This window comes from Antechinus flavipes, chromosome X (assembly GCF_016432865.1).
Source record: "Antechinus flavipes isolate AdamAnt ecotype Samford, QLD, Australia chromosome X, AdamAnt_v2, whole genome shotgun sequence".
Lineage (NCBI taxonomy): Eukaryota > Metazoa > Chordata > Mammalia > Dasyuromorphia > Dasyuridae > Antechinus > Antechinus flavipes.
The window spans coordinates 2,328,074-2,400,162 of NC_067404.1; the positions used below are offsets into that span (position 1 = coordinate 2,328,074).

The following is a 72,089-nucleotide window of genomic DNA, read 5'->3' on the forward strand; positions in this document are numbered from 1 at the left end:
GAAGAAGGCATATTTCATTGCTGATGAGAAAAGAGAGTCTTCTCATCATATGATGGACCAAACTGCTGATTCATCAAGCTAATATTTTATGGTCATAAACTGGGGACAATGGTTTCCAGTTAATCTACTAACCTACATATTATTTTCTGGGTCTTGGAACTTCCTCTTTCCTTTGCTTCAGGAAATGTTTTGCTAAGTTATTCCATTTATTGTTTGCCAAATTATTGACATTAAGTTTCTCAGCACTTTGAGGATAATATTTGTAATTGCTTATCATTGTCTCAATGAATTGAACATGCTTATTCACTTAAGATAGTGTCCCCTGCTTCCTTTTGGGGAAATCAAGCCATCATTAATGCCAAGCAAGGTTTGATTCATTGAACTCCACTTACCTCAAGTTTATTGATTTCAATTTCTCACTTTTACCTACAAGCTTTGAGTCAAGTTTAAGTGTTACTGAGTTGTTTTTAGGTTTTGTGTCATTGATCTCCCTCAGCATGACAAATAATATATTTTCCAGAATTTAAATGTGATATAGTCCAGAAATCAGTGAACTATTCTATAATCAACATAGAGTTTCTTTTGTCCAGACCCAACGTGAAGGTTCTCTGGAAATTTGAGTCAATTCAGGTAATGACCAAAAACATAGGCTTTGCAAATGGGACATTTAAAATCCTCCATGTTTCTTCTTAGGAGGAGTTCATGTAGCCTTAGAAGCAACATATCACAGAGCAAATTAAATTCAACAATCATTTATTAAGTGTCTATATACAAAGAAGGCAAATACCAGAGTAGTCTTGATTTCTAGACAATAAAGAAATAGTGTGAATTTTAAAGTGGTTTTGGACTGTGCATCTCCTTTGATCCAGCAGTGTCACTACTGAGTCTATCTGCCAAAGAGTTCATAAAAGAGGGGAAAGGACCCACATGTGCAAAAATGTTTGTGGAAGTCTATTGGAATATATGGGAACCACCTGACAGTGGCTGCTGGAAATCCAACCCAGAATGGATCTTCTGGTGTGAGAGAATGACACAAGGAGACTGAGAGGCCATTGAGTTTTCTGACCTCTCTCCTCTTTTCTCTGCCTCCAATTTATCTCATTCCCAGTCCACAACACCTGGGTCAGCAAAGGCTGCCCTACAATTCCTTCAGATGCTGTGATCCACAACTGTGGAGGCTCTCAGAGAATTGACCTGTCCCTTAACAGCAGCCCTTTTTGTAGTGGCAAGGAACTGGAAATTGAATGGATGCTCATCAATTGGGGAATGGCTGAATAAGAGAATATAATGGAATATTATTGTTCTATAAGAAATGGTGAACACACAGATTTCAGAAAAGCCTGGAAAGACTTACATCCACATCCAGAGAAAGAACTATGGAGACTGAATGTGGATTGAAGTATAATATTTTCACCTTTTTTTCTTTCTTGTGTTTTTTCCCTTTTGTTATGTTTCTTTTACAACATAAATAATATGGAAATATGTATAAAATGTACATGTACAATCTATAACAGATTGCTTGCTGTCTTGAGGAGGGGAAAGATAAGGGAGGGAGGGAGAAAAAATATTTGGAACTCAAAATCTTACCAAAAAAGAATGTGGAAAACTATCTTTACATGTAATTGGAAAAAATAAAGTACTATTAACTGGGGGAGAAGGGGGGAAAGGAGAAGACAAGAAAAAGAAAAACTCCAGTATTACAAAATTATTTATTGGTGTACCAGCTATATCCTACCAGTATCTTTTAAGCTCTTTATGGAAAAAAAATTTTTTCTTTGTTCTTTGTATGACTGGGGCATAGTACAGTACCTAATACATAGTGGGTATTTTACAAACATTCGCTGAATTAAATTGATTAACCCTTCATTGAGAAAAATGAAACAAAATTAGCAAAGAAAAAAATGATAAACAGGATGGTTTCAAAAAAACCTTGGCAGACTTATATGAACTGATACAAAGTGAAGTGAGGAGAACCAGGAGAATATTGTATACATTAACAGCAATATTGTAAAGATGATCAACTTAGAAATATTTAGGTATTTTAATCAATAGAATGATCCAAGACAATTCTACAGGGCTCACAAAGAAAAATGCTATGTATATCCAGAGAGAAAACTAATGAAGTCTGATTGTGGACTGAAGTGTATTTTTCTCTTTTACCTTATTTTTCTTACCTTTTTTGCAACATGACTAATATGGAAATATATTTTGCATTACTTCAACATGTATAATTGATATAGTGCTTGCCTTCTCAATGAGTGGGAGGTTTAGGGGGATTAAAAGAATGGGGTACTCAATTTTCTTTCTACAAAAATGAATGCTAAAATAAAGTATAATTTAAAAAATAAGAGGAAGAACATGAGGTGTTGTAGAAATAGATTTGAAAAGGCTTGACATGATCTTTATGTACAGTAAGGAACGATGAACAGCCCATGTGACCGATTGGATGGAGGTGCTAACAACAGAAATGGAAAGTTAGGAAAGATGGGTGGTCTGCAGAGAATGAGTAATTTCCCCCTTATGTGATTCTAAAAGTCTAGATGGCAAGTCCATAAGCAAATCATTTGTTCTTCTTGAGTCACAGTTTTGTTGTTTTATTATGAGGGATTTGGATTAGATGTCATTATGATATTTCTTCTAGATGTAGAGACATGAGTTATGAGTCATAAGTATGATTAAAAATCTGAGATTTTTTTAGCTTTTATTCTGAGAATTAATTATTATGTATTAATACAATCCAAAGACAATTTCTAAAGTGAACTCGGTAGTGAGCACATGTGATATTGTAAAATCTGTATTAAAAGACAAATAGCTAAGAGAAATTTTTAAAAATTAAATAAATTTTAAAAAATTAAATTTAAAAGAAATTTAAAACTTTTTTGGAATGAAAATAGATTTGGCATTGTCTTCATCTTAAACTGTAAGTTATTATTTGTATATGCAAAATATGCAAACAAGAAAAGGGAAACACTTTAGTATTATAGAACTATAGACATTAAAATAGCATATAGAGAGGACTAGAGGCAGAATGGATTCTTTTTTTTCTTTTTTATTTGTAGGCAATCAGGATTTGTCCAGGGTCACACAGCTAATATGTGTCTGAGGCTGGATTTCAACTAAGATCCTACTGACATCAGGCCTGATGCTCTATACACTATCACCTAACTGCCTCCAGAGAGGATTCTTTTTTAATACCTAATTTTCCTTAATTATCATTTGTATAGAGTGGCTTTTGATTTCTTTAGGATGAGTTCTTCGAAAATTGTAGCTTTAATTTGAATATGTTCACTTGTCAGAAAAAATATACATGTTATATTAAGGGCCACACTAGTTTTATGTTTGTTGTTTAACAAAAACAAAATTAAAATGAAGATGATGATCACAGTCATCTAGCATTTAACATTTATAACAATTAAGCTAATACTGTTTAGGTTTTTTAACAAACATAGAACTTTAAAAACTTTTTTTTTCCATTTTAAACTTGAATCTCATGACTCACTGGTGCAAGCTAATTTTGTGTTCTGAGTTTTCAGTCATGTTTGACTTTTCATGACCCCATTTGGAGTCTTCTTAGCAAAGATACTCATTTGTCATTTTCTTCTACAATTCATTTTGTAGAGGAGGAAATTGAGGCAAATGGGATAAAATGATTTTACCAAGGTTACCCAGCAAGTAAGAACCTAAGGCCATATATGAACTTAGGAATATGAGTCTTTCTGACTTCAAGCTCAGTGCTCTATCAACTGAACTGACCTGCTGTCCCTACAAACATCACTAAGTTCTAAATGGAATGAATAGCAGACAGATTCATATTAATAAAAAATAAAAAAAGTTGTAACATGATTACATTCAGAAGACTCCTGGAGATGTTCTATTTTTAAAAAAATAAAACATCACAAAACTTTCATTAAAAGAGATGTGTTTTCTTTGTCCAAAGACAAATGGAGAGAAGGAAGAGGCACTGACAAATACATGCTTCAGAAATTACTAAGAACAAATCAACAGAGAACTACATTTAAAATCATTCCAAAGAAAAATGGAAATCTCCCAACAGAAAATAAAGAAACCATTAAACAGTTGGCAGATTACTAGTGAAAATCTCATCTTAGAGGCACTCGTCAGCCTTTCTATGGGCATCCTATATAACAGTATCCTCAGACTGATGACTAATTAGTGCCTGTTCATGAGGGATTTGATTAGAGCATTGTTGGAAATGAAATTATACATGGCTCTAGCAACTGGTGAAAACCATGACTGCAGTATTCTTTTTTCTTTAAAATAATAATGGTTCTCTCTGGGAACGAGCAGGTTTCTCGGGGAGGTTTTCTGGAGGCAGCCTTAGTTGCAGTTGAAAGTAATAATCACCTCAAAACGCAGCCAGGTGATAAAATGCAAATGTTTATTTCCTCCTTCCAAAATAGCCTGGTTAGTTGAGGCCTCTCTCTCTGCTTGGTTCCAAGAGCTCCCTCCAAATGTCTCCAAATCCAAAGATTTGTCCTTTGCTTCCGCCTCTGCTTTCTTCAGCCTCCAATTCAGCTGAACTCTCTTGACTGGGCTCACTGAAGCTCTGTTTATGCTCCTTCAAGAGAGAGGGATTGTGGAATATGAGAGAGAGGGATTATGGGTTTTCTCCCATAGTGCTCTCTGGCCCTTAGAGCTTCAAAGGAGGTGTGAATTCACAAAGTTCCAAAGTTAACTTTGTGAATCTCCCATACTTGTGAACTCCAATGAGTACTTAAATACTTCTTGCTTATATGAGCTCTCTAAAGGTGTGAACACAAGCATTGTATCAATTAGTTCTACTTAGTACCTTGTTTCAGGTTCTGGCCCAAAACATCTCCTTGTAAGATCAGATCAATCATACTGAACCATGCTAAATTAGATAATTATTGTCTCTATCAACTCTAATGACTTAACAGTTTGTAAAGATTCCAACACATGACAAAATAAAAGCTGTGTTGATTTGGGAGAAATTGCCAATATCCAAACTATGGATAAATCAAAAAGTAAGCCAGAGTAATCATTTGCTAGATTTATTGACACAGTAACCAAAGGCACCAATGACTATATTAAAACAATATAGTTAATTATAGACTTATCACTTAAAAATATATATATCTTGTTCTCCAAGAAATATTTTTGGCCAAATCTCTGTCTGATATAAAGCATTTTAAAATTTATGTAATATGGTAAAAGTTTTGTTTTAATAAATAGCCAAGATAATTTAAAATATTTAATCTATTTCTTATTTTCCTTATTTTGATAAGATTTAACAGAATTTAAGAAGCACAAGAAACCCTTTATATATGCCCACCTTTAAGTCTCAACTTAAATCTACATCTCTATGAGTCTTTTATTAAAGCCCTCCAGTTGCTAGTCAACCTTATTGATTAGATCTTCATCACCTCTATACACTGCTGCCAAAGCAATTTTCCTGAAGTGCAGTTCTAACCACGGTATTCCTGCACTCAATAAACTCTAATGGTTTCCTATTTCCTCTAGGATCCAATATAAATTCCTCTATTTAGCTTTTAAAGCCCTAAATAACATTGCCCTAAACTTACCTTCCTCACCTCATTAGCCATTACTTCTCTTCCCATAATCAAATTGTCTTGTTTTCTCCTTCTTCCACACAATACTCAATCTCCATCCTTAATGCCTCTTAGCATGGACTATCTCACATGCCTAGAATAAATACCTTTCTTAAAAAGACTTCATAAATTTTCTTTTTCTATAAAACTGAACTTGAACAATATCTTCTGCATGAAGCCTGCATGAAGTTCTCTTTCTTACCACGGGACTAAGAACTTACCTTCCTTGCTTCTTATTGGAAATGGGGGGGGGGGGAGCGGAAGTACCAAAGAATCAGATCACTTTCTGAGTTCATTTAAGCTTCTACCACATTCAAAACTCTAAGGGTGAAAAGGGACTCAGAAGTCTCTATCATGCAAAACTCAACATCTAGCCCAGTAGTCTACTGAAAAGAAAGATCAAGAACTAAGTTTCTTCCCTGTTTGGGTCAGAGGAGAAAGAAAAGGTCTCAAAGGACATATGGATATTGGATCAAGCTTTTGATCTCTTTCAGACCATAAGAATGGAAAAAAGCTGGAACAAATCTTTTTATTGTTTCCTTTGTCCATATCTGAGACTTATTTTTCCCCTGTTTAATGGTTCAGGGTATTCAAAACAAAGGTCCAAGTGATTTGTACTAAAAATTCTTTAAGAGAACTGTAAGTAGTACATAATTTACTAATTATGTTGTAAATATAATTTTTGTCTGTGACAAGTTATGTGCATGTTTGAAGTATTAAAGGGCTCTTTCTGCAGCAGTTTGGAATGATCATAGTCATGTGCACTGTGTTCTTATAGTGATTATATCAATTCTGACTAAAATTATTACACTAAACTCTGACAATTTCTGACTAAGTACAACATGTTCTTGCAATTTTTCAACTTGTAATCAAATCAGTTTCAAATCAATACATGAGTTCCACATTCAAGCACAAACTGATTCCCAAGGGATGGACTGACACAAACATATACCTTTATGTGCATTTTGTATGTTGAACCAGAGTAGTTTCTGTAATCTTCTATGTGATTCCAGATATGGAATCACGTGATCAAGAATTGCTACCTCTCAGCAAGAGAATCTGAAAAAAAAAATCTCCTTATTTATTTATTAATTATTAATTAATTTATTATTTATTAATTATATAACATTTATTACTGTTAATGAAAAAATCCATTTTATATCACATATTTGTGAGAGCAAGCTTTTTTTTTATTTTCTTATTTTAAATAAAAAAACAGAAACAAACTAGGTGCAGAACCAGATTTGATATTGTGTTTGCTTAGTAGTAAGTCAAATATTACAAACTTTTGATCAAATAAAAAAGTCAAACTTAGAAATCACCCATACAGAATTATATTATGATAAACATTTTCTAGTTTGTAACTTCTTTCATTAAGATTTTGTTTATATTCAACAAAATTTTAAAATACACTTGAGATATCTTTCAGATAGGAATAAACATATGAAGTCTTGTTGGATGATTTCTTTTAATTCTTACAGGATGTTCCACATAAAATACTTGTAATCATGTTATAATTAATTTTACAATGAAAGCATAATTATATATAGAATAAAATATATTGTACATTTCAATTTGGAGCTTATGGGAAAAATGTTTTCATTGTAATTATTGTAAGCACTTAATGAATACATTTAAAAGAATATTATAAGTAGTATATTAAATTACCCTTGGAGTTCACACCATATTTTTATAGTTGTTGAAAGGGCTTCATAAAACCAAAAACTCTAGTAACCATTATCCTGGAATATAAAGCATAAGGGCCTAGAAGCAGCTTTCCCCTACATTTCCCACTCTAGTTGTTGTAATGAGGGCTAGGTACCATAATAATACCAGCAATCGCATTATCAAGACATTTTTAGAAATAACAAATCTTTTGAACTCAAAGTCAAATAATACAGATCAAGGTGTTGGAATAAAACAAGGACATTCATCTTTAAAATGTTTAAGTTTTATAAGTCAACAAATTTACTTTTCATTGTGTATATTAATTTGCACATCACTCCTCTCTGAGGGTACTGATTGCCAGGGCCATACATACCAAGCTTCTCCGGTTACATATGAAAGTGAGCCGATGTTAAGGTGCCAAACAATCATTCTTCATTGATGTTCTCAGCAGGGGTTAGCAGGAAGCAAGAGCAAGTGTATGTATGTCTCTGTGTCTCTTTCTGCATTCCTGAATCTTGCTACATCTCTGCCTTTCTCTGATTCTCTCCTCATCCTTCTTCTTCTGCGTATGGACTCAAAGCTGGCCATTAATATCTGCTCTCCTCTGGGATTACCCTGTACCTAGCCCACTCAGCACTGCGTAAGTGGATCTGCAGAAAAGAGACACCTGGAGTTAGTGCTGTGTCCAAGGAAAGGTCTAACACCTGTAAGATACAACCTCCTGCCTCAGAGGCCAAGCCCCCTTCTACCTCCTGGCTCCACCCTCCCAGCTTACATGGAATACATGGCAATTCTCAGAAGAAAAGCATCTAACAATGGGCATTAGCAACATAAAGAAAAAAAAAACTTCTTTAAATTAATTCATAGCTATCATGATACACCAAAATTACTTAAAGCTTAGGCACAAGTTAATAGAACAAAACAAAATCATCATAAAATTCACCTAGATGAACAAGTCATTGCTTTCAAAAGAAATAATAAAATAATAATGAAGATGGCATAGCACTACCAAATCTTCAACTAGAATGTTAGTTACAGAAAAGTTGAATCATGGAATACATTATCAGAAAAAAATAGCAGTAGCACAGTGTTTGATAAGATAAAGCAATAAGCAGTGCAATAATCATTTATTGTTGTTTGTCCTTTGTTTTTGAAGAAAGCCAATGTCTATGATGGAGTCAGGGTACAGTATGATCTACTGTGACAGATCAGACAAATACAAGTTTGGAAGCACTGCCACAGATCAGACACAAGTGGTCCATTAGAACATTTAGAGTGGAAGTAAGGGCTTATGTCCCAAAGAGATTTTAAAGAAGGGAAAGGGACCTGGTATGTGTAAGAATGTTTGTGGCAGCCCCTTTTGTAGTGGCCAGAAACTGGAAATTGAATGGATGCCCATCAATTGGAGAATGGCTGAATAAATTGTGGTATATGAATATTATGGAATATTACTGTTCTGTAAGAAATAACCAACAGAATGTTTTCAGAAAGGCCTGGAGAGACTTACACGAACTGATGCTGAGTGAAATGAGCAGGACAAGCAGATCATTATATACTTTAACAACAATACTTTATGATGATCAATTCTGATGGACGTGGCCCTCTTCAACAATGAGATGAACCAAATTAGTTCCAATGGAGCAGTAATGAATTGAACCAGCTGCACCCAGCGAAAGAACTCTGGGAAATGAGTATGAACCACTACATAGAATTCCCAAACCCTCTATTTTTGTCCACCTGTATTTTTTATTTCCTTCACAGGCTAATTGTACACTATTTCAAAGTCTGACTGTTTTTGTACAGCAAAATAACTGTATGGACATGTATACATATATTGTATTTAACTTGTACTTTAACATATTTAACATGTATTGGTCAACCTGCCATCTGTGGGAAGGGATGGGGGGAAGGAGGGGAAAAAGTTGGAACAAAAGGATTTGCAATTGTCAATGCTGAAAAATTACCCATGCATATATCTTGTAAATAAAAAGCTATAATAAGATAAATATTTTAAAAAAGAAAGTAAGTGGTACACTATGCTAAGCACTGAGAATATAAATAAAAGCAAAAAGAATAAAGGTACTTGCTCTAAAGGAATTGAAATTCTAATGAAGGAAATAAAAAGTGAGGGCATAAGGGGTTGAGGTAAAAGTACCTATACAGTGAAATGGTAGTGAAGTTCCAGAATCAAAAGCTCAGCTGGGAGAGGAAGTGAATTATGGCTAGGCAAGCACTATTACTCAACATTGAGAGGAACTCATCAATAGGAATCCTGTAAAGTAGCAAATCTTAAAGAAAATATCTTGTGTAGAAGTTTGATATATAACATTTCAGCACATAACAAATTGATTTTAAAAAATGTAATAACAAGAGCCAGCCTCCAATGTTGTGGGCCAGACCTAAGACCATTATTAAAACAAAATAAATGATTCAGACCAGTTCCAATGACTTTGTGATGAAGAGAGCCATGTACACCCAGAGAGAGGACTGTGGGAATTTAGTAGCATTCTCACTCTTTTTTGTTGTTGTTTCCTTACATTTTTCTTTCTTTCTCATTTTTTTCCTTTTTGATTTGATTTTTCTTGTGCAGCAAGATAACTGTATAAATATTTGTGCATATATTGGACTTAACATATATTTTCACCTTGTTTAACATATGTTGGATTACTTGCCATTCTAGGAGACAAGGTGGGGAGAAGGGGAGGAGAAATTGGAACACAGGGTTTTGCAAAGGTTAATGTTGAAAAATTATCCAGGCTTATCTTTTGAAAATTAAAAATCTTTAATAAAAATAATAAATACATTTAAAAAGACAAAATGAAACAGTTGTACATCATGAAACCATCAACAAACGTATACTTATTCAATAATTGTATAGAAAAGGTATTGAGTAAAGATATAGCATTGATTTAGTTAGATAGAGCACCAGGTCAGAAATAGGTGCTAACTCATGTAGAATTGAATAGGAAGTCTGTCAAGTCTGATGGGCCACTACTATCTTTGCATTGGGACTTTATGCTGAGGTGGCTGGGATATTACATTAATAATTGGAACCTTAGTTCCCTGGACCAATTAAGTCTGGAGAACAATTTCATTCTCTTTTTAGAAAGTCAGTCAATTGAGCATTTATTAAGCTCTTACTATGTATTAAGCATGGGGAATACAGATATAAACAGAAAGACAGCCCTTTCTCTCCAGAAGCACATTGTTTTGGGGAAAGGCAAACACTCAAAACAAACCCATAAAAGCTATGGTACAGAAAGTCCCAAATTCAGTACAATGTAGAAAAAAAAATGAAAACAGCTGACTTAGGTGCCTTCCTAAAATGACAATTCCAAAGGGAGCTGTCCAATGGGAGGCATCTCAGGGATGTGTGAATTCCAGGATGAAAACAACAAGGTAGATAGGGTGAAGTGTACAGTACAGTCTGGAGAGGAATAAGAGAAGCCAGCTTATGTGTCACTTTCCCTTTTGCCATGAGTCCTAGACAGATTAGTAGTGGGTATTGCTCCTACCAAATCCACAAAGTAAATAATCAAGACATATGAAGAAATAGTTTTCAAAAGCAGAAATTCAAACTATCAACAGCCTTGTGAAAGAAAGCTCCAAAATAAGTAAAACAAGTAGGCAGCAAGCATTTATGAAACAATTACTTGTGTGCTGGCTGTTGGAGATAGAAATATAGTAATAGTAATAATAATAAATAAAATAAAAATAAAATAAATCTTTGTGTTCAAGGAGCTTCTACTCTAATTGGAGAAGATAAAACAAAAAAGGGAACTTTTGAAAAGGGAATGAAAGAGAAGAGGTATTGTATTTACATGGGATCAGTCTAGAGAAGGAAAAGGCACAAATGAGAGGGGTGAAAGGATAAGCCTTCTCCAAAATGGAGGCCCTTGGAGGAATTTTCCATGGGAGATGGAGGGGCTGGAGCATAGAGAAGTGTCAAAGTGATAAGGAAATTGAGACATGATAGTAGAAGTCCGGAAAGTAGGAAGCCCAGAAACACAAAGGTGGTATTGTTATTGAGTCATTTCAATTGTAGCCATCTCTTCATGACCCCATTTGGGGTTTTCTTGGCAAAGATACTAGACTGGTTTCTCATTTCCTTCTGCAGCTCATCTGACAGATGAGGAACTGAAGCAAACAGGATGTCACACAGCTGGGAAGTATCTGAAGCTGAATCAGTTCCTCCTAACTCTACTGCTGTATTCTATCCACTGAACCATGTAACTACCTTCAAAGGTGGCACTGTTCTTTGTTACTAAAGAAGGTTTTATTTGAGGAAGGGGGTCATTGACAACAATATAAAAAGAAAAAAAAGACATCAATAAAACCTAAATTTTAAAAAACAAAAATAGATGGAACTTGAGATTATCTGGGACCATCCACTTGGCTTAACATGAAGGTGATCTAAGGGGCTTTTGGAGTATGTCCAGATTATCTAACATGGTGACTTCTGCATCTCCTTTTGTGCATGGGGGGTATAGCCTCCTTTGACTTACTTCTTTGTCTTTAGAACTAGCCAGAATGCGCCTTTCCCTCTTCTTTGGCTATTCTTTCTGCTGTGATTTTTGGCTTCTGCTATTTCCTGCGCACTCCATCCTTTATCCCTAGTACAAGTGCCATGTATTAAACTGGTGAGAGGGGAAGGATAAACCTTTCTCTGAGAATTGGGACTGGGAGTGCTTGTTTCTCTTGTCTGTGATTTGTCCTTCCTGGTTCCTAGGTGACATTTGAAGTCCTAGGAATCTGAGCCATGGTGACCTTGGACACAAAGTTCTAGGTGGGATAACACAGCCAGTTATTCTAGTGAGGAAACCTTACTCAGAGGAACCAGGAAGCCTGCCTTGCAAGCCCCATTGTTGAACTGGGGCTTTGTGCACATAGGAACTGAGCTAAGCTATGGACCCTCTTCCTCTTTCAGAGTCTGAGGTTAGGGTTAGGGTTAAGGTGTATTATGGGCCAGAACTCTTGTACTTAAAACAAGGATTCTTACAAGGAATTGTGGAATTAATAACATAATGGTTATCTAGTTTAGCATGGTGCTTAATAGTTCTCTAGTTCAGTACATGTACTTTGTACTTAATATAGTTCCACAAGAGTCACACCTACGATGTTGTAATTATAACAGAATATATAACAGCCAGCAGGGACGGAGAGACAGATTCATTCCATCATCCACCTTTGTGGTGGCTGGAGGCTGAAGCACAAGTCCTCAGACTCAGATTCATTCACTCCATCCCACACCACCATGCGTGGTGGCTGGCTCCTGCACTTCCCCCACTGAGACCAAGGCCTGTCTAAAAGGCTCTCCAGAAAGCCGCCCAACCCCAAGCAAGGAAACTAGACTGTGAAGGAGATAATAAAGGATTTGGACTTTAACACTTAGCTATTCTTGTGGTGATTACTGAACTGAAAAGAAGGCTGCCCCAGAGACCTCCAGAAAACCAAGAAGAACATTACAGTAGTGCAAAAGGGGGCTTCAATTAACCCCCCAACATGTTGGAGAAATAAGTAGGTTTTGTGATGGTAGCTTTTGAAGTAAATATTTATTTGTACAAGTTTATTCAATTACTTCTGGCTACATGAAATTGGGATACAAGGGGCCTACCTCCTACAATTGAGGGAAAAATGTAAATCAGGGCTGGTTATATTTGCAGAGTCCAGACACCTCATGACTTTAAGGGTACTAGAGAACCATAGGGTGAAGAGAAATATACTCTCCTGGACCTTGAGGCAGAAAAAGAGAGCATTTGATGTGGCAAAGAAAGTAGGTAGAGACTGGCAATACCTATGCTGTTTCCCTAATTTTAAGTAAATATTTTTTTTTTCCAAATTGAGAAACAGAATGGCACTATTCTTAAAAATCCAAATTTTTCAAAATAAATTTATCTTTAGTTTAAAGAGAAGGAAGATAAATTTAAAAATCATGTTTCGTATCAGTTCTTTTATGGAGTAGAGTGGTTTAGGGGAGTTGAGAAGTAAAAGTTGGAAAAGGTCAGCATTGCTGTGCCTGTTTTCCCTTAGACAAACCAACAAAAATGCACCAAATGACCAATGATTAACCAGTATTGCAGAGGGAAATGGGAGCTAGTTTTTCAGCAACATATAGCCATTAAAACTTAATCACTTCTGTGTGACCCTGGGCAAGTCACTTAACCCCAATTGCCTCAGCCAAAAAAAAAAAAAATCCCTTAACCACTTTATTTCTCAGCAATTTTGGCTTTATTTCCATCTCAGGTGAAAAAAAGTCCCATTCCTCAACAAAACATTTGTCTCAAATCAATGGTATCCAATTTTAATCTATGTTCAGGTTTACTATTTGGTGGATAAAGCAGATACACACACATATTTTTACAGAGGAGACAATATATTTACATGATCCTGGAGAGTTGCTAGGCTCTGCCTGTTAACATTTGTCAGTTCAAATTACATTTGCATATTTTTATTTGGTTGAAGATGGCAAACATTTCTTTGTTTTGTTTTCCCCATCTATCTCATGATCATATCTGAACATTTTTCCCCAAGAATTTTCTTAATGTTTGCTTCCAGGTTTTTTAAAAATGTATTTCATATTATTCTATTATTACTCTATTTTGCCACATTATCACTTAAGGGAAATTGAAAATTATTTTGATTTTACAAATCTTTATGAGTATGACTGTGGAATGACTATTGCATGGTTCTCTTTATTGATAATTATGATTAAATTTAATTTCCTTAAGAAACAAGACAACATTCATCTATGCCATTTCCTAGAACAATGTGGGAAATTCAAATGGATCCTGAAGTCTTAGTCTTTTAATCTCGAGCCACATGGCTTTCAGAGAAAATAGTCTAAAGGGTTTTTCCTTTAAAAGGTAGGAAGCCTTCATTTTAATATCAGAGTTATTTATAATATCTAATTTGTTATAGGAAAATCAACTATGAGCAGGAAAGAGGAATCAAAGGCTTTTTAGAGAAAGAGTTTTGAGGGAGGTGATGAATAGAAGATCAGTTATTCAGGGCCATATGAAAAAATGATGAGAAATCTGTTAAGAAAGCCTGGGATCTGGAGCAGAAAATAAATCTTTGGAAGGCGAAAATTTTGTTTGTTTTTGTTGTGGGGATGGTTTCTTTACCCAGGAATACACAGAAGAAAGACAAGGACTTAGGTTCATGGTCAGTGAGGTTGGGATGAAAAACTCTTTGGGAGAAGATCAGAGAAAAAAGCATTTGGATTCCTATCTCCAAGAAAAGGTAAGGAAATAGTTCTAGAAGGGCCAAGACCTATCAGCTTTTCCATCCTAAACTACCAGAGGTGATAGGAAAGAGATATTCATCTTTAAAGACATTTGCTAGAAGAAGAGTTTTAGTCAAAAGTAGACATGAAAGTTTGGGGAAATCAAGAAAAATTAGGCTTAACCAGTTGTTAGAATAACATTAACTGTTAGGATTTCTAAAATCTTAGGAGCTTACTATTTTCATGATTTCATGTTTCTTTCTGGTGCTTAATAAAACCTTCAATTCTCCAAAGTATTCCTTCAGTGACATTTTAATGTCTAGAACCAAGACTGTATCCCTGTCTTATTTTGATGGACTTTTGGAGATCTTGATGGTTTGATAGCAAAGAATGACAGTTAAACTAGATTTCACTACTCACAAACATATATTTCCCATAAGGAATATGGTTGGCCCTAGATAGAATAATAGAATAATCTGTTCACAATCAGTTACATATCAATATTTTTCTTTATCTTTAATATTCCACTACCACCACCACCCCCAAATTCATTTGGCTCTGAAGAGAAACTGGGTTTCATAATATTGTATACCCTCATCAATCTTTTTTGTACTGCCCTCTCCAAACAAATTTTGTACAAACTTCTTTTTTTCCTATTCTCAAAATTGTATTTTTTTTCATTCTACCCACCAAAGTTAAGCATAATCCTGAATAAAAAAATATTCAATGAATTGCTAGACTTTCAGGATTTTGATGCAAAAAGGCCTGAACTTCATAGAAAATTTGACATCCAAGATCCCAGAGAAATATGAGGTAAACATCATAGACTAATTACAAGGGATTCAGTAAGGAAAAACAAGAAATTGTAAACTGTATGTCTAAGATTGTCATCAGTGATTGGGTAGTTCAAAAGAAAAATGGGGGTAGAATTGAGTAAGATATGATTTTTTCCCTCTTTCTTTTGGTATCTGATGGATTTTTCCTTCTCAGAGTATCCAGGCTTTGACAAAGTTTTGACCATTAATATTTTTAATGATGATGACAATGATTCATGGTCTACATTTGCATAGAGTTTTGCCTCGTGGTCATGACTTTAGTTACTTTTGCTTCCAGGTGGGAAAAAACCCCAGTCACCTACTTTAACCAATACTCATGCAGATCATTTCTTAAAGAGCAATGACAAATCTTTCTGTTCAGGGCTTTATGGCATCCTCAGCAAGTGAGTATTAAGATTTTCCTCTGATTTTCTAACAGCCCAATCTTGGTGTGGTGTTCAATTACCCTTTGCATGATTGCTGTGCATATCAGTGACTTATTTTATTTTCTCCTCATTGGTTTGAAGGTTGATATTATTTCTCAGAATGTATAACTTTAGTTTCCATCTCATTAGTTTGTCCATCTTTTTGTTTGTGAATATGTATGATAGTTTTACACTAGTTTGGGGCTCTTTATTTATTTAAAACTAAATAAGAAAAAAAAATGAAAATTTAAAAAAAATTGTCATGTGCCAGCAGAACATCAAAAGAACATTCAAAATATGTAACAATAAATTTCCATTTCAAGAAAGCATATATAAGAGAAGGGATTACATCTATGACTATCCATGTTTTCTTTGCTCCCTTGTAGGTTATTCTTTGGTTCTCTGTTGTACACTGTTTACTTTTTCCCTTTTTCACACATCCCCTCCCCCCACCTCCCAAACAAGCATGAGTATATTTGAATTTTTGTTTTGTTTGTTTGTGGTAAAATTTTTTCTTGAATCTGGGGGTTTTGAAATCTGGCAACAATATTCCTATGTGTTTTCCATGTAAATGGTGGATTTTTTCTATTTCTACTTTCCTCTCATATTCTATCACTTCGGGACAATTTTTTTTTATTATTTCTTGTGTTATTGCAACAAGGTTGCAAGGTTGCTTCTATCCATCATTGATCAATTGGAACTGAATTGGATCTTGTCTTTGTTGAAGAAATCCACTTCCTTTAGAATACATCCTCATACAGTATCGTTGTTGTATATAATGATCTCCTGGTTCTGCTCATTTCAGTCAGCATCACATCATGTAAGTCTTTCCAAGCTTCATCCTGCTGGTCATTTCTTACAGAACAATAATATTCCATAACATTCATATACCACAATTTACTCAACCATTCTCCAATTGATGGGCATCCATTCATTTTCCAGCTTCTAGCCACTACAAGCAGGGCTGCCACAAACATTTTGGCACATACAGGTCCCTTTCCCTTCTTTAGTATCTCTTTGGGGTATAAGCCCAGTAGTAACACTGTCAAGTCAAAAGGTATGCACAGTTTGATAGCCCTTTGGGCATAGTTCTTTCTCTCCAGAATGGCTGGATCAATTCAAACTCCACCAACAAAACATCAGTGTCCCAGTTTTCCCACATCCCCTCCAACATTCATCATTATTTTTTCCTGTCATCTTAGCCAACCTGACAGGGGTGTAGTGGTATCCCAGAGTTGTCTTAATTGGCATTTCTGTAATCAATAATGATTTAGGGCAAAAAAAATTACATATTTTATAAAGACAAAAAAACTAGCCCAGCATTAACTTCCAAGGAACTGGCCTGGCTTAGAACATTCAGCCTTAACTTCTCTCCCCTCTCTAATCTATCTTTTGCACAATTACCAGTGATTTTCCTAAAATGCAGCTCTGACCACATCACTGCCCCTGTTCAATAAACTCCAGTGGCTCCCTATTGCAGCTGGGTTAAAATCCAAGTTCCTGTGATTGGCACTTAAAAGTCCCATACAATGAAGCCCAAATCTATCTTTTGTAGCCTTATCATATTACCGAGAGGACTGGAGAGGAAAGCCCGGGAGATCCACTGCTATTCCGATATCCCAGATGAAGATTGGAGGCAGGGAGACCCACTAGGAGGCTATTCCGATATTCCTGGTGAAAAGTGATGTTGGGTAACTGGAGAGCAGCGGAGATATGCCAGAGACGTAGTGTGGATGGCAATGACAGGGCTTGGCAACTGAATATGGGGGCTGAGGAAGAGTGTGGGGGAGAGAGTGAAATGGAGCAGGATGCAGGGAGGAGAGGGGAGATAAGGAAGTAAGACAGGGAAGGAGAGAAACAGTGAAAGGGGGATAAGAAATGGAGAGACAGACAGACAGACAGATAGACAAAGAAACAGAGATGAGAAATGAGATAGAGATGGGGGGGAAGGGGGCAGATGAGGGAGAGAGAAGAGGAGGGAGATGAGAAATGAGACAGACAGATACAGACAGAGACAAGACAGGGAGAATGTGTAAAGAGCACCGAGAAGGGCGGGGCAGTCCCAGGCCTCCGACAGCGGAGCCTCTAGTGGGGGAAGGGCGAGCATCAAGGGAAGCGGGAAGGGAGGGGGCCGCGGCGGGGCGGGAGGGGCAAGGGAGGCCCGGTTCCCGGGGAGGTTGGGGGGGCTTCGCTTATCGGAAAACGACGGAGGGGCTGGAAGCGTGCGTGACTGGGGGCTTTGGATCTGGGAGCAAGATCCCGAGTTCGGTTGCGGTCAGGCTGAGGTCGGTCTTCCTTCCCTTAGGTAATCAAAATGAAAACGACGGCCCGCCAGCCATTTTCCCCTGGATTAGCGGCCCTTCCCTTCCGTGCGGACTCCAAGAGGGGCGCCCCTCAATGAACCGTCGCTCCACCGCGTCTATTACTATCCGGGAAATCTGGGCTCTGACATAGGAGCGCCGCGTCGCGTTGCCCTTTGGTCCTTCCGAGTCTCGCGTCGCGTAGTTTCTGAGCCGCCGTACAGATGGTTGTTAGCTATCTTGCTTGTCTATTCTCCTTCCGGACACTAGATGTCCCCCCCAAACTGGATTATCTTTTTAATGCCCCGTGATCCCAGATCATTTATTAAGCTCCTATTACATACACCACCCCTAGGGCCACGTGCTCGGTATCCAAAGACCAAAGCGAGGCGAACCTCATTCTCAAGGACAAGCTAGTACCCACTTACTCTGTGCCAGGCAGCGTGCTGGGTGCCGTGCATACAAAAAGAGAAAACAGACAACGCTCGCCCTCAAGAAGGGCAGACAAGCTAACAAATAAGCTTGCTATCCAGTGAGAGATATCACAGGATAAACAGGACGATTCGGAGAGAAGGTATTAGAATTTAAAGGCCGAGGTCTCCCATTGCATCCGGGACCATTTCCAGGTGTCTTGAGCTCTCTCCGGCCACTGGCCCTAAATGGCTCTGGAGGGAAAGTGAGGCAGGTGGCCTTGCCCTGCCCTCCCTCAGTTTAGTCCAGCTTACTTGCGGGTCATGGTGTCACCTCTGAAGTCATGGTCCTCTCTGAGAATGAAGGTGGAACAATAGCCATACAGGGCAGTAAGATATAGGATGAAAGTCAGCAGGTTTGGAAGAGTAAAGAAGGTTTTAAAGATGGAATGAAGTTTATAGGCAATGGGGCATGAGCAGAAGGCTACGGGGTGGGGGGAAGAGGGGGAGCTGACACAGGAGGGCGGTCTGTTGGAGAAGACTGAATGAAGTGGAACCACTTGAAAGGCAGAGAGGTTAGCCTTGGTGAGGATGATGGCCACTTCATCATCCTGATGTGGTCACGTGTCAGGAGAACAAAGGTGAAACGCAAAGACTGTGAAGAAATGCAATCAGGCATTCTCCCTTGCCAAAAGGCATCTTTATTAACAAGGAAAGGTCTCAGGCAAAACTAAATATGATTTTGTACCATCCTTTGGGAAGGGGCAATTTTTATAGATAGAAGGAGGAAGGAAAATCCTGAAGAGTTGGTTTCACAAAGGGGAGAAGCTTTGCTTGAAGGATAAGATTAAGGAAGAGTAGCGACAGATCATGGATACTTGAAGGACAAAAACAAAATTTTGAACAACAGTCAGGGGAGATTTGAGGGATTAAGGAATTCTGGTCTTAGATGGGGAGCATGCTAGCTTGAGTCCCCATTCGTAGGAGACAGGGATAAAGGAGGATGTAATGGCACAAGATGTGATGTGAGATGAGGAGAGAACAGAAAACTCATAGCAAATTGCCTCCATTTTTTCCAGTAATTTTTTTCAGCTATATGAGGCAATATTCTCAGGTAAGACAGTGGTGAGCATGGAGGAGTACTAATAAGTCCAAGAGATGAAACAATTTGGAAAAGCCTCTGGGGCAAATGGGATAATGCGATGATAAGGCAGTGTACAAGAATTGCTTAGCAGCAGTGAGGTTTCAGTTGAAGTGGAGTAAAATATTCAAAGTAATCTCAATAAACTTTGGATGGAAAACACCATTTGCATCCAGAAAGAGAACTATGGAGACTGAATGTAAATTAACACATGCTACATTCACTTCTTTTTTCTGCTTTATTTTTTACCTCTCCCATGGTTTTTCCTTTTTGCTCTGGTTTTTCTCTCCCCATATGATTCATTAAGCAATGTGCAATAAAATACAAAAACAAAAACAAAAACAAAGTTGTGTGATTTTCACCATATAGGCGATGTGACTGGTGTTGCAAATGATGTGGCACCAGGGGATGTGCTGGAAGAAAAGCCCCAAATGTTGGGGTTCAGTCGTGTGCAAAATTCACAATGGCCATTCTCTTTGGCAAAACATAGGTTTATTTAGGAGAACAAGTTACAGACAAAATGCAGAGACAAAGATGATGGACAAAAGGACAAAATCAATGTCACTATTACAATATTACACTGGTAATAGGAAATATGCAATAGAATGGGAGAGCATATAGTCAGCAAGAAAGTTTTAACAATGATGGAAAAGACAAGTTCCCTAGCAGAACTTACAATTACCAAGGAGAAAGAGAACATTCCGTGACATTGGACAATGCCCTTAACTGGCAGGCAAAATTTTCAAAGGAATTTAGCAACCTAAAAGACTTAGCTATAAGGAGAAGTGACATCTGAGAGGAGAGACCTTATGAAGCATGGTGGGGAGATGAGAGGACATGGTAGAGTGTCACGTTGGACTGATGCAAAGGGGGTTCAGCAAACATGGTGTGGACCACATGCAGATTTACAGGGGAAATTTAACCTCAGAATATAATGGGGATTTGTTGACTGGACACAGCAAGATAGGGCCACCCACAGGAGAGGAAACCTCTACAAAAGGTGGGGAAAAAAAGCTAAACTGATTCCTATCCAGTGGCCTGCCCCAAAGAGCAATGCCATCAATATTTCATTTTTTTTCCTGCTAACCATACCCAGCTACTGAGAACCTCATCCTAGGCACTTAATAAATATTTGCTTTTTTAAAAAAGTCACTATTTTAGACACTAAGGATACAAAAATATAAATGAAAAACAAGATCTTCCCTGAGACAGATTACTTTCTTCTTGAAAGATACAGAATATACAGAAATGGTCAAAGAAAATAATCTTTATCATACCTTTTTTATTTTCAAAACATGCATACATAATTTTCAACATTCACCCTTGCAAAACCTTGTGTTCCAAAATTTGTTTCCCTCACTTCTCCCTACCCCTTCTCTTAAATGGCAGGTAATTCGATATATGTTAAACATGCACAATTCTTTTACACATACTTCCACAATTGTCATGCTGCACAAGAATAATCAGATCAAAAAAGAAAAAAAATTAAAAAAACAAAATGCAGGCAAACAACAACAAAAAGGTAAAAATGATATATTGTGATCCACAGTTCCCATAGCCCTCTCTCTGAGTATAGATGGCTCTCTTCATCACAAGATCATTGAAACTGATCTGAATCATTTCATTGTTGGAAAGAGCCAGGTCCATCAAAATTGATCATTGTATAATATTACAGTTGCTGTGTACAATGATCTCCTGGTTCTACTCGTTTCACTCAGCATCAGTTCATGTAAGTCTCTCCAAGCGTTTCTGAAATCATCCTGCTCATCATTACTTACACAACAGTAATATTCCATAATTTTCATATACTACAATTTATTCAGCCATTCTCTAATTGATGAGCATCCACTCAGTTTCCAGTTTCTGGTCACTACCAAAAGGGCTGCCACAAACATTTTTGCACATCTGGGTCCTTTTCTTTCCTTTATGATCTCTCTGGGATACAGGCCCAGTAGAAACACTGCTGGATCAAAGGATACGCACGGTTTGATAGCCCTTTGGACCACAATTCCAATTTGCTCTCCTGAAGGGTTAGGTCAGGCCACAAGTCCAACAACAATGTATTAGTGTCCCAGTTTTCCCACATCCCCTCTAACATTAGTCATCTTAGCCAATCTGAGAGGTGTGTGATGGTATCTTAATTTATATTTCTCTGATCAGTAGTGATTTAGAATACCTTTTCATATGGCTAGAAATGGTTTCAATTTCATCTGAAAATTATCTCTTCATATCCTTTGACCATTTATCAATTATAGAATGGCTTAAATTCTTATAAATTCAAGTTAATTCTCTATATATTTTAGAAATGAGGGCTTTATTAGAACTCTTGAATGTAAACATTTTCTTTCTATTTTCTGCTTCCCTTCTAATCTTAGCTTCATTGGTTTTGTTTGTATGAAACTTTTTTAATTGAATATAATCAAAATTATCTATTTTGCATTCAATAATGTACACCAGTTTGTCTTTGGTCACATTCCTTCCTACTCCACAGATCTGAGCAGCAGACTATACTATGTTCTTCTAATTTCCTTAAAATATCACTCTTTATGTCGAAATCATAGATCCATTTTGACCTTATCTTGGTATAGGAAGTTAGGTGTGGATCAAGGCCTAGTCTCTACTGTTATGGGCCAGAATTTGAAACAAGGTGCTAAGTCACTGGAATTGATAGAGACAATGCTTATGTACTTAGTTCACACCTTTAGGGTTCACACTTTTAAGAGAGTTCACACATTAGTTCACATATTAGAGTTCACACCTTTAAGAGATCATAGATAAGGAGGAGCTCCCACAAGCCAACTAGAGACTTCAGGAGATTCACAGAAACCCACAAGCCCACTCTCTGGGAGGCGGAGTAAATTCATTCCATTTTCCACCTTTGTGCTGGCTGGAGACATTCGGAGGGAGCTAGAGGCAGAAGCTGGTAGAGGCAAAGGACTAGCTGCAGGAACCAAGGAGAGAGATAGGCCTCTAAGAAAGCTAGCCGGGCTATTTTGAAGGAAACAATAAAGGATCTAGACTTTAACAGCTGGCTGCACTTGAGGTGATTATTACACCGAACTGAAACTAAGGCTGCTCCCAGATGCTCCCCAAGAAACCTGCTCCCAGAGAACTTTATATTTTAGAGAAGAACATTACACTCTGCCATATAATTTCTAATTTTCCCAGCAATTTTTGGCAAATAGTGAGTTCTTGTCCCAAAACCTGGGGTCTTTGGCTGTGTCAAATAGTACACTGCTATAGTTATTGACTATTTTGTCTTGTGAATCTAACCTTTTCTACTGATCAACTACTCTGTTTCTTAGCCAGTACCAAATAGTTTTGATGACCGCTGCTTTATAATATAGTTTTCTATCTGGTTTACAATATAGTTTTAGGTCTGGTACAGCTAGGCCACCTTTGTTTGCATTTTTTTCATTAATTCCCTTGAAATTCTTTTGCTATTGTTCTTTCTGATGAACTTTGTTATTATTTTTTCTGTAAAATAATTTCTTGGGAGCTTGATTGGTATGGCACTAAATAAGTAGATTAATTTAGATAGAATTGTTATTTTTATTATATTTGCTTAGCCTATCCATGAGCAATTGATATTTTTCCAGTTGATTAGATAAGACTTTATTTGTATAGAAAGTGTTTTGTAGTTGTGTTCATATACCTCTTGACTTTTCCTTGGCAGATAGATTCCAAATATTTTATATTATCAACAGTTATTTTAAATGGAATTTCTCTTTGTATCTCTTGTTGCTGGACTTTGTTGGTAATATATAAAAATGCTGATGATTTCTGTGGATTTATTTTGTATTCTGCCACGTTGCTAAAGGTGTGGATTATTTCTAATAGCTTTTTAGTTGATTCTCTAGGGTCCTCTAAGTATATAATCATATCATCCACATAGAGTGATAATTTGGTTTCCTCATTGCCTACTCTAATTCCTTTAATCTCTTTCTCAACTCTTATTGCTGAAGCTAGCATGTCTAATACAATATTGAATAATAACGGTGATAGTGGGCAATCTTGTTTCCTCCCTGATCTTATTGGGGAAATCATCAAAAAAAATAACTGCAGTGGGAGGGTAGCAGTGAAGCTTGGCATCAAAAGGTCACCTGATTCTCAACCTTGAGGAAGTTAAGGATTCTGAGAGTAAAGGTACAGAAGAGGCCCATTCTAGGGTTAATCATTGAAGAAATTTCCTGAGGGCATTGAGGCCCCAGTGGTGCCTCTGAATGCTTGTGGCAGCATTGCTGTAATAACCAGACTTGGGAGGTGATGTCCAGTAGTTTGGCTACTGCACCAGCCATAGCCTTGAAAAACTATTGTATTTAGAGTGGAACACATAAAATAACTTTAAAAATCCAATGTTAGATACAAACCTAAAAAAGTATCAACCTAATTCTGGATAATGTTAATTTTTCAATAAATATTCATTTCATTCATCCTTTCTTTTCCTATTTAAAAAAATATTGTAGTACAAGTTCTCTTTCTGAGGACTACTTTATCTGAATCCTTTGTTTTTATCAATTTCATTTTCTTTCACATCTTTATTGTTTTTATGATATATTCTTTGACCTATTCACTATGATTTTACTATCTTTTTGGTGTTTATTTTTTTTTAATTTTGCTATTGTCTACATATATTCTTTATTCCTTTTTATATTTGTTTTCAATATCTCTGAGCCTTAATACAGGGCATATTTTTGTAAAAATCTCAAGTTGCTCAGAGATTTAAGGTTTTTTGAGCAGTCCTAATTATAGGACACCGTAAGCCTAGTGCTAATTTCTCCATCAATTTGTTCATTTCTATATCTTCTCTTTTTTTAATCTTTAAATAAAGTGAGAGAAAACTGAAATTTCCTGCCACTGCTGTCTTACTATGTCTTCTTATAGTTCAATTCATATTTCCTATATAAATTAAGATGCTACAGAATTTTAAACATAGAAGATTTTTATCGATACTGGCTTGTTTGTGGCTCTTTTACTCCTAATTTAGCTTCTCTGTCATTTTTCATGTTTTGATTATTTGCTTTTACTTTCTCACATAGGAGGATTGTAACTACTGCTTTTTTGGATTCATTTGACACATAGTAAACTTTTGTCAAGTCCCTCATTTTTATTCTATGTAACTTTTTAGTTCCCAAGTTTCTCCCTCCCTCCAGTCCCTCATTCACTTATTGAAAAGAGAAACATTTTGTTACACATTATACATGTGAAGTCATGCAAACATTTTTTCCATATTAGCCATGTTGCAAAACAAAACAAAACAAAACAAAGAAAAAGAACAATTTTGATTTTGAGCTTCTCTTGGTGTATGGTGTTAAGTGTGAGTCAATGCCTAGTTTCTGCCATACTAATTTCCAATTTTTTGAGAGTATTTTTGTACATATATGTATATATGTACACATAAATATATATACATATAGCTGTATTCTTTTAAAAAATCTCTTTGGGATAGAGAACTAATAGTGTTGTTGCTGGGTCAAAGAATATGCACCATTTTATAATTCTTTGGGAACAGCCACGAATTGTTTTCCAGAATGGTTAGATAAATTCACAATTCCATCAGCAGTGTATTAGTTTCCCAGTTTTTCTGTACCCCCTGCAGCATTTATCATTTTTTTTTCTGTCATGTTAACCAGTCTGATAGGTGTGAGATGGCAAATTTGTTTAAATTTGCTTTATTTCTAATCAATAGTCATTTATTTATTTATGGTGTGTGTGTGTGTGTGTGTGTGTGTGTTTAACTGTAAATTTATTATTTATTTTTTAGACTAAATAGCTTTGATTTCTTCTATGGAGAATTGCCTGCACATATACTGTGATCATCTATCAATTAAGAAATGGCTTTTATTTAGGAGGGGGAAGCCAAAAAAGAGATGGAGGGAGGAAAGAGTCCCCTAAAGAAACAAAGAGACCCAGAGATAAACAGAGAGAGGAAAGAGATAGAGATGAAGGAGAGAATTGCCGGTGCATATACTGTGACCATCTATCAATTAAGAAATGGCTTTTAGAACAAAAGGTCAAGAATTTCAAGGGAACTAATGAAAAAAATCAAATGAAGATAGCCTAGTTGTACCTGATCTAAAACTGTATTATAAAGCAGCAATTACCAAAACCATTTGGTATTGGCTAAGAAATAGATTAGTTGATCAGTGGAATAGGTTAGGTTCACGGGATAAAACAGTTAATAACTTTAATAATCTAGTGTTTGACAAAACCAAAGACCCCAACTTTTGGGAAAAGAATTCACCGTTTGACAAAAATTGCTGGGAAAATTGAAAATTAGTATGGCAGAAACTAGGCATTGACCCACACTTAACACCGTACACCAAGATAAGATCAAAATGAGTTCATGATATAGGCATAAAGAATGAGATTATAAATAAATTAGGGGAACATAGGATAGTTTACCTCTCAGATCTGTGGAGGAGGAAGGAATTTGTGACCAAAGAACTAGAGATCAGTGTTGACCACAAAATAGAAAATTTTGATTATATCAAGTTAAAAAGCTTTTGTACAAACAAAACTAATGCAGACAAGATTAGAAGGGAAGCAATAAACTGGGGAAACATCTTTACAATTAAAGGTTCTGATAAAGGCCTCATTTCCAAAATATATAGAGAATTGACTCTTAATTTATAAGAAATCAAGTTATTCTCCAAATGATAAATGGTCAAAGACTATGAACAATTTTCAGATGATAAAATTGAAGCTATTTCTACTCCTATGAAAAGATGCTCCAAATCACTATTGATCAGAGAAATGCAAATTAAGGCAACTCTGAGATACCACTACACACCTGTCAGACTGGCCAAGATGACAGGAAAAGATAATGATGAATGTTGGAGGGGATGCGGGAAAACTGGGACCATGATGCATTGTTGGTGGAGTTGTGAATGGATCCAACAATTCTGGAGAGCAATTTGGAATTATGCTCAAAAAGTTATCAAACTGTGCATACCCTTTGATCCAGCAGTGTTACTACTGGGATTATATCCCAAAGAGATACTAAAGAAGGGAAAGGGACCTGTATGTGCCAAAATGTTTGTGGCAGCCCTGTTTGTAGTGGTTAAAAACTGTAAACTGAATGGATGCCCATCAATTGGAGAAGGGCTGAATAAATTATGGTATATGAATGTTATGGAATATTACTGGTCTTTTACAAACCATCAGCAGGATTATTTCAGAGAAGCTTGTAGAGATTTACATGAACTGATGCTGAGTGAAATGAGCAGAACCAGGAGATCATTATACACTTCAACAACAATACTACATGATGATCAATTCTGATGGAAGTGTCTATCTTCAACAATGAGAGGATCCAAATCAGTTCCAATTGATCAATAATGAACAGAATCAGCTACACCCAGAGAAAGAATACTGGGAAATGAGTGTGGACCACAACATAGCACTTATACTCTTTGTTATTGTTTGCTTACATTTTTGTTTTTTCTTCCCAGGTTATTTTTACCTTCTTTCTAAATCCATTTTTTCTTGTGTAGCAAGATAACTGTCTAAATATGTATACATATATTGTATTTAACATATTTAACCTGTATGGGACTACCTGCTGTCTAGGGGAGGGGATGGAGGGAAGGAGGGGAAAAGTTGGAACAGAAGGTTTTGCAATGGTCAATGTTGAAAAATTACCCATGCATATGTTTTGTCGATAAAAAGATATAATAAAAAAAAGAAAAGAAATGGCTTTTATTGAGGGAGGAAAGAGTCCCCTAAAGAAACTAAGAGACCTAGAGTTAAACAGAGAGAGGAAAGAGATAGAGATGAAGGAGAGGCAGAGACATAGAAGAAAAAGAAAATCTCAGAAAGCAGAGCAAAAAGATTAGCTCTGTCTGTTGCTGACCATGATGCAATCAGAAAAGATTCAAATTTGGAGACTAAATAATATCATCCCAAAGAATTGGTGAGACAGGGTCCAATCAAAGAAACAAGATCATTTCTCCAAACAAAATGACAAAAATGAGGCAACATACCAAATGTATGGGGATATGGACAAAGGAATCCCAAGGGTAAAAAAATATAAACATTGTCATCAATAAGATAGGCAACCCCTGGAGTCAGGAGGGCCTGAGTTTGAATCCAGCCTCAGACACTTAACACTTCCTAGCTGTGGGACCATGGGCAGGTCACTTAACTCCAATTGCCTCACAAAACCCAAAAATAAATAGATAAAAGATTAGAAAGATCACAAAGCCAAGAGTTTGAAATCTGTTGGAATCTTTACAAACTGCTAACTCATTAGAGTTGATAGATTATTGATCTGCTCTTACAAGAAGATGTTTTGGGCCAGAACCTGAAACAAGGTACTAAGTAGAACTAATTGATACAATGCTTATGTTTGCACCTTTACTCATTGGAGTTCACACGTTTAGGAAATTTCAAGGTTTAGTATGAGATATCTGAATTCACACCTCCCTTGAAGCTTCTTAGGGCCAGAGAGCATGCTGGGAGATATCCCATAATCCCATTCTCTCAGAAGAGTCATATATAAGCCAGTGAAGAGTAATTCATTCGAATATTTTCCACTTGGCTGGCTGGTGGCAGAAGAAGAGTTTTGAGAGGAAGAAGCTACCAGTCGAGAGTTGAGCAGGAGATTGAGAAGGCTCTCTCAGAGGCAAGACAGATTCAACTTGGTGCTGGCTGGAGGCTGAAGAAAGCAGAGGCAGAGGCTGAAGGACAAACCTTTGGATTTAGAGACATTCGGAGGGAGCTCTTGGAACCAAGCAGAGAGATAGGCCTCTAAGAATCTAGCTATCCAGGCCCAAGGAAAGAAACAAGACTTGGAAGGAGAAATAAACATTTGTATTTTTACCAGCTGGCTGCATTTGGGGTAATTATTGATCTGAACTGATACTAAGGCTGCCTCCAGAAAACCTCCCCTGAGAAACCTGCTCTCTCCCCCAGAGAGAACTATTCTACTTATTTTAAAAGAAGAAGATCACCACAGAAACCCCTGTTTATTATGACTGGCAAGGTGAAGTGTCATGGGGATGTCAGTCCCACAGCCTGGTAGCTGGCAGCAATTCCCCTGGGGTGGAGAGAGGAGCTCTGGCTATGATCAGTTGTTCCCTTCATGGCAGGGAATGTCCAGCAGCTGCCTTGCTCAAGCCTTGCTTTACAAATGGCCCAGCGGAAAGCTTGAGCTTTGTCACAGGCCAACGTGGACACTCCTGCCTCCTCCTCAGAGGGGAATTAGGATCATCTTGGGCCAGAGGCAGAGGGTGTGAGGATGTGGAGGATGAGGTGGTGAAGGAGGGAAGACAGGGGGGAAGATAATGGGGATCTTAACCATGGATTAGAGTTGGGAGCACTTAGAGCATGCACCCACCTGGAGAGCAAGAAGGGCTGGGAATGGAGTGGGAAATGGCAGAACTTTCTGGTCTCCTTTTTAGGCTTTTTGGGGAAACAGAACTCATCCTTGCTACTATTCTAGTTATCTCATTAACCTATGCAAGTCATCGCAAAATCATCCCTAAAACTTTCATGTTAGAATATCGGTATTATCTCAGAATCATCAGCACTGTTTGGTGATCTGCTGATCTCACTTTGGATATCTGCAAAGTGCCTGAGATTTAATATATCATAGAACCCAAAGACCCTGACAGTGAGACCTAGATGCCCCCCCCCCCCCGATTCAGCACACAGCACCAGGAAGTCATAGAACTTATAAATTATGCCTCTTTGATCATTGGAGTGGTTTGTATGTGACTTTGAGGTTTTCCTTTGTAATCTTACTTCTGGCTATACTATTGATCTACACAATGACTAGAAAAAGATGGGGGGGGTGGTCAGGAGAACCAGAGAATGATCAAATTTTAACATATTACTTGTGGCTATGGAGAAACTATATGAGGATTCATAAATATAAATAAGGCGAGAATATACACACATGTATATAAAGAGAATGAGTACATAAATATATGAATATAGTTTATCTTCATATGTGAAATTTGTAATATATCATCTATATATTGAATAAAGAATTATTCATTTATTCCCTTTAAAGTATGTGGACAGTCATCTATATGAATTTATTATATTGTTAACAGAATTTTACTGTCTTAGTTTCTCTAAATTGTGGATGGGGGAGCCAGACAAAGAGAGACAGATTTAAGAAATCAAGTAGCAGTTTAAGGAATCCCTTTCAGAGTCAGGAATATAGTTTGCAAACTGGAAGTTCTCTCGGGCAGGAGACCTTCTTCTGTTGCAGGAAAGGTAGAGATTTCATACCCAAATCCTAAGTGGGAAGGGGGGGAAGGTGGATTACAAGACAAGGGCCTGAGTGGTTGCCCAAGAGCAGCCCACGAGTGCTGGACTACGTGGGTGTTTTCCAATCCTTCGGGAACAGTTTGCAAGTGATTGTTTCAGATGCCGGGGGTCATTACTTGGGGCAGGGGGCGGGGAAGACAGGACCAGAGTTCTGTGATGGACAGGTTCTACAATCTTTGAGTCACTTCCCTTATTAAACACAGGAGAACCCTAAGAATTGATCCTTTCCAGCTGCATGTGAGGCTCTGCCTCTGAAGCCACCAGATACAGCTCTAAGAAGCCTAAATTGAGTCTATTCATTATACACATCATCTTGATAATTATGAAAACCATAATAATTTTCTACCTAACTACATGTACACACACATATATAGGAAGAAGATATCCGAGTTGTTTCTAGGATATATGATTAGAAAGAGAATAAATAATACTCATCTAGAGGAATAAATAGAATACGGGATTCTCTTTTATTTGAGAACTCGCGGACAATAATAGAAAGACAGATTTTCCTGAGCCATCGAGGGACTTATAGACGGAAGAAGCCGGAGGAGGGCCGTTGAGCATCTCTCCTAAACCCTTCGCTCTTCCCTCCGGGTGCCCCCAGAATGACCACAGACAGACCGCATTGAGGCTGACGGAGGCCAAGTCTTTCCCTCCCGGGGACTCGAAACAACCAAAAGCTCTCTTGGCGTCCTCCATCCCGTGCACCCCTCCCAGGCCATTCAGAGCCCACCCCCACATCCTTCTCCCACCCAAGCCCCACCTCAGGCTGAGAAAACTCAAGTTTTCCCTTGGGGGCGATCTCCAACCCAGAAAGCTGTGCGGTCAGTCCAAAGTCCGAACCCAGATCAAGGCCAAGCACCTTTGTGCGGCCGCCTCCCGAACCAGAGGGACACCCCCCTCCCTGGCGAAGCAGCTGGTCGCCTCCCTCGAGGTCCGGGGGCAGGGAGGCAGAGGTTCCCTAGGGCCCCACTGGAGGCTGCTCCCCTACCTTGGCCATGGCTCCAAGGGGCTCGTGGTGCCCCCTCCTTGGTCTCCTGGGTCCCCAGCTCAGGCTCCTGAGCATCCGGTGGGCGTGGGCCGGGCTCCCTGGCATCTCTCCTTCCTTAGCTATCCCATCCCAGACCTGGGGAGGACTCGGGGAGCCACACACACGCCAAGCGCAGCTTGGTCTGGGCGCCAAGATAGCAGATGGCCCAGGATGTCAGTGCCCACCTTTGTGAGGCAACCTCCCCACCCCCCAGCCCCAGCAGCCATCCCACTCCCACTTTGCAGGGGGTCTGATGTCCTGGCATGCCCCTCCATCATCCTGCCTCTGGGTCTCATTTTCACATGGCTGACTGCCCCTTCTGGTGCCCCCAGCTGCCAGAGGCAGTCTCTGCAGATCCCTCTGTCTTAGAAAAAACCTCTTGCTCTCCCTAAGAGCTCAAATATTTTCTATGTCAGTTCATCTAAATGAGTACTCCTCTAGTCTCTGTCTCTGTCTCTGTTTTTATGAGTGCTCATTTATTGTCTTTCTAATTATATAATTCAGAAATAGCTCATTTCCTTCAGATACTACATGTTTTTGTAAGTACATATATATGTAGTCATACATATATATACGTATATATGTATGTATGTATGACTAGAGCATAAACACATACTTATGTGTGTAATAGAGAAAGAATACCAAACTCATACAAATGAAGATAGAGCATATATTCATATATAGGTACTCATATTTTCTCCATATGTACATATATGTACATGTTCTCCTTTATTCTCTCACCATATTCATCTATATGACTCATAGGTTCCCAGCTCTGACTTTCCATGTCTTAAAGTAACCTCCCAGGTCTGAGGTTTTTCCCTCAAGTTCCAAAATTTCAAGCCCCATAAGCACTTCTCCATCCAAAACTCTTATTCTAAGCTCTCTTATTCCTCCACCATTTTTCCCCATGAGAGTTACTTCCATTCCCCAAGCTTTTATATACCAAGACTCCTCTCAGTCTTGAAAGGTTATGCTCTGAGATACCACCTCCCCTGGTTTTTATCCTGGTTTGATATCCTGGTTTTAAAATTTTTCATTTTTAAAGCTATTTGTATTTTATAACTCTCCATATAGCATCACAAAGCAGCACAAAACTACAGGTTTAAAGTCCTGTGTACATGTACGTGTATTTTTAAAAAATAAGTCCCCATTTGTTATTTATAACAGCAATATAAAATAGCAGTCTTATTGAAGGCACTACATAAAATTACTAATTTTTGTAGATTATTTTTGAACCAAGGGGGTTATATTGTATTAGAAATGCTAGCTTTGGCAATAAGAGTTGAGAAAGAGATTAAAGGAATAAGAATAGGCAATGAGGAAACCAAATTATCACTCTTTGCTGATGATATGATGGTATACTTAGAGAACCCAGAGACTCTACTAAAAAGTTATGAGAAACAATCCACACCTTCAGCAAAGTTGCAGGATACAAAATAAACCCACATAAGTCATCAGCATTCTTATATATCACTAACAAAACCCAACAGTTAGAGCTACAAAAAGAAATTCCATTTAAAGTAACTACTGATTGTATAAAATATTTAGGAATCTATCTGCCAAAGGAAAATCAGAAACTTTATGAGCAAAACTACAAAACACTTTCCACACAAATTAAGTCTGATCTAACCAACTGGAAAAATATTAAATGCTCTTGGATTGGGCGAGCAAATATAATAAATTAATCTATTTATTTAGCCCAGTACCAATCAGACTCCCAAAAAACTACTTTGATGAACTAGAAAAAATAACAACAAAGTTCATATGGAAAAACAAAAGGTCAAGAATTTCAAGGGAATTAATAAAAAAAAAATCAAATGAAGGTGGCCTAGCTGTACCAGATCTAAAATTATATTATAAAGCAGCAGTTACTAAAACCATCTGGTATTGGCTAAGATATAGACTAGTTGATCAATGGAACAGGTTAGGTTCAAAGGACAAAACAGCTAATAACTTTAATAATATAGCGTTTGACAAACCCAAAGACCCCAGTTTTTGGGATAAGAACTCATTATTTGACAAAAATTGCTGGGAAAAATTGGAAATTAGTATGGCAGAAACTAGGCATTGACCCACACTTAACACCGTACACCAAGATAAGGTCAAAATGGGTTCATGACCTAGGCATAAAGAATGAGATTATAAATAAATTGGAAGAACATAGGATAGCTTACCTCTCAGACCTGTGGAAGAGGGAGGAATTTATGACCAAAGAAGAACTAGAGATCATTACTGATCACAAAATAGAAAATTTTGATTATATCGAATTGAAAAGTTTTTGTACAAACAAAACAAATGCAGACACGATTAGAAGGTAAACAATAAACTGGGAAAACATTTTTACAGTCAAAGGTTCGGATAAAGGCCTCATTTCCAAAATATATAGAGAATTGACTCTAATTTATAAGAAATCAAACCATTCTCCAATTGATAAATGGTCAAAGGATATGAACAGACAATTCTCAGATGAAGAAATTGAAACTATAGACATATGAAAATATGCTCCAAATCATTATTAATCAGAGAAATGCAAATTAAGACAACTCTGAGATACCACTACACACCTGTCAGATTGGCTAGAGTGACAGGGAAAGATAATGGGGAATGTTGGAGGGGATGTGGGAAAACAGGGACACTGATACATTGTTGGTGGAATTGTGAACACATCCAGCCATTCTGGAGAGCAATTTGGAACTATGCTCAAAAAGTTATCAAACTGTGCACTGGGCTTATACCCCAAAGAGTTACTAAAGAAGGGAAAGGGACCTGTATGTGCCAAAATGTTTGTGGCAGCCCTGTTTGTAGTGGCTAGAAGCTGGAAAATGAATGGATGCCCATCAATTGGAGAATGGCTGGGTAAATTGTGGTATATGAATGTTATGGAATATTATTGTTCTGTAAGGAATGACCAGCAGGATGAATACAGAGAGAACTGGCGAGACTTACATGAACTGATGCTAAGTGAAATGAGCAGAACCAGGAGATCATTATATACCTCAACAACGATATTGTTTAAGGATGTATTCTGATGGAAGTGGATCTCTTTGATAAAGAGAGCTAATTCAGTTTCAATTGATTAATGATGGACAGAAGCAGCTACACCCAAAGAAAGAACACTGGGAAATGAATGTGAACTATCTGCATTTCTGTTTTTCTTCCCGGGTTATTTATACCTTCTGAATCCAATTCTCCCTGTGCAACAAGAGAAATGTTCGGTCCTGCACACATATATTGTATCTAGGATATACTATAACCTATTCAACATGTAAAGGACTGCTTGCCATCTGAGGGAGGGGGGTAGAGGGAGGGAGGGAAAAATCGGAACAGAAGTGAATGCAAGGGATAATGCTGTAAAAAATTACCCTGGCATGAGTTCTATCAATAAAAAGTTATTTAAAAAAAAAGAAAAGAAATAGGATGGTATGAGGAGAGGTTAAGAGAGAGACTCTTTGTACACCTTCTTTTCAGCAGTTCATGGAACTTATACAAAAATTGACCATATATTAGGACATAAAAACCTCAAACTCAAATGCAGTAAGGCAGAAATAGTGAATGCATCCTTTTCAGACCATGATGCATTGAAAATTACATTCAATAAAAAGCCACAGGAAAGTAGACCAAAAAATAATTGGAAACTAAATAATCTCATACTAAAGAATGATTGGGTGAAACAGCAAATTATAGACATAATTAATAACTTCATCCAAGAAAATCATAATAATGAGACATCATACCAAAATGTATGGGATGCAGCCAAAGCGGTAATAAGGGGAAATCTCATATCTCTAGAGGCCTATTTGTATAAAATAGAGAAAGAGAAGGTCAATGAATTGGGCTTGCAACTAAAAATGCTAGAAAAGGAACAAATTAAAAACCCCCAGTCAAACACTAAACTTGAAATTCTAAAAATAAAAGGAGAGATCAATAAAATTGAAAGTAAAAAAACTATTGAATTAATTAATAAAACTAAGAGTTGGTTCTATGAAAAAACCAACAAAATAGACAAACCCTTAGTAAATATGATTAAAAAAAGGAAAGAGGAAAATCAAATTGTTAGTCTTAAAATTGAAAAGGGAGAACTCACCACTAACGAAGAGGAAATTAGAGCAATAATTAGGAGTTACTTTGCCCAACTTTACGCCAATAAATTCGACAACTTAAATGAAATAGAAGAATACCTCCAAAAATATAGCTTGCCTAAACTAACAGAGGAAGAAGTAAATATCCTAAACACTCCTATCTCAGAAAAAGAAATAGAACAAACTATCAATCAACTCCCTAAGAAAAAAACCCCAGGACCAGATGGATTTACATCTGAATTCTATCAAACATTTAAAGATCAATTAACTCCAATGCTAAATAAACTATTTGAAGAAGTAGGGATTGAAGGAGTCCTACCAAACTCCTTTTATGACACAGATATGGTACTGATACCTAAACCAGGTAGGCTGAAAACAGAGAAAGAAAATTATAGACCAATCTCCCTAATGAATATTGATGCTAAAATCTTAAATAAAATATTAGCAAAAAGATTACAGAAAATCATCCCCAGGATAATACACTATGACCAAGTAGGATTTATACCAGGAATGCAGGGCTGGTTCAATATTAGGAAAACTATTAACATAATTGACTATATCAACAACCAACCAAACAAAAACCATATGATCATCTCAATAGATGCAGAAAAAGCATTTGATAAAATCCAACAGCCATTCCTAATAAAAACACTTGAGAGCATAGGAATAAAAGGACTTTTCCTTAAAATAGTTAGGAGCATATATTTTAAACCTTCAGTAAGCATCATATGCAATGGGGAAAAACTGGAACCTTTCCCGGTAAGATCTGGAGTGAAGCAAGGTTGCCCACTATCACCATTATTATTCAATATTGTATTAGAAACACTGGCCTCTGCAATAAGAGTTGAGAAAGAGATTAAAGGAATTAGAGTAGGCAATGAGGAAACCAAACTATCACTCTTTGCAGATGATATGATGGTATACCTAGAAAACCCCAGAGATTCTACTAAAAAGCTATTAGAAATAATTCATAATTTTAGCAAAGTAGCAGGATACAAAATAAATCCCCATAAATCCTCAGCATTCTTATACACCACCAACAAAATCCAAGAGCAAGAGATACAAAGAGAAATTCCATTCAAAATAACTGTTGATAGCATAAAATATTTGGGAATCTATCTACCAAAGGAAAGTCAGGAATTATATGAGCAAAATTACAAAAAAGTTTTCACACAAATAAAGTCAGACTTAAATAATTGGAAAAATATTAAGTGCTCTTGGCTAGGCTGAGCGAATATAATAAAGATGACAATACTACCTAAACTAATCTATTTATTTAGTGCTATACCAATCAGACTTCCAAGAAAATATTTTAATGATTTAGAAAAAATAACAACAAAATTCATATGGAACAATAAAAAGTCGAGAATCTCAAGGGAATTAATGAAAAAAAATCAAATGAAGGTGGTCTAGCTGTACCTGATCTAAAATTATATTATAAAGCAGCAGTCACCAAAACCATTTGGTATTGGCTTAGAAATAGATTAGTGGATCAGTGGAAAAGGTTAGGTTCACAAGACAGAATAGTCAACTATAGCAATCTAGTGTTTGACAAACCCAAAGATTCTAAATTTTGGGATAAGATTTCATTATTTGATAAAAACTGCTGGGATAACTGGAAATTAGTATGGCAGAAATTAGGCAAGGACCCACACTTAACACCACATACCAAGATAAGATCAAAATGGGTCCATGACCTAGGCATAAAGAACGAGATTATAAATAAATTAGAGGAACATAGGATAGTTTATCTCTCAGACTTGTGGAGGAGAAAGAAATTTGTGACCAAAGATGAACTAGAGACCATTACCGATCACAAAATAGAAAATTTTGATTATATCAAATTAAAAAGCCTTTGTACAAACAGAACGAATGCAAACAAGATTAGTAGGGAAGTAACAAACTGGGAAAACATCTTTACAATTAAAGGTTCTGATAAAGGCCTCATTTCCAAAATATATAGAGAACTGACTCAAATTTATAAAAAATCAAGCCATTCTCCAATTGATAAATGGTCAAAGGATATGAACAGACAATTTTCAGATGAAGAAATTGAAACTATTACCACTCACATGAAAGAGTGTTCCAAATCACTTTTGATCAGAGAAATGCAAATTAAGACAACTCTGAGATATCACTACACACCTGTCAAATTGGCTAAGATGACAGGAAAAAATAATGATGAATGTTGGAGGGGATGCGGGAAAACGGGGACACTAATGCATTGTTGGTGGAGTTGTGAACGAATCCAGCCATTCTGGAGAGCGATCTGGAATTATGCCCAAAAAGTTATCAAACTGTGCATACCCTTTGATCCAGCAGTGTTTCTATTGGGCTTATACCCCAAAGAGATACTAAAAAAGGAAAGGGACCTGTATGTGCCAAAATGTTTGTAGCAGCCCTGTTTGTAGTGGCTAGAAACTGGAAAATGAATGGATGCCCATCAATTGGAGAATGGCTGGATAAATTGTGGTATATGAATGTTATGGAATATTATTGCTCTGTAAGGAATGACCAGCAGGATGAATACAGAGAGGCTTGGAGAGACCTACATGGACTGATGCTAAGTGAGATGAGCAGAACCAGGAGATCATTATACACTTCGACAACGATATTGTATGAGGATGTATTCTGATGGAAGTGGATTTCTCTGACAAAGAGACTTAACTGAGTTTCATTGGAGAAATGATGGACAGAAACAGCTACACCCAAAGAAGGAATACTGGGAAATGAATGTGAACTATTTGCATTTTTGATTTTCTTCCCGAGTTATTTTTACCTTCTGAATCCAATTCTCCCTGTGCAGCGGGAGAACTGTTCGGTTCTGCAAATATGTATTGTATCTAGGATATACTGCAACATATTTAACATATATAGGACTGCTTGCCATCTTGGGGGGGGGAGGAGGGAGGGAGGGGAAAAAACGAAACATAAGTGATTGCAAGGGATAATGTCGTCTAAAAATTATCCTGGCATGGATTCTGTCAATACAAAGTTATTATTAAATAAAATAAAATTAAAAAAAAAAAAGAGAGAGACTCTTAGAAGGATGGGTAGAATAAAGAATAGGAGGGTAAGAAAAAACAGGAAGGAGGGAAATACACAAGTAGTAATTATAAATTTGAAGGTAAATGGGATAAAATTGAAATGGATAGCTAAATTAAAAACCAGAATCTGACAATGTGTTGTTTAAAAGAAATATCTTAAAATCAGAAATACACACAAAGTAAAAATAAAGGACTGCAGTAGAATTTATTTTGTTTCAGCTGATGTAAAAACAGCAGAGATAGCAATCATGATTTCAGACAAAGGTAAAGAAATAGATTTAATTAAGAGAAATAAACAGGAAAACTACATTAGGATAAAAAAAAGTCCCATAGATAATGAGGAAATATCAATACTAAACCTATGTGCACCAAATCTTATATAATCCATATTTTAAAAGGAAAAACTAAACAAATTACAGAGAGAAATGGGTAGTAAAAAAAAAAGCTATAATAGTGGGGGACTACAAACTTCTTTCAGAACTAGATAAATCTAAATAAAAGATAAATAAGAAAGAAGTCAAGGAGATGAATAGAAACTTAAATAAGCTTAGATATGATCACTATCTGGGGAGAACTGGGAATGGAAAGGAATACATCTTTTTCTCAGCAGTATTTGGTACTTTTGCAAAAACTGACCATATATTAGGGCATAAAGACTTTACAGTTAAATGCAGAAAAGTGGAAATATTAAAATAATGTTCTTTTCAGATCACAGTGTAACAAAATTATATTTAATAAGGGAACATGGAAACAGATTAAAAATTAATTGGAGGCTAAATAACTAATATTAAAGAATGAACAGATTAAAGAACAAATCATGGAAACAATAAATTTCTAAATGTTTATATCAATAAAATAAAGAAAGAAAAAATCAAGAACTAGGTATATAATTTTTAAAAATCAATAAAATAAATAAACCATTGGCTAATATGACTTTTTTTAAAAAAGAAAAACATCACTAGTATCAAAAATGAAAAGGGTGACTGTACCACTAATTAAGATGAAATTATATATGTGAGTGTATGTATGCATGCATGTGGATCTATCTATCTATATATGTGTGTGTATATATATGTGTGTGTGAGGTAGTGGGTAGGTATGAATATATATGAATATGTAAAAAATTAAAAGAGGTTATTATTGTTTTGTAATACACTTTGTAATACAGTTTGCTAAATTACCTTTCTTCACATTTTTTATTGATTGATATTCTTGATCTTTTGTTTTTCCAGGTATAAACACTTTATTTGTGTCATAAAAGGAATTTGGTAGAATTTCTTTTTTGCCCTTTTCCCTAAAATAGTTTATATAGTTTATATTGGAATTAACTGTTCTTTAAATGTTTGTTAGAATTCATTTGTGAATTCATTTGGTCCTGGAGATTTGTTCCTTAGGGAGCTAATTTATGGCTTGCTCAATTTCTTTTTTCTAAAATAGGATTATTTAAACATTATAGTTTCTCTTCTGTTAATCTAAATAATTTATATTTTTGTAAATGTCCATCCATTTCATTTAGAATGTCAGATTTATTGGCATATAATTGGGCAAAAGTAGCTTCTAATAATTGCTTTAATTTCATCTTCATTTGTGGTGAATGCATCCTTTTCAATTTTTGATACTAATAATTTGGTTTTCTTACTTTTTTTAAATCAAGCTAACCGAAGATCTATTTTATTGATTTTTAAAAAATAAAACCAGCTTCTAATTTTATTTATTAATTTAATTTATTCTTTTACTTTTTAACTTTTACTTTTATTAGCGTATCTTTTGGTTTTTACCTGTTCCAATTTAGTGCTTAATCGGAGATTTTTAAGTTGTTCTTTTTCTAGTTTTTTTTTTTTAATTGCATGATCTGGTTTTTTCTGTATTTTATTGATCTGAGCATTCAGAAATATAAATTTTCTCTAAAGTAATACTTTGGTTGCATCCCATAAATTTTGACATGTTGTTTCATTGTTATCATTCACTTTAATGAAAATATTTATTGTTTCTATGTCTTGTTCTTTGACCCACTCATTCTTTAAAATTAATTTTAATTTATCCTTCCATGGTCCTTAATTAAATTAAATTAAATTTTTGTTGCATTATTTTCTTAAAAAAAAAAAGAAGCAGTTAATAGTTCTGCTTTTCTGGAGTTGGTTATAAGGTTTTTATACCCAATATATGATCAATTTATGCATAGGAGCCATATATCACTGAGAAAAAGGTATATTAGTTCCTATTAGCATTCAACTTTCTCCAGAGATCTATTATACCTATTTTTTCAAAAATTCTATTTATTTCTTTACTTTCTTTTAAAATTTATTTTGTGGCTATATTTATCTAGTTCTAAGTAGTTGACATCCCCTACTAGTACAGTCTTTCTATTCCTTCCTGAAAATCCTTGAAATTCCTTTATGAATTTGGATATTACAAAATTCAGTTGGAAGAATGAAAGGTCAAGAATTTCAAGGGAATTAATGAAAAATGCAAATTAAGGTGGCCTAATTGTACCATCTAAAACTATATTATAAAGCCGCGGTAATCAAAACCATTTTGTATTGATTAAGAAATAGAGTAGTGAATCAATGAAATAGATTAGGTTCACAAGACATCACAAGACACAATAGTCAATGACTATAGTAATCTAGTATTTGATAGACACAAAAATTCCAGCTTCTGGGATAAGAACTCACTATCTGACAACAATTTTTAGGAAAATTGGAAAATAGTATGGCAAAAACTGGGCATTGACCCACACCTAATAAATAGCCTATGCCAAAATAAGGTCAAAATGAGTTCATGATTTAAACATGAAGCATGATACTATAAGCAAATTAGAAGAACAAGGAATAGTTTAGCTCTCAGATCTGTGGAGAAGGGAGGAATTTATGGCCAAAGAAGAACTAGAGAACACATAATTTTGATTATATTAAATTTAAAAAGTTTTGTATAAAGCCAAGATTAGAAGGGAAAATGAAAACTGAAGGAAAATTTTTTATATCTAAAGGTTTTGATAAAAGCCTAATTTCTAAAATATAGAGAACGGACTCAAATTTATAAAAAATATAAGCCATTGTTCAATTGATAAATGGTCAAAGGATATGAACGGACAATTTTCAGATAAAGAAATTAAATTTCTAATTATATGAAAAAAATGCTCTAAATCACAACTGATTAGAGAAAAGCAAATTAAGATAATTCTGAGGTACTACCTGACATCTCTCAGATTGGCTAAGATGAAAGGAAAGGATAATGATGAATATTGGAGAAGATGTGGGAAAACTGGGATATTAATGGATTGTTGGTGGAATTGTGAATTGATTCAACCATTCTGTAGAGCAATTTGGAACTGTGCCCAAAGGGCTATCAAATTGTGAATACCCAGCAGTGTTTCTACTGCTTATATCCCAAAAAGGATGCAGAAGCAGCTAAATCTTATGTTTAATAATAGAATAATAAAGGAGGGAAAAGGACCCACATGTGTAAAGATGTTTGTGGCAGCCTTTTTGTAATGGTAAAGAACTGGAAACTGAATGGATGCCCATCAATTGGAGAATGGTTGAGTAAATTGTGGTATATGAATGTTATGGAATATTATTGTTCTGTAAGAAAAAATCAGCAGGATGATTTCAGAGAGGCTTGGAGAGACTTACATGAACTGATGCTGAGTGAAGTGAGCAGAACCAGGGATCATTATACACGGTAACAAGACTATACGATGATCAATTCTGATGGAGGTGGCTCTTTTCAATAATGAGGTGATTCAAACAAATTTCAACAGACTTATAATAGAGACTTATAATACATTTAGAGAGAGGATTATGGGTACTGAGTGTGGATCACAACATGGTATTGTCATCTTTTTTGTTGTTGTTGCTGTTGTTGTTCGCTTCCTTGTTTATTTTTCTCTCATTTTTTCCCCTTCTTGATCTGATTTTTCTTGTGCAGCATGATAAATGTGGAAATATCTTTAGAAGAACTTCACATCTTTAACCTATATTGGATTACTTTCTGTTTAGAGGAGGAGAAAGAAGGGGAGGGAGGGATAAAATATGGAACACAAAGTTTTGTAAGGGTGAATGTATTTTGAAAAATAACAAGCTATTTTTTAAAAAGAATTTGGATTTTATGCCATTTGGTAAGATATGATTAATATTGATATTTGTTCATTGTCTATGATACCTTTGAACAAAATGTAGTTTCCCTACTTATGTCTTTTAATTAGATCTATTTTTGCTTTTGCTTTGTCTGAGATCCTGATTGCTCCATCTGCCTTTTTTTTCCTCAGTGGAAGCATAATAAAGCCCTTTATTTAAACTTTATATGTCTTTCTGTTTCAAGTATGTTTCTTGTAAAGAACATACTATTGGATTCTAGTTTTTATTGTTTTATTATTATATTCTGTTTTATATCCCATTGCCTCCTTACATTTTATGAGTGAGTTTATCCTATCCACGTTCACAGTTATTATCATTAGTTGTGTATATCTCTCTATCCTAATTTATCCTCCCCCTGTTTATCCTTTCTCTGTCCCTCCTCAAAAGCTTATTATGATTCTGACCACTACATCTGTTAATTTGCCCTCCTTTCTATTAGTCTCCCTTTCCTTCTATTATTCCCTTTTCTTCCCACTTCCCTGTATGGTCACATAGATTTCTATGTCCAACTGAGTGTGTATATTATTTCTTCATGAGCCAATTCTATTGACAGTACTTGTGTTGCCTGCCAGCGCCCCCCATCTTCTCCTTCCACTGTAAAAGCTTTTTTGCACCTTTTTATGTGAGACAATTTATTCCATTCCACCTCTTCCTTCCCTCTTCTCCCAGTTCAGCCTTCTTTCTCACCCCTGATTTTATTTTTTTGCATAACATCTCATCATAAGCAAACCTACATTCTATACAAGTATGTTGCATCTAATAATGTTAAAATTCTTAGGAGTTACAAGTATCATTCCACATAGAAAAATAAACAGTTTAATCTTTTGAGTTCTCTATGATTTCTCTTTCCTATTTACCTTTTTATCCTTTTCGTAAGTCTTTTGTTTGAATTTCAGATTTTCTTTTCAGTTCTGATTTTGTAATCAGGAATTCTTGAAAATCCTCTATTTCATTAAATATCAGTGTTTTTTCCTGGAGAATTATACTTTGATATATATACTACTGATATACTTTGATATACTACTGATCCTTTAATGTAGAAGCAGCTAAATCTTATGTCAGCATAACTGTGTCTCAGTGATATTTGAATTGTTTCTTGCTGGCTGTGAGCAATATTTACTGCTTGACCTGGGAGCTTTGGAATTTGTCCATAATATTTTTGAGAATTTTCATTTGGGATCTCTTTCAGGAGGTGATCAGTGGATTCTTTCAATTTTTATTTTGCCCTCTGGTTCTAGGATATCAGAACAGCTTTCCTTGACAATTTATTGAACTACAATATTTATCTAATATGGAAATGTTTTACACGATTTCACATGTATAATATATATCTGCTTGCTTGCCATCTCAGGGAAGGGAGAGATGAGGGATATAATTTAATATTATATAAATATAATGTATTTATATATTATGTGTAATAAATATATTATATTATATATAATAAAATTATATATTATATATCTAAATATAATAAAACTTGAAAAGAAACAAATATTTTTAAAATTGCTTTAACATGTAATTGGTGAAATGTATGTGTGTGTGTGTGTGTGTGTGTGTGTGTGTGTGTGTGAAATATGATGTCTAGGCTCTTTTTAAAATCATGGCTTTCAGGTAATCCAATACTTTATAAATTATCTCTCCTCAATCTATTTTCTAGATCTACTAAATCACAAAATATCTCAACAAATCCAATTAAAAAGTTGCCCTTAAATAAACAAATTTAATACTTGGAGGATTATTCATTGTTTATGTCTGGGCCTTCTGACATCATAAAAAATACTTTTTTCATAGCATGAGTTAACTGATTGAATGCTATATCAATGACAAAATCATAGGAATACTTTTCAGAACTTAATAAAATAGTAATAAAACTCATTTAAGAGAATCAAGAGATCAATAATATGAACAGAAACAATTTTTAAAAGTTCAGAATGAAAGGAAACTGCATGTTTGCCATTTAAACTCCGTTAGGAATAGTAATCATAAAAAATTTGTAATTTGTTTTAAAAAAAAATTATTTAGTAGATCAATGGAACAGACTAGCCAAATGAGAATCAGGGGAAAAAATGGAATTCCATAAAGCTGTATTTGATAAACTTGAAAATATAAATTACTTAGGAATAATTTTTTTCTCTTCCAAAGGTTTTTTTTTCCCCAAACATCAAATCCCCCAGACACACATGATTCAAGATCTCTGCCACTGTTCACAGATATATCTTTTCACTCATAGGAACATTGATCCATTGAATCCCCTTTCACTACCAAAGTAAGACTTCCTTTCTTTCCATTGGCACCTTTTTCAATCCTTTCAACTTCTCTTTACTCATTCCCCTCCAGACTCTTTTCTTCCTGGGACCATAGGGGTCCCCTCCCTCTAATGACTACCTCTGAGCACGTTTGACTTGGGCACATCACACATTGTCCTTTATTCTCCCACTACCTACTTCCTTTCCTTTTCATGTAATGTCCTATTTTGTCATGTAGTTCTACAAAAAACACTGATTCATTGGTAGGCAGGACATTGCATTTGTCTTTCTATAATGCTCCAGGCTCACCTTTGACCTGTTGCTTCCATCAGGCATTGATCTTCATCCCTGTTCCCTTGTGTACTTTTAGAGAGAAGCTTCTTCTCTATCTCTCTTCTATCTCTCTGTTGCTGTTGTTATTCTTTGTTATGGGCCAGAACTTGAAACAAGGTGCTAAGTCAGTAGAATTGATAGAGACAATGATTATTTAGCATGGTATTTAACAGTGCTCTAGTTCAGTACATGTACTTAGTATTTACTACGGTTTTACAAGATTCACACCTTTGAGAGAGCATACATAAGCTAGGAGCTTCAACCAGGATTTAGTCCAGGAGATTCAGAAGCCAGAACTCAAGTTCTCAGAACCAAGACTACAGAAGACCTCTAAGAAAGCTAACTGAAAGGAGACAAGACTTGGAAAGAGACAATAAAAGATTTGGACTTTAATACCTGGCTGCATTTGGGGTGATGACTGAACTGAAAGGAAGGCTGCCCCCAGAAGCCCCCCAAGAAACCTGCTCCTGGAGAAGTTTTCATTTTAGAGAAGAATATTTCAATTCTTGGCTGCTGCATATATTTGCCCTTCTTGTATTTTCCTTGTCTGAGGTGTATGACAAGCAAATAAACTATTTGGGCTTTCTGTCTATGAATATTTCAAGGTGAAGCTCAAAATTTCAGAGTAGGTCTGCGTCCTGAGCTAAATTGCTCCTTTGTAATGACCACGTATTTAAAATCAGCTGGAGTCAGGAATTCAGGTTAAGGGGAAAATCTTCAATCTTTATTGAAGTGAAGAGGTGAAGAAGGATTACGATAGCAATAAGGGCAGCTGCAACAGGAAGCCAGCTAGCAGAGGGGGATTGGAGATGAAGGGCCGTCACAATGGCAATGCGAGCAGCTGTGACAAGACACCAGCCAGCAGTCTCTCCTTCCGCTTCCCTTCCCACTCCCTTACCTCCACCCACCAAAAACGTCATTTCCTATACAACACATCAGGACTTGCACAAAGAATGGGTGGGGCCATATTTTCTCCAAGCTTATATATTAATAGAGTATGGTCCAATTACTATTTAGCCTCACATGCTTGGGACCTCAGTGCATCAACTCAAGCCTCATCTCCTGCTTTCTTTTGTTTTAGAACACAGGTGGTCATGCCATCCCTGACTCCTCAGGGAGGTCAGAGCCCCCAAAGAGTGATCACACCCTCCCTGACTTCTCAGGAAGGGAGATGAAAGCACCGAAAAGGAAGTGATCATGACCCCCCTGACATCTCAGGAAGGGAGAAGAAAAGCACCAAAGGAAAGTGGGGGTTGCTAGCGGGTTTCTGGGCTGAAGGGTCTTATTATGTACAAACCCATCAGCATGGGAGGTATTACACAAGCACATAGCAATAATACAGAGGCTATTAGTGATGACTCTCCCCACAGTCAGTGCAGGCTTGATGTGGTGTAACAAACATGAATTATACACCCAAGTAACAGTATAACAAACAATATAAATCAACATGGTGTTGTAAAAGATTGCCAGAAGTCCTAGAAGGAGAGTATGTAATCAGTAGTCACACATACACCTTCTTCAGCAGCCAAGAGATCGTCCAAAACCAATCTATTGTCCATTGCTTCACATATCAGGGAATCCAATGATCTCCCCAAGTTTTTGAAGTCCTGCAAAAGTCTTTTTATGTCTTAGGGAATCCAATGATTCCAGCAGATTTTGAAGTCCTGTAACAGTCTTATCATTTCTCAGAGAATCCCAATGATTCCTGAGTGCTTTCAAGTCTTATGTCTCAAAGAATCCAATGATTCCTGATGGTTTTAAAGTCCTATAACAATCTTATGTTTCAGAGAATCCAAAGATTCCTGAGGGTTTTGAAGTCCAACGATTTTCTATGTCCATGAGTCAAACACCATAATTGCCACGCTCTTTCAGTGGTGAGCACAGTCAGCAATGGAATCATCTGATGTTTCTGGGGTCTTCTCCTTTGTTTCAAGAGTCTGCTCCATCTCTTTGCGATGGACAAGGCGAATGCAGCTCGTTGGCATCCATCTGTTTCCTTCTCCATTTGTAGAGATACAAGCAAACCCTCTCCCCCAAGCAATTAGCCTATCTGGTCCCTTCCATTCACCACTTTCTGGGTCTCTCCACATCACCTGGCGATTATCTAAAGATAGTGGAGCCAACTTGCACTGGGCTCCTTCTGGTGGGTTATAAAACCTGTCTGCCGGAGCCAGTGCATCTTTGTCAAAAATCAAGAAGTTAATAGTATAAAGTGCTAGATTTAGTAGTTCTCTAGGGTTACCTGTGGCTCCCCCTTTCTTTTGTTTTTGGAGTAGCGTCTTAATGTCTCTGTTTCTCCTCTCTTCTATTGCCTGTCCTTGAGGATTAAAGGGTATGTCAGTGGTGTGTAAAATCTTATACTGTGCACAAAAGTGTGCAAAATGTTTGGAGGTGTATGCAGGACCATTGTCTGTTTTTATTGCTTGTGGCACACCCATAATCGCAAATGCTTGTGTGTGAATTCAGTGGCCACTCCGGCTGTCTCTTTTGCTGCTGGTATTGCAAAAGTGAATCCTGAAAAGGTGTCTACCACAACATGGATAAAAGACAGACGACCAAAACATTTATAATGGGTCACATCCATTTGCCAGATTTCATTGGGTCTCAAACCACGAGGGTTCTTCTCTGGAGGCAGTGTAGGAGCGTGGAAAGGAAGGCAAGCTGTACAGGCTTTTACTATGCTCCTAGCTCCCTCTCTTGTTATCCCAAATTGTAAACGCAAAGCTCAAACAGCCTGATGGTATTTAGAATGGGATTCCTGGGCCTCCTGAAATAAAGGCGTACTGGCCAACATAGTTAAAAGGCTATCTGCCTTTGAATTCCCATCAAAAATAGGACCTGGAAGTCCACTATGTGAGTGGACATGCAAGATATAAATCTTTCCTGGATGCTTTCTCACTTGCTCCTGAAGTTCCTTAAAGATCTGATATATATTAGAAGCTGCACATTTTATTTGGGCTGTGGCAATTCTTTGTACCACACCTACTGAATAGGCCGAATCAGATATTATATTTATATCTCCTGGGCAGTAAGTGAGAGCTAGCATGATCGCATATAATTCGTTCTGCTGAGTGGACTGAAAAGGAGTTCTGACTACTCTCTTTCTAGTTAAGTCATGAGAGTATACAGCACAAATATTGTGTTTGGATGCATCTGTAAAGATAGTTGGTCCTTTAAGAGGAACTTTAGAAACTTTTTCTTCAAGAATCCATCGCCAATTATGTAATAGTCTGGTTATCTTTAATGGAGACCCATGTGTAAAATTTGGAGCCATGGCTAATAAAATTTGCCACTCTGGGATGGTCTCACAGCACACATTAATTTGTGTATTGGTGTAAAAGGTGTATATCTTATCAGGTCTTGTCCCAGATAATTGTACTGTTCACTTAATGGCCTTTAATAAAATTCTAGCCACAAGCACTGGGTAAGGAGTAAGGCTTTGTTCTGGTTGTGCCGGGAGGTTCACCCACTCTATCACACTGTCTCCTTGTGGAAGGACTGCTGTGGGTGCCTCTTGTGTGGCAAAAACTGATATTTCCAAGGATTTTTGAGTGACTCTTTCAACCACATTGTATAAAACCTGTTCAACTTTTCTCAAAGCCTCTTGAGCTTCTTTTGTAAGCTGGTGTGGTGAATTTAAAGCATGTCTCCCCTTAAAATGTCATATAATGGTTGTAACTGATAGGTAGTCAAGCCTAACACTTGTCGCATCCATTGGATATCTCCTATCAATTTCTGAAAATCATTTAAGGTGTTTAGCTTCTCTGTTCTTAAGGACAGTTTTTGTACTGTAAGCACCTTAGGGTATACTTCATATCCTAAATATTGAAAAGGAGCATGTCTTTTAATTTTCTCTTCAGCTATGTACAATTTGTAGTATCTTAGTGTTTCTATGGTCTTTTGTAGACATGCTTCTAACATTTGCTCCTCAGGTGCACATCCCAATATATCATCCATATAATATAATAACATAACTTTTGGAAATGCTTTTCTTACTGGAGCAAGAGCAGCAGCAACATACATTTGACACATAGTGGGGCTGTTTTTCATTCCCTGTGGCAAAACTGCCCATATCTTTTATAAGGCTCAGCTAAGTTAACGTTGGGCACTGAAAAGGCAAACCTTTTCATATCCTCTTTATCCAGAGGGATCGAATAGAAACAATCCTTAATATCTATGACCCAAAGAGGCCATTCTCTAGGCAATTGAGTAGGAGATGGAAGTCCAGGCTGAAGAGTTCCCATAGTTTCCATCTGTTCATTCACTTTTCTTAAATCAGTGAGCATCCTCCATTTTCCAGATTTCTTTTTTACAACGAACACTGGGGAGTTCCAAGGACTTAGAGAAGGTTGTAAATGCCCTTGTTCAAGCTGCTCCTGTATTATATCTAATAAGGCCTGAATTTTATTGCTACTTAAGGGCCACTGTTCTATCCACACTGGTGTATCAGTTTTCCATTTGATAGGAACAGGTGAGAGTGCTGGCAGGCCTTTAACAGCAGCCCTGCTTAAAAAACCAAAGTACTCATTTTTAACCCTAATTGCTGTAAAACGTCTCTTCCCCACAGATTGATGAGCATTTTTTCAACTATAAAAGGAGTAAAAACTCCTGTTTTGCCTTCAAAAGTCCATCTCATAGGGGCAGCACTGACTTCAGCTGCTATTGATCCTCCTACTCCAGACGTGTAGGTGTCTGCTTTAAACTTTGGCCAGTGACTGGGCCAATTGGCACCTCTAATAACTGTACGATCTGCACCTGTGTCTACCAATCCTTCCAATGGTAGGCCATTTATATAGATCGTGAGCATAGGTCGGTCAGCTGTTACAGCTGCTGTCTAGTATATTCCTGGATTTTGTGGTCTGGAGTCAGAATCTGGGTGATTATCACCATGTTACTTATTAGGATTCTGTATGAGTAAACCTGATGCTATTACTTCTCCTGGGTGATAAGTCACACATTGTCTACCTGTATTAGTAACTGGGATGTTATCTACACATTCCCCAGTTTCCCACATCAGTGTGTGGATGGACACTGTTTTGTACGTATAAAAAGGAGGTGAAATGGTCGAGCCTACTGTGCCTGGAGGTAAGGGATCCATAGGCTGGAAAGGAACAGATTTCACCTCTCCAGGGGGTATCTCAGTTGTCCCAGCTGCATACAACTCTATTCTCCCCAACTGTAATTCCTTTCTGCCATCAGGTTGCTTCCTGGCTGGTTGACTATGTAATCCCCTTCTCCCATCATATGGCTTTCTGGCTGATTGGTCATGTCTGTAACTGGACTTGTAGACACTCTCTGGGTACACCATTGCCTGCCATCATGCCCCAAGTGTTTTTTGCCTTGGGCCCTGGGGCTGGGCCCCTCATCCCATTTCCCTGAATCTGTCTACATTCTGAGGCCCAATGGAAGCCTCTGTTGCATTTTGGACATAGGGTATTACGTCTTGTTCTCCCACCCTGTTTTCCCATTCTATCTCTATACCAACATTGAGCTTTCAGATGCCCTACTTTTTCACACTGAAAGCATCTATGAGTCTCTCTGGAAGTCCCTTGCCAGGAGGGACTCTATCTTCCCATGTTTGGATTTTGGGAAGTCTGCATCATAGCCTGGCTATAAAAGGCATCTGTGCCCACTGTGAGCTCCTCTTATGAGCTCCTCTAAAGGAGCATCCTTGTGCAGTCCTAGTATAATTCTTCTGCAAACCTCATTAGCATTTTCCTTAGCAAGTTGCCTTATCAAAATGTCTGTTATTGCATTTTCTCCATTTGTTCTTGTGATAGCTGTCTACAAACGTCCCACAAAGTCAGCAAAGGGTTCATTTGGCCCTTGTGTTATTTTTGTGAAGGCCCCACCTTTGTCATCTTTATTGTGGAGAGAAGCCCATGCTTTGATAGCATTAGCTGCAATTTGCTCATATGCTGCTAAAGAATAATTAATCTGCACTGCGACATCCGCATAAGGACCTACACCTGTTAGTAGGTCACAGGTGATTGCAGGATGAACTCCACTTTGACTATTTTGTTGGGCTTGTATCCTCCAGAGCTCACTATATTCAGAAATCCACAAATAGTTTTGTCCAGGTTCTAGGCATATCCTTGCTATAGATTTCCAGTCATTAGGGGGTCAAGATTTCAAAAGCCAAATTCTGTAATAACATCTTAACATAAGCTGATGTAGCCCCATAAAGAGTGCAAGCTTTTTTCAATTCTTTGAGGATTTCTATATCAAAAGGAGCGTATTTTCTATTTTCTTGACCTGAAGAATTAAACTGTTGAATTACAGGAAAATGTGGTGTTGGAATTTTGATCCATTTCTCCCTTCCTCTTTGGCCTTGATTAGTCCCTTTTGCAATCTACTCATAGGAGTGGCTGAATGCTGGGGGGGGAGGTGTTGGTACTATCATTGCCCCATCCCCCACTACCCCTCCTCCCTCCATCCCTGAGGGTGGAATTGATGGAGGAGAGTCAATTACCTGCTCCTTAGGTGGGGCTGAAGCTGCCTCAGATTCACCACACCCTTGAGCCTCACTTAAGTCTCCATGCCCTGTGGGGATATGGTCATTAATCTGTTCTTTGTCTTCCTCCTTTATCTCAGGCTTCCCCATTTGGCTATTCCTAGAGTTTTTTCCTTTTCTCCTAGAACTTATACAGTTTCTTAAGGCCAACTGTATTATATTTTATACATAGAATGCCTCGATGGAAATTGAATGAGGACCGTTTTCATTGTAATATGCGGAGATCTGTTGACCAATCAATGCCCAGTTATCTAGAGAGATTTGCTCTTCCTCTAAGAACCAAGGGGAGGTGCGTTTTAATGTACCCAGAAGTCTAGCTATCTGTTCCCAAGTTATAAGTAGCCCTTGATCTTCTATCAGCTTAAGCATGCTTTCTATAGCACCACTCCTGGGTTGGGGGGGGAGGGGGATGGAGAATCTTTACCTAGGATCTGTCCCATTTCAGCCAAAAAAAAAAAAGGTTACAAATTTAGTCTTTAAGAAAATAAGTTCCCTGTTTGTCTTATACTCACCTAAGTTCCTGGTCACTGGAGACTTCTTCAGTGAAAGTAGGGTCCTTGGTTCCCACGCTTGGGCGCCAAATGTAATGACTGCGTATTTAAAATCAGCCAGAGTCAGGAATTCAGGTTAAGGGAAAAATCTTCAATCTTTATTGAAGTGAAGAGGTGAAAAAGGATTGCGATAGCAATATGGGCAGCTGCGACAGGAAGCCAGCTAGCAGAGGGGGATTGGAGATGAAGGGCTGTCGCAATGGCAACGCGAGCAGCTGTGACAAGACGCCAGCCAGCAGTCTCTCCTTCCGCTTCCCTTTCCACTCCCTTGCCTCCACCCACCAAAAACGTCATTTCCTATACAACACATCAGGACTTGCACAAAGAGAGCGGGGGCCATTTTTTCTCCAAGCTTATATATTAATAGAGTATGGTCCAATTACTATTTAGCCTCACGTGCTTGGGACCTCAGTGCATCAACTCAAGCCTCAGCCCATTATACTCCTTGAGACAATTATTCTGTTCCCCATGCATTTTCTTTTTTTCTTTTCTTTTTTTACTGGAAAACTTTTGATTGTAGGTGGAATAGACATGGTTTAAATGATTCCAGTTTTGTTGTCAATATCCAAGGCATCATATTTATGATCAAGTTGGACATAGACCTTCTTCTTTCCATCGGGCTGGATCAGTTTGTTGACTTTGGCCACATCAGTGTCATATAGCTTCTTTACCATGTGCTTGATGCTATGCTTGTTGGCATTGATATTCACAATGAAGACAAGGATGTTGTTGTTCTAGGTCATTTTGATAGGAGACTCACTGGTCAAAAGAAACCAAATGATAGCATAATGTTCAAGTCTGTTTCTCCTAGGGGCATTTTTCCAAGAGTATTTGGGATGCCTTTGAAGTTTTAGTGTCTTGGGTTACCAGAAGGTAGGAGATATTCATATCTTTTTATTGCAAGCCCTTGGTTGGATACTTTCCCTGTGGGGCATAACCTCTTCCTTCTTTGTCTTCAGCATTATCTCAAGGGAATCTCATGCATTTTCTGGTGAGCACAGAATTGGCTTGCCTTATTTTTCTTCCTCTATATTTGAAAATATTTCTCCATATCACTTGCAGAATTATTTTTTTTCTGAATTGTTGAATTTAATCACTATGTGTTTTGGAGTTTGCAGCCTTGGATTTTTTTTTCTGGAGGGATATATTAATTCTTTCTATTGGAATTTCATTTTTTTGCGTTCAGAAGTTCTGGGCACTTCTCTTGTTTACTTCTTTAATTTCCTCTTCATTGGTGGTGGATTTTTCTTTTTCATTTTTGATACTGGATATTTGATTTTTTTCATTTTTAAAAAAATTAAATTAACCAATGACATATCTATCCTATTGGTTTATTCATAAAACCAGTAACTACTTTTGCTTATAAATTCAATAGTTTTCTTATTTTCAATTTTATTTCACCTTTGAATTTCAGAATTTCCAATTGGGTGTTTAATTGGAAATTTTAATTTGTTCTTTTCCCAGCATTCAATACATTGATTGGTTCTTTTTCCATTTTATTGATGTAAGAATTTAGAGAATTAAAAATTTCTTTAATTACTGCTCTGGCTGGCTGCATCACATAAATTTTAATGTCATCTCACTGTTGTCATTCTACTTAATGAAAATATTGTTTCTATAATTACTTCTTTGATCCACTTATTCTTTAAAATTACATTATTTACTAAATTAGAAGAACATAGAATAGTTTACCTCTCAGACCTGTGGAGGAGGAAGGAATTTGTGACCAAAGAAGAACTAAAGATCATTATTGATCACAAAATAGAAATTTTTTTTAATATCAAGTTAAAAAGCTTTTGTACAAACAAAACTAATGTAGACAAGCTTAGAAGGGAAGCAATAAACTGGGAAAACATTTTTCCAGTTTCAAAAATATAGAGAGAATTGACTCTAATGTATAAGAAATCAAGCCATTCTCTAACTGATAAATGGTCAAAGGCTATGAACAGAAAATTTTCAGATGATGAAATTGAAACTATTTCTACTCATATGAAAGTGTTCCAAATCATTATTGATCAGAGAAATGCAAATTAAGACAAGTCTGAGATACCACTATATACTTCTCAGATTGGCTAAGATGACAGGAAAAGATAATGATGAATGTTGGAGGGGATGTGGGAAAACTGGGACACTGATGCATTGTTGGTGGAGTTGTGAATGAATACAACCATTGTAGAAAACAATTTGTAATTATGCTCAAAAAGTTATCAAACTGTGCATATCCTTTGATCCAGCAGTGTTTCTACTGGGCTTATAGCCCAAAAAGATATTAAAGAAGGGAAAGGGGCCTGTATGTGCAAAAATATTTGTGGCAGCCCTGTTTGTAGTGGCTAGAAACTGTAAATTGAATGGATGCCCATCAATTGGAGAATGGCTGAGTAAATTATGGTATATGAATGTTATGGAATATTATTGCTCTGTAAGAAATGACCAGCAGGATGAATACAGAGAGGCTTGGAGAGATTTACATGAACTGATGCTAAGTGAAATGAGCACATTATACACTTCAACAATAATATTATATGAGGCTCATTTCTGATGGAAGTGTCTATCTTCAACAATAAGACGATTCAAATCAATTCCAATTGATCAGTAATGAACAGAACCAGCTACACCCAGCAAAAGAACACTGGGAAATGAGTGTGGACCACAACATAGCATTTACACTCTTTCTGTTATTGTTTGCTTGCATTTTTGTTTTTCTTCCCAGGTTTTTTTTTACCTTCTTTCTAAATCCAATTTTTCTTGTGCAGCAAGATAATGGTATAAATAGGTTTACATATGCTGTATTTAACATATACTTTAACATATTTAACATGTATGGGACTACCTGCCATCTAGGGGAGGGGATGAAGGGATGGAGGGAAAAGTTGGAACAGAAGTTTTTGCAAGGGTCAATGCTGAAAAATTACCCATGCATATGTTTTATCAATAAAAAGCTATAATAAAAAATTACATTATTTACTTTTCAATTAATTTCAATCTTTCTTTCCACCACTTTTTGTTGAATGTGATTTTATTGCATTATGACCCCAAAAGGATGTATTTAAGATTTCTCCCTTTATACATTTAAAACAGGGTCTTTTTTGTGTAGGTGCCATGTGCTGCTGAGAAAAATTTTCTCCAAAGCTCCATCATATCTAACTTTTCTAAAATTTTATTCATTTCCTTAGTTTCTTTCTTTTTTCTTTTTTGTTTGGATTTATCAGGTTCTGACAGGGAACAATTGAGGTCTCCCACTAGTACAGTTTTGCTGTCTATTTCCTCCTGTACCTCATTTAAATTCTTCTTTAAAAATATGAATCCTATACTACTTGATGCCTGTATGTTTAGTATTGATATTACTTCACTGTCTATGGTACCTTTTATCAAGATGTGGTTTCCTTCCTGGTCTCCTTTTATTAGATCTATTTTTGCCTTTGCCTTGTCTGAAATCATGATTGCTACACCTGCTAATATTTACTTCAGCTGAAGCATAATATATTCTACTCCAGGCTCTTATCTTTACTCTGTGTGTATCTGTCTGCTTCAAGTGTGCTTCTAGTAAACAACATATTGTAATATTCTGGTTTTCAATCCACTCTGCTATCCACTTCTATTTTGTGAGAAAAATTATGCCATTCACACCCACAATTATGATTACTAACTCTGTGTTTCCCTCCATTTTATTTTTTCTCCTGTTTGTTCTCCTTTTATCCTTTCCCTTCTCACTAGTATTTTGTTTCTGTTTACCTCTTTCCCCAATCTGCCCCATCTTCTATCAATCATTCACACCCTTTTACTTAATCTCCTCTCCTCCTACTTCCCTGCCATGTAAGATAAATCTTATATTTAACTGATTGTGTGTTATTCCCTCTTTGAGCCAAACTGATGAGAGTAAAGTTCAAGCAATGTCCACCACCCACACTCTCATTCTCCCTCCTTTGTATAGGTCTTTGCTGCCTCTTCATGTGAAATGATTTATCTTGTTTTATTTCCCTCTTCCTCCTGCTCCCAATGTACTTCTCTTTCTCATCCTTCAATTTTTAATGTCATTCAGTCAAATTCACCTATAATTGTACCTATCCAGAAGGAGTATTCCTTCTAGTGATACAATTCTTAAGAATTACAATTATCAAGATGACAGGAAAAAATAATGATGAATGTTGGAGGGGAGGTGGGAAAACTGGGACATTGATGCATTGTTGGTGGAGTTGTGAATGAATGCAACCATTCTGGAGAGCAATCTGGAATTATGCCCAAAAAGTTATCAAACTGTGCATATCCAGCAGTGATCCAGCTTATATCCCAAAGAGACACTAAAGAAGGCAAAGGGACCTGTATGTGCCAAAATATTTGTGGCAGCCCTGTTTGTAGTGGCTAGAAGCTGGAAAATGAATGGATGTCCATCAATTGGAGAATAGTTGGGTAAATTGTGGTATGTGAAGATTATGGAATATTATTGTTGTGTAAGAAATGACCAGCAGGATGAATACAGAGAGGCTTGACTTACATGACCTGATGCTGAGTGAAATGAGCAGAACCAGGAGATCATTATATACTTCAACAACAATACTGTATGAGGATGTATTTGTCTTCGACAAAGAGAAGATCTAACTCAGTTCCAATTGATCAATGATGGGCAGAAGCAGCTACACCCAGAAAAGGAACACTGAGAAATGAATGTGGACTACTTGTATTTTTGTTTTTATTCTCAGGTTATTTTTACCTTTTGAATCCAATTCTTCCTGTGCAACGAGAGAACTAGTCAGTTCTGCACACATATATTGTATCTAGGACATACTGTAACATATTTACCATATATAAGACTGCTTGCAATTTAAGGGAGGGGTGGAGGGAGAGAAGGGAAAAGTCGGAACAGAAGTGAGTGCAAGAGATAATGTTGTAAAAATTTACCCAGGCATGGGTTCTGTCAATAAAAAGTTATAACAATAAAATATAAAAGTTACAATAATAAAAACGAATTACAATGATCATCTCCCCATGTAGGGATGTAAACAGTTTAGCCCTATTGAGTTCTTGATATTTTCTCTTTTCTTTTTAACATTTTTTATGCATCTCTTGAGTCTTAACATTGAAAATCAGATTTTTTTGATCAGTTGTGTTCTTCTCCTTATGAAAGCTTGAAATCCTTCTATTTCATTGAATGACCTTTCTTTTTTCACTTAAAAGATTATGCTCACTTTTACTGAATTGGTGATTCTTGGTTGTAGTCCTGCCTCCTTTGCCTTCTGGACTATCCTATTCCATGACTTTCAGTTCTTTAATGTTGCAGCTGCTAAATCCTTTGCAATCTTGATTGTGGCTATGCAACATTTGAATTGGTTCTTTCTGGCTCTGTTAGGATTCTTACAAGGTGCTAAGTAAGTGGAATTGAAGAGACAGTGGTCAAATCTAGTTTAGCATTGATTTAATCCTACAACAAATAATGGTTTCTTAGTGATATAATGATTGGAGTATACTCAGTGTGGGGCATATAAGCGAGAAGCTCTCAGGGCCAAAGAGACTCTGGGAGATTGAGAAGCCAGGATTCAGTTGGGCAGAATGAAGGAAGACACAGAAGAAGTGGCAGGCTGTCCTGTGGAGAACACTGAAACCAAGATCCAGAAGCCTGCTAGAAAACTAGCTGAGCCCGAAGTGAAGGAGATAAGACTTTGAAGGAGCCAATAAAGGATTTGGACTTTAATACTTGGCTGCATTTGGGGTGATAACTGAAGTGAAAAGAAGACTGCCTCCAGAAGTCCCCCCCAAGAAACCTGCTCCCAGAGAATATTACATTTTAGAGAAGAATATTACATGGCTCCTTGAAATATTTTTTTCCTTGACTTAGTATTTCTGGAATTTGGCTATTATGTTCCTTTGAGTTTTCAGAGGTTACTGCTAGATTCTTTTAATGTCTATTTTACAGTTTTTCTTTGTTAATTTCTTTTTGATTATGGCTTTCAGGCAGTCCAATGATTCTTAAGTTATGTCTCCTAAATTAATTTTCAAGATCAGTTTTTTTAGTGAGATATTTTACATTTACCTTTTTTTTAACCTTTTGATTTTGGTTGATTCTTGATGTATCATAGAATTATTAGATTTCAATTCTATGTTTGTGGCAGCCCTCTTTGTAGTGGCCAGAAACTGAAAACTGAGTAGATGCCCATCAATTGGAGAATGACTGAATAAATTGTGGTATATGACTATTATGGAATATTATTGTTTGGTAAGAAATGACCAGCAGGAGGATTTCAGAGAAGCCTGGAGAGACCTACATGAACTGATGCTGAGTGAAATGAGCAGGACCAGGAGATCATCATATACTTCAACAATGATACTATATAATGATCAATTCTGATGGACGTGGCCCTCTTCAATAATGAAGATGAACCAAATCCGTTCCAATAGGGCAGTAATGAACTGAACCAGCTATGCCCAGCGAAAGAACTCTGAGAGATGACTATGAACCACTATATAGAATTCCCAATCCTTCTATTTTTGTCCGCCTGCATTTTTTATTTCCTTCACAGGCTAATTGTACACTATTTCAAAGTCTGATTCTTTATGTACAGCAAAATAACTGTTTGGACATATACATTTATATTGTATTTAATTTATACTTTAACATATTTAACATGTATTGGCCAACTTGCCATCTGGGGGAGGGGGTGGGGGGAAGGAGGGGAAAAATTGGAACAAAAGGTTTGGCAACTGTCAATGCTGTAAAATTACCCATACCTATAACTTATAAATAAAAAGCTATAATAAAAAAAAGATTTCAATTCTAATCTTGAATTGAATTCTCAATTCTAATTTTGAAGGAATTTTTTTTTCAGGTTGCTTTTGTGCCTTCTTTTCCACTTAACCAATTCTTACTTTTAAAAAAGTTGATTTCTTTTTTCCAAGTTGTTGACTCTGTTTCTATGATTCTTTGCATCACTTTCATTTCTTTTCCCAATTTTTTTCTACCTTTCTTATTTAATTTATACTCCTTTTTTGAGCTCTTTGATGAATTCTCTTGGGTCTGAGACTAATTTTGACTTTTCTTTGTTGCTTTATCAATAGGTATTTTGATATTGCTCTCCTCTTCTGAGTTTGTGTCTTAATCTTTTTTGTCATTATAATAACTTTTTATGATCACATTCTTTTTTTGCTGTTTTTTGCTCATCTTTTCCAGCTTTTTTCCTTTTAAATTTAAGCTCGGATCCTGGGGTGGAAGGGAAACTATCCCAAGCTTCTTGTACCAGGGCCCTGGCTATTTGCCTGGTGTTGCACTGGTGTTGTTCTGAGGCTCACTGGCGACCTTTGTGTCTTGTGCTGCTTGGAGGTGCTGGAGGCCATAGAGGTCAGGCAGCTTATCTGGTAATACACTGAGGCATGGGGCAGAGCTTCCGGCACTGTTTTCTGTTCCCCCCTGCTGCCCTAAGGTAATGGGGGGTGTCTGCCCATTCACTTGGCTATGTTGAGGTCCTGATGTCGGTTTTTGCCTGCTTTGGCTGCACTGGTGTTCAGGACTTCACACTGACTTGCTGAGACAGGGCCTGCTGCCAGCTTGCTGGGATGCTTCCTGTCTGGACTGAAATCACCTTTTACCATATATAAACAGACCTTTCTTATAGACCTTCCAAGTTTCTTGGATTCAAAGATCACCCCATCTTTTTGCTGGTTCTGTCATTCCAAAATTTATTTTAGGATGCTATTTCATACTTGGTTCAAGGTAAATATAGGAGAGTTAAGGCAATCGCCTGCTTATTCCACCATCTTGGATCCTGGAAGTCTTCTACTTCTTACATTATGGTGTCTTGCCCTGATCTTGGTAGAATAATGTAAGAACCACTTGTCTATACATATCTTGTCTTGGAGATAAAGGCATGTTTTTCTTCCACAATGCGCAATTTGGGTGGTATTACTGTTTTTTTTTTTTTTTGTTGTTTTTCTTCTTCAACCAAATTATCCTTCCCTTTGATGTAGTTGCATTACTAATTCTTTATTCTTTTTTTAAAAAATTAATAATCTAGCCTGTCTCAGGCATTGTTCTGGGCTCTAGGGATAGAAATAGAATAAATGAAATGATTTCTGTTCACAAAATCCAACACATACTGTTTGTGTACCTGAGGGAGTTGATATGTCTGACTTCCATCACTGAGAAGTCATTACAGAAATGTATGCCATTATTTGATAGCAGGGCCTGGGATGCAAGTGGGAGTGGCTCAGTGCAGCCCATCTCTGCAGGTTTCCACAAGGCAGAGCCCATGGACTCTTCCTGCACCAGAAGACTCCCATATATTCTCAGGCCTAGTGTGTTGTTCCCATCGGCTGGTTGGGGGTGGAGTCAATTGATGAACTGCTAATTTCTTAAGAAACTAAGTGCTTTGGTACTGGAGGGGTCCTGGCATAGTAATCTGTGAAACTTGTCCAAAAAAACTGACATGTGATGTAGGTGGACTAGCTGTTTAGAAAGGACAATTTTAGAGACACATGAAGTGCTCACTTTGTCATCCCTAAGTCTCTCTACCACTGACATGTAAATTCCACTTGTTCACTATAATGTAGTTGGAAAGGCCTCTGGTTTGGGATTTGGAGCCAGCAAGCCTGGCTTACTGCCCAGTTCCTCCCTTGGCCCTCCTTTCCTTCTGTGTCTAGGCTGAATTAGTATTGTGGGGGGAGGGTGTGGAGGATAATCTGGACAGAAACTCCACAAATTTGGGGTCACTAACCTGGGACTGACTCCAGGAAGAATGAAGCACACTCTGAATACCTTTCATCCCTACTCCCTTTTTTTTCTAAAATAACAGAAAAATTTATGTCTGAGGCTTATTAAAGGGAGATGGGGGAGGAGGGCATTAGACAAAGTCTATGCAGCAGAAGATCCCAATAGAAACCCACAGGCCAGTTCATGCATTCTCCACTGGAATTATAGGGACTGGCTGGGGAGGAGGGCTGAAGATGTGCATTATGTACTATTGTGCTCCTCTCCTTTCAGTTCATCTGGATTCTATCTTGACCAGATTCTCTCATTTTTGTTCTGAAGGAGAGGATTTAGAGGGTGCAGGATGCTGGCAAAGTCTCTGCAAATGGAGAGGATTCAAAATCCTGAAGGAGAGGCTTTAGGGAGGAGTCCCTCAGACTTAGAAGTCCAGGATAAGGATTAATACAGTGTCCAGTAGTGTCAGCTGGTCTCAATCATGAGTTGCCATGGTCACTGGTCCATTTCCAAGGAAATGCAAAATCCTGCTGAATCTCATGCTAGCTCCTCATCAGATTTGTATTATGATCTCTCAGCCAGTAGGAAAAGTGGACTTCTTCTCCACTTTGCTATAAACAGCCAGGTGGACACAATCCTAAATTTCCAGATACTACAAAGCAATATGAGCTATTCATACATATCTATATACATGTATGGGGGTAAGGGAGGAGAGAGAGATAGAAACAGAGAGACAGGGAGAGAAGCTAATTAAAAAACAGGATGTATAAAAAGTTCTGTAAACCAGCATGGTGACAAGACTTAAATCAGGAGAAGAAACATATGTGCCATCCATCATGCTAGTGAAAGATTTACTGATGGCCTTCTGCCATTAAATATCAGCCCAACTGTATGGCTTTTTTTTTTTTTTTCCTTGCTGAGGCAATTGGAATTAAATGACTTGCCCAAGATCACACAGTTAGGAAGAGTTAAGTGTCTGAGGTCAAATTTGAACTCAGGTCCTCCTGAATTCAGGGTTGGTGCTCTATCTGCTGTGCCCACCAGCTGTCCTGCATGACTCAAATCTTGAATTACCCAAGAAAGTGTCTGAACAATAGGGAATGCTATGTAGGTCATAAGGGCTTTAAGGATTTCAAACCACCTTTCATATGCCACATGGTAAGTAAAGGATAAGGTTTAAAAGACAGTAACACAGAAATAGTTTAGAAGAAACTCAAAATAATTACTTAAAAGATTTAACTCCATGAGCAATATAGAGAATTTAAAAAATGACAATATGGCTTTATGCATATAATCAAAGAATAAAAGTCAAGAAGAATAAAAATAAGTGAGGAATACAATCCATTTTAGTAAATGAAATTTAGAAACTCACGAATAAGATGTTGAAGAGAAGAGGAAAGGGAATTTTTATTTATACTGTTTAATTGCAATAAAAGAAGGGGAGAATTTAATAACTAGATAAAAAGAATGAAAAAAACTGAATAAAATTCTAAAACCAGGGAAAGGGAAAACAAACTGGACAGAGAGAAGAAAGTGATAGAAAGAAAACTAATGAAAATTGGATCACTTTAAAAAAGATTTACCTGAAATAATGAGAGAGTTTTGTATTTAGGGAGTAAGGTTTAAAAAAAAAAAAAAGCCTGATCAGAAAAAAAAAGAAATATTAGAGACAAATGAAGAAAAATGCAAATCTGACTCTCATAACTTCAAATGTATATGGATTAAAATATTCAATTAGAGAAGTGTGACAGATTGGATAAGAAAACAAAACCTCACAATGTTGATTAAAATAAACATTTTAAAAATTGAGACATTGACACAATAAAGAAAAGGGACTAGAAAAAGTAGTGCTCACAAAAAAAAAAAAAGAAAAAAAGTAGCATTTACAATCATGTTGTATGACAAAGCATAAATAAATAATTGAAACATTAAATGTTTTAAAAGTACATAAGGCTGAAAGGAATCAGAGACAACAAACTAATGTCAATCTACATTAAAATTCTCTACTCCAAGTTCCTTAGCATCTAAATTAATAAAATAAACTTTAACTTAACTACAAGAATATATAGACAGTAACACAACAGTGGCAGGAAATGTCAATGTCCTCTCAACTTTAGGTAAATGTAAAAGATAAACAAAAAGAAAAATATAGGAATGAACAAATTGTTGGAAAATAAAAGCTAAAAGATGTATGGTTTCTTCTAATGGGACAGCTGTATTTCCACAGGACATGGAATGCTTACAAAAAGGTTTTACAGAGATATTGCCAACAGATGTAAAAATGCAGAAATACTAAACAGATTCCTTATAGAACATAATAAAATGAAAATAATAACCAACTCAAGGAACATAAACAAGAGACAGAGATCAAAATTGAGATGACAATGACATACGAAATGAGTGGGTCATTTAATATATCACAGAAACAATAATTATGCAAAAGAAAATGATAATGCTGAAATAACATACCAATATTTCTGGGGTGCAGATAAAGCAGTTCCCAAAGGAAAAGTCATGTACTTAAAATATATATTAACAAAATAGAAAAAGGGAAGAGTAATAACTTAAATATTTATTGGAAAAAACCAAACCAAAAAATAAGCAAATCTAAAATAGCATAAAAGAAAAGATATTCAAAACTAGAGATGAAATAAAATGAAAAGAAAAATATATAGAAATAATAAATAAAAATATAAGCTAGTTTTCTGAAAAAAACCTGTAAAATTGATAAACTTTAGCCAATCTAAAAAGAGAGCAGAAAATCAAATCAACATAATAGCAAAAAATTAAGGTGAAATCACAACAAAACTAAAGGAAGAGAAAAAATAATCAGACTATTGTAAACAGTTAAATGCTAACAAAATGGAGAAGACAAAAAAGTAGAATATCTTCAAAAGTATAAAATACCTAAATAAATGTTATGTTGTATCATTGTTGCCATTCTCTTTAGTGAAATTATTGTTTCTATTATTTGTTCTTTGACTCACTTAATCTTTAGCACTAGAAAATTTACTTCTCAATTAATTTTGCTTTTGCTTTAAAGCAAAATAGATTCTGCTTCAAACCCTTATTTTAACTCTGTTTCTTTCTTTTCAAGTGTTCGTCTTCTGAACAACATATTGTTGAATTTTGGTTTCTAATTCATTTTACTGTCTGCTTGCATTTTATGAGTGAGTTCATCCCATTCAAATTCAGTTATGATTACTATGTATTTCCCTCTATCCTATTTTCTTCTGTTTATACTCTTCTCTCTCTTTTTACCCTCCCTATCCTCAAAAATCTGTTTTGCTTCAGACCACTGTCTCCTTTGATAGGCCCTCTCTTTTAAAGTCCTTTCTTTTCTCTTACCTCTTTCCCTCCTCCTTCCCTGTTGGGTAGCACTGGTTTCTACACCCAACTGAATGTAAGTTTGAGTATAGTTCTAGATTTATCAATGTCTGTCTGCCTATCTATTTATCGACCTACCTATTCATCTACCTTCTCATTTGTCCTTCATTTTTGAAGAGAATCAGTGAGATCACAGGGTGATATCTTGACGAGTATAAATTGGATTTAAGTGAGGCAAAGTTGCACAAAGTCATCAGCCTTATATCCCAAAGAGATCATAAAGGAGGGAAAGGGACCCACATGTGCAAGAATGTTTGTGGCAACCCTCTTTGTAGTGGCCAGAAACTGGAAACTGAGTGGATGCCTGTCAATTGGAGAATGGTTGAGTAAATTGTGGTATATGAATGTTACGGAATATTATTGTTTGGTAAGAAATGACCTGCAGGATGATTTCAGAAAGATCTGGAGAGACTTACATGAACTGATGCTGAGTGAAATGAGCAGGACCAGGAAGGAGATCATTATATACTTCAACAACAGTACTATATGATGACCAATTCTGATGGACCTGGCCGTCCTCAGCAATGAGATGAACCAAATCAGTTCCAATAGAGCAGTAATGAACTGAACCAGCTACACCCAGGGAAAGAACTCTGGGAGATGACTAAGAACCACTACATAGAATTCCCCAACCCTCTATTTTTTGTCTGCTGCATTTTTTATTTCCTTCACAGGCTAATTGTACACTATTTCAAAGTCTGATTCTTTATGTACAGCAAAATAACTGTTTGGATATGTATACATATATTGCATTTAACTTACACTTTAACATATTTAACATGTATTGGTCAACCTGCCATCTGGGGGAGGGAGTGAGGGGAAGGAGGAGAAAAGTTGGAACAAAAGGTTTGGCAATTGTCAGCGCTGAAAAATTACCCATGCGTATATCTTGTAAATAAAAAGCTATTAAAAACAAAAACAAAAAATCAATGTCATCAGCCTCTTTCTTCCCAAATCACTGAAGTCCAGTAGTAAGATAAAAGTCAAGATAACTGACAATGGCCTGGGATGCAGTGGATGACTTTGATGTTTTTAATATCTGAGCAAGGTTCAGCCAATTTGTGTAGATGATTTTACTGGGGTGTGGCCACTGTACATGCTACAGTTCCTTGAAGTCACAGGTGAGAGTTGAATGCTAAGTGGATAACAAAAGTGAGTGAGCAACCCTAAAAAGGTGTTGATAAACCTTCACACCAGAGGTGCTAGTCCTATAAGGTATTAACTTTCCTATAAGTCAAATGATTTGCAGCACATAGATATCAGAGGAAAAAATTGAATTTTAAATTTTGTCCTATTACAGGTCCAGTGCTCAGAATCATTCAACTGTTTTTCTACCAAGGAGGACTGCCTTTGCCTGGGAAGTGTTTGGGAAAATTGGTTAATAAATGTATGTTAAATGAATCAAAGTGACTTAAGAGGTGCAAGCAGTGGGATTACAAAGGACAAAATAGCTCCTCTATTAAAGGAACATAAATTCTATTCAAGGAGGGGAAAAGAAAGAGGGAAGAATTTTTTCTTACTATTTTTTCAAACGATTTTGTTTTTAAGTCAGCCCTAATCTCTAGTCACACTAGGCATTGTGGTCTCATACCTTTCCTATAGCCTCTCCTTCTTTTCAGTTACCAATCCTTGTCAACTTCACACCCTCCACAATATCTTCTGTACTCATCCTTTTCTGTCTGCTCACAAGGATTTTATTGTATCTTACTTCAAGAATCACATCACCCATGTGGGCCCCCATTGTTGTTAATACTCTCCATCTTCTGTATCTCCATGGCTATATATAAAGCTCTGTGTGTGTGTGTGTGTGTGTGTGTGTGTGTACATACATATATACAGCTATATATGTATGTATGCATATGTGTGTATTCTTTTCTTTTTGAAACAATTCCAATGTGAGGTTCAGGCATTGCCCACCATTCCCCCTTACACCCTTTTCCCCTTCCACTGTAAAAGCCATTCTGCATTAATAATGGAGGAGATAAGTAAACATGTACAAACAAGCTATATATAGGACTAATGTGGCACAATTAAGAGGGGATAGAGAGATAATATTATAATTAAGGGGAATTAGTCTTCCTATAGAACAGGAATGGGGAATTTTTTTTCTGCCAAGGGCCATTTGGATATTTATAACATCATTTGTAGGCGGTACAAAATTATCAATTTATAGAACTCAAATAATAGGAGGTTGTTATCTCTAGCTTTCAACTCACCATAACCTGTGGCTGTTTTAGCAAATTATTTTGTGGGCCTTATACAGCCCTTGGGCTGGAGGTTCCTGATCTATATAGACTCCTAACTACACTAATAATGATAAAGATCTTAGAAGTTACATATATTATCTTTCCCTTTGGGAATGTTAACAGTTTAATCTTGTTAAGTTCCTTATGATTCCTCTTTCATGTTTACCTTTTTATGCTTCTTTTGAGGCTTGTGTTTAAATGTCAAATATTCTGTTCATCTGAGATCTTTTCATCAGGAATATTTGAAAATTTTCTGTTATTAAATGTTCATTTCTTCCCCTGAAGGATAATACTCCATTTTGCTGAATAGGTGATTCTTCATTGTAATCCTAGCTCTCTTGTCTTCAAGAATATCTCATTCCCATCTCTCTATATCTCTATGTCTCTATAGTAAACGTTGCTAAATCCGACATTATTCTGACTAGTCTGACTCCATGATATTTAAATATTTTCTTTCTGGATGTTTACAATATTTTTTCTTTGACTCAAGAGTTTTGGAATTTGGCTATAATATTCCAGGTTACAATGTAATTTTCATTTTGGGGATCTCTTTCAGGAGGTGATTATTGGATTCTTTCAATTTCTATTTTGCCCTTTGTTTTTAAATTATATGGGCTGTGTTCCTCTACAATTTCTTGAAATATGATGTCTATCTCCTTTTTTAGACCATGGCTTTCAGGTAGTCCAATAATTAAAAAAAATAAATTCATCATTTATTTTTAACATTCTTTTCTTTTTTAATTTTGAGTTCCAAATTCTCTCCTTCCCCACCAACCTTTCCCCACTCACTGGGAAGACAAATAAAATGCAATCAATTATGTATGTGAAATCATTCAAAACATATTTCCTTATTACTAATGTAACAAAAACAAATAGAAAGGGAGAAAATTTGGACTTAGAGTTTATCAGTTCTTTCCTTGGAGATGGGTAGCATTTTTTCATCATGAGTGAATCCTTTAGAATTGCCTTGGATAATTGTATTGATCAGAGTAGTCAAGTCTTTTGCAAATAATAATCATTGCAACATCACTGTTATTGTTTACAATAATCTTCCTCTTCTTTTACTTCACTTTTATTCAGCTCATATAGATCTAACAATGGTTTTGTTGTTGCTGTTTTTCTTTCTTTTTTTTTGAAACCATTCCCCCTTATTGTTTTTTATGACACAAATATATTTCATCACAATCACATTCTACAACTTGTTAAGCTTTTCTCCAATTAATGAGAATCCCCACAATATTCATTTCTCTGCCATCAGAGAAAGATCTACTATAAATACATATGAGTATACACATACATACACACACACACACACACACACACACACACACACACACATCCCTTCCCTTTTTTAAAAAAAAATATCTTTGGAATACAGACTTAATCATGGTATTACTGGGTCAAAGAATATGCACAGTTTTATAGCCCTTTTGGGATAATGCCAAGTTCTTCTCCAGAATGATTGGAGCAGTTCACAACTCCACTAATAATTTATTAGCCTACCTCGTTTTTTTCCTTATTGCCTCAAGCATTTGTCATTTGTGATTAAATGTGAGGTGGTTTCTCAGAATCATTTTAATTTTTAATTTCTCCAAGAAATAGTAATTTAGAACATTTTTCATATGACTATAGCTTTGATTTTTTTCTTCTGAAAATACCTGTTCTTATCTTTTGGCCATTTTATCAATTGGGGAATAGTTCTTATTTTTATAAATTTTACTCAGTTCTCTACATACTTGAAAAATGAGGCTTTTATTAGAGAAAATTGCTGTAAAATTTTTTGATATTATTTAATTTTCTAGGGCAGTTTTTAGCAAAACATAGTTTCCCTGATTCTCTCTCTTAATTAGATCTATTTTTCCTTTTGCTTTGTCTGAGATCATTATTGTTATGCTTGCTTTTGTTTTTAACTAGCTCAAACATTAAATTCTGCTCTAGCCCTCCAACTCCATGTGTGTCTTTCTGGTTCAAATATGCCTCTTGTAGACAATATATTGTTGCTATCTGTTTCTATTTTATGACTGAGTTCATCCCATTCATAAAGTTATAATTACAGTATATTTCCCTCTATCCTATTTTTTTGTTTATCCTTCTCTCTTTTTATCATGTCTCCCCTCAAATACCTATTTTGCTTCTGAGCACTGCCTCCTTCATCTGCTTTTTTTCCTCCCTACTATATTGATTATCCTTTCCCCTATTTGAACAAATTTTGATGAAGGAGAGGTTCATGCGTTGCATGACCCCCAATTTCCTTCTCCATGATTAAAAACTATTCCTTTCATATGTGAGAAATTTTGCCTCATTTTACTTTTCTTTCCCCTTTCCCTGTTGTATTTATCTTTCTTCATTTTTTTCAAGATTATACTGATATACTTCTGATCTCTGATTTACATAGACTCCTTGTAATTGCCCTAATAATGATAAAGTTTTTAGGAGGCACATGTATCATTTAGGAATTCTGATTTTAAAAATTCCAATTTTCTTCCATAAGCTTTTGGACCTCCTTTTTTATTTGGCCAATTTTTCTTTTAAAGGAATTTTTTTTCTTCTTCAGTGAATGTGTTTCTTACTATTAAGCCAATTCTGTTTTTTAAGATGTTATAATTTTTGTGCCTCTTTTTACCAAAATGTTAATTGTCTTTTCATATTGTCAATTGTCAAATTGCCATTTTTTTGCATTTTGTTTCTTTTTAACATTTTTTTCTTCTACCATTCTTACATCTTTCTTAAACTCTCAAGACTTCTTATACAGCTTGGTTCAAATTAACATTTTTCTTTAAGACTATGGTTGTAGCTGTTTTCACATTGTTTCATTGTGAGTTTATGTCTTGGTCTTCCCTGCCACCATGGTAGATTTTTATCCTTAAGTTTTTTTTGTCTCAATTTTCTAGTTCAAGCCAGTTTCCTATCTTTGAACTTTAATATGTTAGATAGAGTCGGGCTTTCTTGAATTGGGGGAGGGGTGTGCACTGTTCCAAGTGTCAGGATTTTTTTTTTTTTTTTGCCCTACTGCTTTCACAACTAATTCTGGGATTCTCTTAAGTTTTCAATGCTTCCAAGGTGGTGTCATTCAGAGAAAGATGTTATCCCTACTCTTCTAGTCTGTGCTTTGGTCCTTATCAAAGTGAGAATCCTATTCCCTTTGTGATCACAAATGCTAGCACTTCTCTCTATCCTGGAATTACAACCCAGAACTGAGAAATAAGCAATAGAGAGAATCACCAGAACTCAAACCCATGCCTTATTCCAGCACAAAAGTGTCATAAAATTTCTGACAAGTTGTCCGATCCATTTATACTGTGTGGTGTAATCCTCTGAAATTACTGCTGCTTTCACTGCTGCCTCTGAGGCGTAGAGTTGGTGCTATTACTGTACTGTATTCCCAGGCAACCCCTAACTCAATGTCAATCACATACCTCTTATTATCTCCTAAGTTGTCTTAGGCTTGAAAAAAAATGACATCAGCTTTTTTTTTTTTTTTTTTTTTTGTTATACTACTCTATAAATTATTTTGAAGAACACATCGGGAAAGTTAGGGTTGACCGCTCCCTCTTCCCTGCCATTTTATGTTGGTGCCATCTCTAAGTTGGGGATTTTTGGCATCTTGCAGGCCACAGCCAGAACTGTTTAGTGACACTCTACCTCTGCCTGTAAGAATAGTGTTAACCTTTAACTATAACTCAAATGCCTCATTTCATCTCCACCCTAAACAAACATATTGGAATTAGAACCACCCCTCCAATTTGGCAGAGGTGTAATTGGGATGAAATGATCATCCCATTGTTCATATTGTGGTCAATTTGGGTGGGAGCAATATAGCAAATAAATTCAAGGATGGAATCATCGGATGGCAGGACACTGTTTGGTGCTTTAGTTACAAGAGGCCCCTTCTGTAGGATAAGAAGCAGGTAGAGAGGGGCTCCACAGGGTCTGTAAGAGGCTGGGGAGGGTGCATCAATTTCGCTATTTCCTCTTGTTGGCCTTCCTGCCTAAGGGAATAGCCAACACGATAAACCTGAAAGGGAAGGGAATTTCTGCATTCAGCCTCTAGACCCAGAGCTCTGAGTTTTCAGGAACTATGTGATAAAAACCACATGGAAACTAATGCAGCTGGTGGCTGTGGAAGTGAAGGGATTTCTTCTGAGGGATGGGTGGCTGATAGGACTATGACCCTATGACAAGATACAGTTTCCATTGAGATCAGGACTGAATGATGAGAAAGGAAAGTGAGAGGGAACAGTGAGCCAGGGATCTGAAATTCCCAGTAGTGTTGGAAAGTTCCAGCTTATCCCATTACTGTTCTAGGGAGAAGGGTGGTGACCACTTGCCTGGAAGGAGTGAGGGGTGGGTGAGCTGGGATGATTGTAGAAGTTGAAAGGGAGATTGATGAGGCCCTGGAACCCTGAATCTCCCCTGAGGGTGTGCTCTAATGGAACTAAAGTGGATAATTTTTCCACAATTGATTTACATAGACTAGGGGACACACATACATGGACAAGCAAACAATGAGACAAGATTTTCAAGAAGAGCCAAAGTCCTAGATCAAGTGGTCCCTTAGGCTTTGCTAGACTATACTGTTCCCACCAGGTAGGGTGGCTCTGAATGCCCAGTGCCAGCTTCCTGGTTTGAGCCAGGAGACCACCTCACCCAGGAGTTTGCCCTTTCTGGTTTGATCTGAACCCAGAGTTCTCTCTGATGTCTGTGCTCCCTGGCCTCGGGGAAGAGAGGCTACTCCAGTCTGGGCTCCTTCTCCCCTTCTTCTCCAGGCTGGTGCCCTAACTCCCCCAGCTCTGAAGGCCTGTGCCCTGTCTGCAAGGGTGGAAACAAGGTGCTTTCTTGCCCTCTGCCCCACACCACCTCCCTCCCAGCAGTTTGGCCATCACTGAGGAGGGCCAACTATCTTCCTTCTCCGGGGTCCTCTTATCAATGCTTTGCAGAAGTCTAAGGGTTTAGCTTGGGAACTGTGCCAGGTTGCAAAGGAGGTGTGGAACCGATTCTAGAAGAGCCTGCAAGGAAGGACCTTTCCTGATCTGGTGTCTCTAGGTTGACTGTGGAAATGCAACGTTTTAGAGATGGACTAGTGGCCTTTTTCTAGGCTTTCAACCCCATCCCAGATGGTCACTGCATTTTTGGTCCTATGCCAAGGTAACCAAGGAAATCTGGCTCTTCTCTCCTTGGCATAAGAATGATAAGGCTTTAAGATGTATCACTCACAAACATAAATGTTCCCTTAGAGAAGTGCTTCTCAAAGTTTTTGGTTTCACAACCCCTTTATACTTTAAAAAATTAAGACACAAACTGCTTTTTAAAAAAAATGTGGGTTAGACCAATGGAAATTTACTACATTAGAAAAGAAATCTGATAAAATTTTAAGATATGCATTTATTAATTTATTGTAAAATGACAATGATAAATCCATTATATATTAACATCAAATAGATCATATACATCTCACAGCTATAGATAGGAGATATTGTCTTAACCAAAGAAGAGATAGAAGTAATTTAAAAATTAAAACAGATAACTCTGATTATGTGAAACTGAAGTTTCTACACTGACAAAATGAATGCACCTAGGGATAACAAGAGAAGTGGCTGAAGGGGGAAAAAATCTTGGTATTAAATTTCTCTGCTAAGGGTTTGGTATTATGTGTGTGTGTATGTATGCGTACACATATATATGTATACACACATATATACATACACACACATATAGAAAATAAAACATATATGTATATATATATATATATATAAATCTTATATATATATATATATATATATATATAATAGTCATTCTCCAATAGATAAGTGGTCAAAGGATGTGAACAAACAGGTCTCAAAGAATTTCAAAGGATTCATAAGCATATGAAAGAATGGTGAAAATTACTTATCAAAAGAAAAATGCAAATCAAAAGGACCTTGAGGTCCTCACACTCTGCAAATTGAAAAAAAAAATGGCAATGGTCAATGTTA

General features: G+C 36.6%; 1 long non-coding RNA gene across 1 annotated transcript; it reads right to left on the bottom strand.

Moving 5' to 3' along the window:
• Positions 1–6,818: 6,818 nt before the first annotated feature.
• LOC127542891 (uncharacterized) lies at positions 6,819–18,365 on the bottom strand. Its single transcript, XR_007948912.1, has 2 exons — positions 17,294–18,365; positions 6,819–7,909 (listed from the first exon to the last, which is right to left on the bottom strand). It is a non-coding gene; the product is annotated as an uncharacterized LOC127542891 (long non-coding RNA).
• Between the last annotated feature and the right edge of the window lie 53,724 nt (positions 18,366–72,089).